Below are 64,402 nucleotides of genomic sequence, written 5' to 3' on the forward strand. Positions count from 1 at the left end.
TAGTAGCGTTCTCTGGAGGAGCTTGGAAGATCACTAAGGGTGTGCTGGTCCTAGCGCATGGTAAAAGATCTAATTCTTTGTATTTGACATCAAGATCCAGTGATGTGCAGGGAAATACAAGAGTACAAAAAGGCAGGTTTGATCGCGCAAAACATGTGAGGAAGCCAAAGGGAGTCAGCTTTGTCGTTCCTCATGAAAGTCTGGGAAAGTTGGCTAAGGTTGCCAAGATCAGTTCAAGACCGGATACTCCTAGTGCAGTGGGAGTTGTGAGTCACTCTAAGGGCGATGTATGTAGAAGACTAAAGTCAGGCTTGACTTCAGTTGGTCTTCTAGCATGAAGACAGGAGCTGTGAGTTGCAAAGGTGAAGGATATCATGTTTGAGGCAGAGGGCGACAATGTGGGTGTACCAGTATCCAAGTGGGAGAATTGTTGAGTATTTGGAGTCTGGTTCACGCCGCTCGAGCAGAGCGTCTAGCCGCTCAAGCAAATACAAGTCAGAGAGCTTCGCTCGAAGAGAGCTTGATAGACAGCTCGAGCAAAAGCAAGTCAGAGAGCTTGACAGACCGCTCGAAGAGGGAAGTCAGAGAGCTTCACTTGAGGAGCCGCTCGACACATGGCTCGAGCGATTGCTGGAAACAGGTTCGCTCGATGCAGGCTTGACACGCCGCTCGAGCAAACATCACTAATTCTGCTGAGTTTAGGGTTTCCGCCGCATAACATATAAATTGTTTATGATTTTGACTTGTACTGTATCAGAGTGAACAGTAGCCATCCTACACTATTGTATTGTGATTCCTCAAGAAATAAAAATCCTCTGCAGCTCCCATGGATGCAGGCAATTTGCCGAACCACGTAAATATTGTGTCGTGTGTGATTGCTTGTTCTTGATTGTGTTGCTTTTACTTTATTTGTTATCGTTGGTGTGTGTGCTTTGCATAGTATTTCACAACAGGTCAGAGTGTGGATATATGGTTCAGAAAGGAAGTTCATTCAAAGTTGTAAAAATTTTAATCTCAGTTAAACCTTGAGATAACATGATGTGAAAGAAATACATGTTATTGGCAGGAACAATTGGGTCCAATGTTTCCTTAAACACGAAGCATGGTATGGAAGCAAGTTAGTGCATAAAAATTGGCCACGACTTCAATAATGCTATAGTAAGGTTAGGAAGCCTTAATACACCTCTTTTGTTACTCATCATCCACTACTAAACTTCTAAGAACAGCAATATGCACATATACTTCAATTTTCAAAAATTTCAATTGGAACTGTAAATGTTTGAGAAGTTGCATTGACCTGCCGAAATTACCTTGACTCACAAACTCACATGTAATTATACTCTAAATAGTGATGGACTTAAAATATGAGTATCACAAAACCAATTTCGGCAAACCGAAAATGCATTTGAAATTTCTAACTTGCACATTTCACTATTTGAGAATTATGCCTAGGCCAATGCTTGAAAACCTTGCAAACCGAAACTACCATGATGTCAGCATCTGAGACATCTTCATGAACATATATATACACACCATAATACCATGACAAAATGTATTAACTTGAATCCAACCACAATTAAAGCAAAACATTACCAATATTCGATAAAAATTATGGCTCATCGTTGCATTATGTCATGTTCCCCTTGTGCATTACAACTTAGCAATACAAAGTAAGTCCAAATTAATCAAAGGTATGCTTCTTTTCCAGAAATTAAGAAAACTTAGTCTTAAAACTAAGTCTTTACATTAAAGTAACGTATACATATAAACGAAGCCATATGCTACAACAACTGGGCTTGGCCGAGATGGGCATATCACATTTCAATCAAACAAAGGCCTATTGTTCCTCAGATATAAGCAGTTTATGTAGAAAAAATAAACAGTCATGGAAAATTGTGTCTATGGAAAGGGCCCCCTTCCAATATAATAAGAAGATGCTCGCACGGAAAGCGCCAACTATCTTTGTCACTTCATCCTTTAAATTTTCCTAATTATACACACACACACATTTGATTAGGAAACAACTAATCGTACGAAATAAAAAGGAATGCATAAAGAAAATGCCATGATATATTTACCAGAATCTAATATTAATACCAGCAACATATATATAGAGACCAATAGTAAAGATAGGAAAGAGAACAATAATCAGTTCAGCTATGCTTGTCCAACCAACATATGGTAAGAGATTTCAAGAGATTGTTAAGAGATTTTTATAGTTTAATTATGGACTGTAATTTGTATGAATTAGGAAGTAGAAACTTTTCATCAAATATGAAGATTTTATAACACTAATTAAGTAATCGTAGAAGACAAAATATTTCTAGTCAAATTCCATGTGATCCATTCCACAAAGATAAGAGGATAGAATAATGTTGTTAATTTTTTGTTCATAAGCTTCCATAGAAAATTAAAGGTTGGTTACCCAAAACATGAAAAATGTTTTATTTGGGTCCAATGTATATATCACAAACTCATTGTGATTTGGAATCAACCTACTTTTATCTAAATGATTTAGATCCTGGGATGAGTGTCAAGTGGAGTGGAGTTTATGAATTTCACTCATCCATATTGCGTTTTCTTATAAGAGATCTATTAAATCAAAGATTTCAATCTGTATAATCTTGATATGACAAAGCATCTATAATATGAAAGCTCGTCTCGACTCATTTTTATTTTACTATTTTCTAATCATAACTAATATTTTTAAAAAATATTATTTGAGTGATACCTGCTTATCATTATATTGGATTTAATGATTGATTAAGTGGAAAATAAGGCAAAACATTTATCAAACATTTAATATCACCCTATGGAATAATGAGAGGATGATAAATGAATGGAAGATGAATAAATTGTAAACATTTATTTTCAAAAAAAATTACAATGTAATTCCAATAGCAAACATGTCAATGACAAAAGTAGTCACTCTACAAAGACTTGAGATTCTAAATGGTGCTTAACCTAATCATGATCTAGTCCTATCCCTTAATCCATCAAAAAAACGGAATAAGGAAAAACATGCACCACAATAACAACATGAGTAGTCGTGCATGGGTTCAACATTGAGAATAAAAATTAGTCGAGTAGATGCCATAAGTATTAGTATTATTAAACAACTTTATAGAAAGTTGAAATGAAGGGAACTTGGTTGCTAAAAATCTTCATCAATAAAGTAACTTTTTCCTCTTGGGATTATTCTCAGATTGCATAATGTCAATACAAAGATACAGTGGGAGCATCATTTATCTAGTGAAAAACATTTGAGTTAACATTAAAGACATCAGTGTAAGCTCATGAGAAGGAATACCAATCCCCCAACCAATCATATGTAATTTGAACAATTACATATTGACATATAATTTCCCTTTTAGGAATAATGAGCATCCATCTTTCTTTATCAGACATATATCCATCATGTTGTTCAAAACCAATAAAAACAAAAATGGCATATAATTAGTGCTTTGTCCATTATTTTTGCATTTGCAATCAACTATAGTGTTCATATTCTAATCCACTGCATTTAATTCCATAAAAAAGTGACTTTATCTAGAGCTTTTTAAAGATAGAAATGACTGATTTAGGTGAAATGGTTTAGGATTAGCTAGTGAGGGTAGCAAACAATCCCATGTTTTTCTTATTAAAAAAAATTAAGCATTGGATTCCCAAAATGTGGATAGTGTCCTTCACCTCATACCGGGAACTTTTCAAGATCCATCATTAACAAAAAAGCATATTTGTTTTGACTTTTCCAGTCAACATGCTATGTCTTCATGTACATGTCTATCATAATCTTTATATTATAATTCTATACCATTCTATTTGTATTTTTATAAATAACTCTATAAAATACAATAGCAATAGTCCGTTTTATACTCAATATAATATATATATATATATATATCATATATATGAGTACACCAACAGCAAAAAATCTGATACTAACCGTTTTTGAAACAAAAAGGATCACTCCCTTCTTACATAAAGGCACTATACTCTCAAGTTCAAGAAGCCAAAGACAAAACTTTGTTTCTAATAGGAGCAAGGCCATTGTAAATCTGCCTGTATATTAAAATGCTTTTTAATCTACTGGTAGAAGCAAGTCAGAACTACAGACAATGCTTCCATGGATATTATATGAAAGAAAGTCCTCATGATTTATGTATAAAGGATTGGAATGGATAGTTGGTAATACATTACATATATATTGACAACGATATATATATGCAATCACAAATATATATGTGCCTTCCAATCCTTACCTATTTTAAACATACAGTGATCTGTATGGACTTTGGCATTGTGTAAAAACGCTTTAATGTTGAGAGAGAGAGAGAGTGAGAGGGAGAGGAAGAGGATAAGGCCTTTCTGAGAGGTGGTCCTCGTGGATCTCAATCCATTTTGTCCAACATGTTTGCTATGTTGGTCTGCTTGTACTTTATCTGCTAGTTCAGGATGATTAAAGCAAGGAATGAGCATGTAATATACAAAGGAAAGCTTGGCCCAACCAAAAGCAGACATAGTGCAAATGAATCCAGGCCAGCCTTCGATGGAAGACAACCAATATGCAGGATATGTTACTGCAAAAGAACACGAGGCTTTAGAATAGAAGATTGTAAGGTTTGAAAGGAACGGCATAGTTTGGGTGATCTATTTGGGGAGTAAGATATTTGAGATTTTTGATTTCATGGATGTATGACACGAGGCTTTAGAATAGAAGATTGTAAGTTCAACAAACTTTAAAGATAGACTTACGGAAATTTCACCAAAAGTTTAAGGTTTTGCAGATTTTAGGAAATGATTGTTATCATTTAATGTTTTAGATTTTGAAAGCTTTGGGAGTCTATTGTTTTATTATTGGATATAAGTTCATCGATCTTACAGATTTCGGAAATTGATTCTTATATAATTTAAGATTTTAGAATTGCAATTTGAAGGACTGATTTATATTGAGATTGAAATTTTTAATTCTGCAAGCTTGGTGTGTTAGCTTGATTTATTTTGGAGATTGAGTAATCTGTGACCATTAATGGGGTTGATCGAAGTTGAGTTATTGATATAGGAAATTTTAAGGGGATTATTTCTTTGAGGATTGAAGGTATTGGTCCAGTTTGGATAATAATTGTTATTAATTCGAGGTTTTAGTGGTAGGTTTTGGGATTAGATCCATATTAGATTTAAGGATAATAGTTGGTGCAGATCCAGGAATTAATTCTTGGTGAGTTTGAGGAAAGTATGTACTAGTTCATGGTTTTGGAGATAAAGAATTTTCTACCAAATGTGGTGAGAGTTTTCTGGTTAGTAGGCGTTGAGCTACCTCGTACTCAATGGTATTATGTTGTGTTATATTTAAGGATTCAAACCTTATGCTGATCTTAAGGAATTAGAGGTTAAACTTTTGGTGGTGCGGAATTAGGATATAATTCTTGTTGATTTTGAGATAATAGGTCTGGATGATGGAAATGTTTATTGATGGTTAACTTTGGAAGTGGCTAATAGGTTACCAACTTGTAGAATTCAATGAAGGTTTGTGAGTTTTAACATAAGAGTCGTTTGAGGTTAGCGCAGATCGTGTTACGAAAATAATAATAATCATTGGGATTCCTTGGATGTTGTGTAAAGGCTCTTGTGGAAAGATGAGATTTTGGATAGCATTGCCACCCTAAGAATACTGGACGTGTTGTGCCACTGGGGGACTAATACGAGAATGATGGAATTGCCTATGAAAATAGACTTGAGAGAACATTACTCATTCTTGTTGGGAGTTGTTGATGGTATGGTCCTTTCGAGCGTGTTTTGAGTTGTATCTGGTATCCTGCTTTAGCGTGATGTTTGACCTTACAAATTTCGAGGACGAAATTTTTTTTTAGAGGGGAAGGATGTAACACCCCGTATTTTAGTGTATTTTTTTTTAATTGAAAGATTATTTGTTATTAATTTAAAATGTATTCTCTTGTTTTAAAATTGTTGGATTTTTAGTTGTGTTATTTTTATGATTTTAATTTTGGGAAAATTATTTTTGAAGTGCTTTCTCTAAATTAATTATTTTTATGCGTTTAAATTTCTTCTCAAATTAAATTAACTTGTTGTGGGGTTTAATTATTTATTTCCATTTTAATCATTACGTTTGAATTATTTTATTTTACTTGCTGTTTTAAAATCGTTTCCATTGAATCTTTTTTTTGTGACCCAAGATTTGAGGTTTGGACCTCATTTATTTCCCTACATTTTCTCTTTCCTCTTTTCTTTTTCTTCTTTTCTTCTTTTCCTTTCTTTCTTTTTCTTTTTCTCCCCCCTGCTTCCCGCGCGGACATCTCTCTCTCTCTCTCTCACGCCGTGCAACCGTTCCTCACCCAGCCCGCTGCCGTCGCGCCGCCGTGCACGACACCGCCCACCCCATCGTGCTCCCCACCGGCCGGCGACCTCCCCCTCTGATTTCCAGCCCCAGCCGCGCCGCTGTTAGCCTCCACGCACCACACGAAGCCGCGGCATTCCTTGCGCCGCCGTCGCGCCACCTCCGGCCACCATCTCTTCACCACATCATCCTCGACCTTCTAGCAACCCAATGGACCCAACCCCACCTCCGATCTGTCACCGGTGAAGCCCCACCATCAACATTTCCGTTTTGGTGTTTTTGCACCTCAACCGCCTTCTGCGCCGCCACCCACGGCCAACCACCACCACCACTAGCCTCACCGACATCTCTTAGCCCTACCCTATCAATCTCGGGTCTTCGTTTGCACCCGTTCAAAAGTGGGTTTTTGAGACCCACGGCCACAGTGCATTTGGCACTGTTTTGTTGCTGCGTTGCTGCTTCTAGCACCTTCGTGATCTTTCAAAAATTATATTATAGCATTGTAAGTATTTTTCCCAAAGAACTTTTGAGATTTAAATGTATTTCTGCGCTAATTCTTATTTATTGTGATTTTGTTGGTTGTGCCGGACTGAGTCCGAGGGGTAAGGGGGGTCGTTTGGTGGTTGAGAAATTATTTTAGAAGGGAATTTAATTTTCGTTGTCCAGTACAGTTTGATTTTTGAAGGTATTAGTTTATATTTTATGTTTTGGAGTTGTGAATGGGAAGAAGTGTGCTTTGTGTAGATTGTTGGTTAAGCTGTTAGTAATTGTTCGGGACTGCGAACCGTTGGAATAAGTGTGAGTTATTGGAATTTGAATTGGCATTGGTCTTGATGCTTGTATTGGACAATACTGAGATTGGTATAGAATATTTTGGGTCGAAGTGTGGGCTGTCCAGATTGTTATTTGGTTGTTTGAGTTGGATTAAACTTGCTGAATTATGGTCTAGAAATTGGGTCTTAAGTTGTCTAAGACCAATTTTGTGTTGTTGGACTTTAATATTTAGTTTATATTATTTTTATGAATAGGTGACGAGACGGATAGAGACCGTATTCAAGTCATAGTTAATGCGCTGCAGGAGTCAGGTAAGCGGGGGTTCCTATGCTAGGCCTTACACAAATTATTTGAGATTGAGGTTGAATTTCTAAAAAATTTGCATATTTTTGTGGTGAAATGAGAACTTGGGAAAAACAAAACCAACATCGGTCATTTATTTGCATACTCATGAAATCTGTACGAAAAAGAGAAAAATATGTTCTGACATGCATTGTGTAGACATGAGCTAAATTTTGTCATGTGGTTTCTGAAATCTGGAAAAAGAGCGATATTGAGAATATGAAAAGTTGTGCATTTATTTAGAAAGATGTTCTGGCTTTTGTGTTCAGCGTGTGTAAACTGTCTGATTCTATTTTGGTACTATGTATTATTTTGATATAACATCTGAAAACATTTGGCATGGTGTACTGGTTTTCGTATTTGACTCTGTCTCTGCTTTGCTCTGCTCTGCTCTGTTTGGGTTGGTACCAACTTCTCTGTCTCTGAGTGCACCCACTTTGGAAACAAAGTGGTTTTATTGTGGTCTTTCCTGTGTGCACACTCGGGGCTCCGAGAAGAATAAAGGAAAGATTTCACCTCTGTCTCTGCCTGGTTTGGCCACCGGGGTTAGCACAACCCTACCACGGGAGTGAAACATGGTCTCTGCTCTGTTTGATGCTCTGTTTTGATCTGATAATGATACTCAGTTTATGTTATACCAAAGTATTATGGGTTGTACGTGTCTTAAAACCATCGCTCTGTTACTTTTGAAAATATGTTCTGTTCTGCATGATAACTCTGAAAAATATTTTGTTCTGCATGCTAAACTTTGTAAATGCTCATGTTTGCACGCTAGCATATGATTTCTGCTTACTGAGTTGTTGATAACTCACCCCCTATCATTATAATATTTTTCAGATGATGAGGAGAGTCCAAATGAGGATTTGGATTAGATTGCTGAATGTGTTTAAGCTGAGGAGATGTTGTTAGAAGAATGACTTCTGATATTTTTAGTTTTAATGTCTTTGAGTTTTATTTATATCTTGGGTTTCAGTGAGATTTATGAAATTATTGGTTGGGTTGTTATGACTACCGGGAGATTTCGGACTTCTTAGTTTATTTTAGTTACAGTAATGACTTTGTGGAGTTTTAAATGTGGTTGTTTAGCACTCTTGATATTGAGATTTGCTATTAAAGTTTTGGGTTTTCTTTTTAGTTGTGTTGGAAAACAAATTCTTAAGAGACAGGTAGTAATTCTCCAGGCCAACCGGGTTTGGGGCGTTACAAAAGAGCACCCCAGGGGGGCTGATCGGAACCCCCAAATATGCTTGTATGGACAATGAGGAGAGGCATGAAAGTGAGGAGTTAATAAAACTACTCCTGATTCACTTATAGAGATGTTATTTCCTGGAAGGCACAACTTAGAGATGAAATGCAGTACAGGAGGCTAAAGAAACCATAGAGCAGAAACTGCAATTCATATTAACAAAGTTAAACCATTTATATTTCTTTCACTTTATTACCTGTTGCTTCTATAGCAAGTGAAGGTAGACTATGTGGATATTATTATTAGGGTAAAATAGATCATTCAAAGCCCTAGATAGTAATAGTTTGTGGAAGAATAATAAAAGTAGAATCAAGATGAGATTAGCTAAGGGAGGATCGGGAGCAGTTTTAAAAGAAGAAAAAGAGAAACATTTCACAGTAAATAAATGAAAAAGATTGGATAAAAGGGGAAATCTAGTAAAATGAAAGTAAAAGCAGTATAAGATAATGGGTGGCTAGCTTCTTCATAGATGGGAGCAAAGTTATAAAAGAAATAACAGATCAAAAGTAGACGCAAATATAACAATATAGATAAGGAGAGCTAGTTTGTGCTTGAGAGAGAGCGAGAGAGTTTAGAAGTGATCAAAAGCTACCTTAGTCCTCCACAAAATGCTCTTTTGGTGATTCTAAAGTAGCAACATAATTAAGGTTTAGGGAATAGATGCTCATCTATGATTTTCGTAATAACCCTGTTTTTTTATGCCTTGTTAACTTTAACTCCATAATACCAAAACTTGACAATGCTTTCCAAAGAAGAGACTGATGGGGCTACGAAAATCAAAGAAGGAAAAGTTATTCTTTTACAAAACGCTTCACAAAGCATGAAAACTAGTGCTCTTTTGATATTTCTTAGGAAACATTTTGCTTTTTACTTCTAAGGTAAAAGGTTGCTTCTACTTTGCACAATCCTTACGTTATGGATCATGCCTTAATGTTATTTTGCATTCCCAATGTTCAAGTTTTCAAATATTAATAGCTGCATTATGCAAGCCTGATATCTGGAATAAAGTAACTTTGGACTTCTCTTTCAGACTAAGTAGCTTGCATGTTATAGATGTTTTGATTCAAAGGGTGAAATATCCAGTTCTATGGGGTTTGGGAAAGTTCAGTTGTAGTGGCCAGATTTCTTTTGACCCACAATTCTTGTATGTTACCCTATTCATTGTTTATTATACGTGTTTAAATGTCAATATGAAAAGGGGTTTTTCGTCACAAAAAGTCCAAGCGTATACTTCTTCTATGTGTGGCGATGGTACAGATAAGTGGCTTAAGCATTGCTAATAGTTGAGGTGTGATCATCAATCCCTATATCTTTATGAGGCAAAGTTTTGGATCTTTAGACTCTAGCCTTAACTGTTTTGTTTTTCCTTGTCACTAGTAAGTTATATAAGCAAACCGGTATATTTTTAAAACAATCATGACACCCTCTGAACATTTGTATAGGGGAAAGAGATGCCATTTGACCTATAGCTCATGATAGTGAACTTTCTAGTTTTTAGCAAGTTCAAACTTTGCACGTTGTTTATCTTTATGTTTTTTAGCAGCAAAACAGAAACCACAAAACAATCAAGGTGGGCAACTCAGTGAAATATACAAGGGCCAGTTACGTGAAATGCCCCGTAATGTGTGGAAATCCCCAACTTTGTGCAGCAACTTCACAAATTCATGTACTCAAGGAAAAATGGCAACACTTTCTTCAAGCATTATAAGAATGAACTTACTTACAATAAATAAGGTAAAAAACAGGGCCATAAATTCTATAATACCCACAACTGATTGAGCAGCGCAAACACAAGAGGCAGATACACAACATTAAACCTCAAACAGAGTAACATGCACATCAATTTCACAGAGGAAAAAAATGAACGTCTAAAAACAACTACTTTTGTAATGCAACCTACTCGTGAAAGGGATTGATAAATGCAATGGCAACAAGAGATACCTGGATCCTCGATCAATCATCCTTGAAAACCCCAAAATCATAACTTCTATGTCAAAATGGAGGCACAAAAGTGAAATTTGTAAGGGAAGCCAGAAACGTAGGACCTAGCATCCCAAAGAGAGACAATATTCAAGTGGAGAGAAGGTCGTGTGCACACTAAGGTAGCCGATTGTGGGATTTGAAGTTCTGTGAAATTGGTGAACCAAGAACGATGGAAGGGAGAAGGCCGGTGTGGGGGAAATGGGACTAGGAAAATGGGCCAAAAGCTCACTACGGAGGAGTGGACGCCATGAGAGAACACTGTAAGGGTAGAGCTTGCAGGATTTGAAAATGGAGTCTGTTGGTGCACGGGGCCGAAGTTAAGGAGGGAAAACATGTGGGTAAATAAGTTGGCGGGAAACATGGCTTTTGGCCCCCCTATGCTTCAATCCCGGCAAAAATCACAGCGACATAAAAAGTTTTATCTCGCGACGCACAAAATCGTCGTAGGTAACACATTAAATCGCCGCAAAATACATTTTAATTAAAACCCAGCGTGTAAGTGTGCATGCGATTTTAGACGCCACAAGTAGTTCAAAATCGACGAAAAAGACCTTTTGCGTCGATTTTATAAGAGAAATGATACTTGCAGTCGTGAGTGTGCAAGCGCCGTGCAGTCGTTTAGAAAAAAGTAAACAAATATAGGACCCACATGAAAAGAAATTAATTTTTTATGAGTGGACCTCACTCTTTTTCAAAGCGACTGCACGACGTTTGCACATTCCACGACTGTATGTAGCATTACTCATTGGCTGAAAAAGATAGGAATTCTTGTAGTTATATTCACCTTTCACTTGTTGGACCGGTTTTGAACCAGTCTAGTCCGGGACCAATTCTTGTAATATTAAAATCGGCCAAACCCAGTCTGATCCTGATTTTTTTATTTCTGGAATCAGACCGGACCAGCCCAGTTGAGAAAAAAAATATAAAAATTAATATTTTATATATATAAGTTTTATACAAAATTAATATTATACAAAATATTTTTTATATATAAGTTTTATACATAATATATAATTATATATGAGATTTTATATAGATAATTTTTATATATAAGATATAATTATATATGAATTTCATATATAATTTATAAATTATAACATAAAATGTTAATATTAAATATGAACACTTATAATTTGTTTGATCATATATTATTAATATAATTATATATAAGATAATGTTATTATAATTTATAAAATAAAAGTTTAATTTATCATATGCTTTAAATATAAAATATATATTTAAATTATTAATAATATTTTATTTCTAGTTATACTAATATATAACTAATACTGATATATTATATATAGCTAAATAATCACTATACTAAATAATCACGTATAAAATAATGACATAGTAATACTAATTACTAATACTAAATTACTATACTAATACTATCACTATAATACTATCAATAATATAGTTATAATAAATTAAACTCACCATAACAATTAATAAATATGAATATAACAATTAACAAACTCATTATAGCTATAGTTATACTTATAATCTAATATAAACTACAGTTATAAACTCACTATAACAATTAACAAATACTAATTTAACAATTAACAAACTCACTACAACTATATTTATACTTATAGTCTAATAGAGTCTACAGTTATACTTATATTATTATTTTTTTTGATAATAAAGGATCACATTCCATTTATAAAAAGGACATACAACTTTGACTTAAAAAGTCAGTTACAAACGTTAATAGCACCTCAGTACACTTTCGTGGCTGACATGGTCTAGCCCAGACGACAGAACTCTAAAGACCGAAGTCTAAGAGATTCATCGTACACATCTCTGTCCCCGACAGAGTAAACAAACCCCATACCCCGACTACGCGAGGTAGGGTACACCAATCCCATACACCGCCAAAGCGGAGATGGGGACATACCACCAGTTCGGACCACGGTCCGCGGGGACTAAATTTTTGATTTTTTTTTTTTTTATAAAACAGAACACAAGAAAATACATTGGAACACAACTAAAACCAACAGCAGAAGAAAAAGCTCCGAACGGCTGCGGAGGCGCGTGCAGAACACGCGCCACCCAGGGAGAAAACCGTCGACCGATCTTGGAAGTTCCGGACTCACAGACCCCAGCGGCGCCGCGCGTGGCGATGGTAGAGGGCCTCTCGGCATCGCGAGAAGGCCACTCGCCGAATGCCTACGAGTTTTTTGGCCGCGCGTGCGAGCAACTCGCCACTCCGGATGGCATCGCCTTCGGTAGACTTGAAGATCGGCGGCTAGGCAACACCATGGGGAGGCGCGTGCTGATCTATTGTCGTCGGAAAGACCAGAGCCGCTATTCCCCCTTATTTAGCCTACAAAACAAAACAAACCAAAAACAGAGCGGCTGTGTGCACAGAGCGGACGGAGGTGGGGAGAGGTGGGGAGAGGGGGAAGGAGCCGAAGCTCCCACCCCCTCGAGCCCTCGAAACAACGCTGTATCAAGCGCTGAGGGAGGCGGGTTCGAGAGAGGCGGGTTCGAGACGGCTCTTTTGTTCAAAAGAGCAACTACTATAGTTATACTAATATTATAGTTATATTATATAAAATAACTATACTAATATATAGCTATATTAATAGTCTAATATAAACTATAGTTATAGTTATACTAATATAGTTATAATAAATTAAACTCACTATAACTAATATTAATATATAGTTATACTAATAGTCTAATATTAATACTATTATATAGTCCAATATAATATATAGCTATACTAATATATAACTAATACTAATAGTCTAATATAGACTATAGTTATAGTTATACTAATATAGTTATACTAAATCACTATAACTAATACTAATATATAGCTAATACTCATATATAGCTATACTAATAGTCTAATATTAATACTATTATATAGCTATAACTAATACTAATATATATACTAATACAAATAGTCTAATATAGACTATATTTATACTAAATCACTATAACTAATACTATACTATAGTATTAGATATAAATCACTATAAAAAAAATTTTTTAGTAGGTTAAATCACTATAACAAAATATATATAACTATATATAGTCATAATAAATTAAACTCACTATAACAAATACTAATATATAGTTATTCTAATCACTATAGTTAATACTAATATATATACTAGTACTAATAGTCTAATATAGACTATAATTATACTTATATTAATATAGTTATACTAAATCACTATGACTAATAGTAATATATAGCTATACTAATAGCCTAACATTAATACTATTATATAGCCCAATATATCATATAACTATAACTAATACAGATATATATACTAATAGTCTAATATTAATACTATTATATAGTCTAATATATTAGTTTATAACTAATACTAATATTTATTCTAATACTAATAGTTTAATATAGACTATAGTTATAATAATATAGTTATACTAAATCACTATCATTAATTCTAATATATAGCTATACTAATAGTCTAATAATAATATATAGTCTAATATATTATATAGTTATAACTAATACTAATATTTATTATAATACTAATAGTCTAATATAGACTATAATTATTCAAAATTACTGATATAGTTATAGATCGTATAAGGGTTTAGTCTAATTAGACTATTAGTAATAATTTTGTTATTATTACTAAACGGCATCATTGCACCTCCAGTCTCCCAAACCCTAAGACTCGTCCATCTCTTCCTCACTCTCTCACTCTGCCTCGCAGCCTCTCTGCATCTCTGCCCTCTCATGCGACCACGGACCACGCCTTTGCACTGTGTACTTCTCATCGTCGCCCCCTCAGCCTGAGTCCTCCCCCCTCTTGTCGTCTCCCCCTAAAAAACACAGACTTGCTCTCTCGCCATTGCACCTCCCCTCACGGCCTCACCTCTCGAGCCATTCCCGTTGCACACACAGCCCCTCGACCCCTCTCTCAACGCTGTGCTGCCCTCTCTATCTCTCACCATCTCACGTAGCCGGCAACCCCTCTCTCACGTCTCTCTGTCTTTGACGGTAATTTTTCTTGGAACAATCTCGGATGTGTATAAGATTTTTAATCCCCGTTGGTTTAATTGTTATGGGAACTTTTTTGCTTCAAAGGTTTATTGGTTAAATGGGAACTTTAGACATCTTTGAGAATTTTCATCTAGGCATTGCTCGTTGGACTTAATTCCTATACAATTTTGTGCATCTTTCTTTGAGGTCAGGATTGTTTAGACATATGCTTCCAGTTGTTAAAAGAAAGCAGAACAGAGAAACTATTTTACTTTGGGTTGTCGATTTCAAACACAACAAAGAAAGTCTAATACTTCCAAGTTGAGTGAGACTCTTACGTCTGCAATGATATGGTGGGTTGCGGACTTCCTAGGTTTTTTTTTTTCTAAGGACCACGTTAGCTTAAAGTTCTGTTTGTTATGTTTGATCAAGCATTTGAGTTGAATGAAAGCTTTCAAGTAGCTTTGCTCCATTGCCTTCAGTCCCATATATCTTGTCTGACTTCCAAAGATGAAATCTCCCATTTCTACCAAGTCAAAAATGAAAAATAAAACATCTACTGTATTGTAAAAAAAACCTACCTACCAGTTGGATGCCCTTTTGAAAGATTTATTTGCTCTCATACATAGATGGATTCAAGATCATTATTTGCCTAACATCATTAGTGAAGATCATTATTTTTTATAAACTTACTAAACATATTATATTCTTTTATGGGAATTTGTGTTTCTTAAATTTACTATTATTATTCCTTTCTTAAATCATTTTTTTAAAAATTTACTAAACATATAATTTTTTTCAAAAGGTTTATGCAAATGTGGGGGCAAAGAGCAGCCTTTTACCTCTTAAGATAGGATACATTCCCAAGCATTGTATTAGACTCTCATCCATCAACAATACTGTTCCCCAAGAGCACCTGGTTTCATATATAGTGATGAATCTAATCTGTAATAATATTCTAGCTAGGTATCCTTAATTTGATGTAGTTTCAGATTCCATGCATTTGTCTTAAGCTATTGGTCTCTCTCTCACATATATTTGTTCCAAGTTCTACATTGCTAGCTACTTTCAATGCTTCTCTCTCTCACAAATCTCATGCATTCACTAAATTAAAACTTGAAAATCAGACCGAACCGGTAAAATTGAATGTATTAGTTTAGGGGATAATCGGTACGTAATCAATTTTTAAAAATGCAAACTGGTACATACCGATTCGGTCTTAAATTTTGTCCAAAACCAGACCGGACCGAACCTGTTACACCCCTACTATTGATAACATAAACAAGCAAGAACACAATTTCTCCTCTCACAATTTGATCTGCAATGGATCATTAAGGGATAGAAACGCCATTTCACGACAGACGTGGCACTGCCATGAGTGGACATATGGTAGTGCCACGTTACCATTTAAATATTGTTTGCTTGATGGAAAATGTCAAAATGATACAATTATAACAATTGATATTTTTTTTTTAAATAAAATTATGAAAATATGATTATTTATTTATGATAATTAAAATTTTATTAAATTAAAACAATAACGTAAGAAGAGGTGAGATACCATATATAAAAGCTCCAATATAATAACTACAATGCTCAGATAGAGAGGGAGTTAAGTAAAAGTTGGTTTGTGGGATTTTTTGTGGTTAAAGCACTTCTCTTTTAAAAATAATGAATATTATAAAAATATATATTATATTTAATTAATGAAGCATCTTATTATATTATCCTCAGGGAGTACTAGTGGACTGTTTATCTAAAGGACGGACAGGGGAGCTCATGTGGGGACTCGGAATACCCACATACGCGGTTTCTGAACAACCATATTTCTTGAAGTGCTTTAAATTTTGGCAGTAGTCTGCTTTAGTAGTGCTTTTAGATCGAACCAATCACTTTAAAGAGCATACAAAGTACGTCCCCTGTAAATTAAAAACTCAATTACAAGATGACTTCTTCCATGGCCTTCCAAGCACAAGCATGCATTACAAGGATGCTTGATAAGCCAACTTGCATCCATTCACACATAGTTCTGAACTAAACTTCTTCTGTGTAAAATAAACTTTGAATGCTTGATAACTACTAGACTTTCGAGATTTCTTAATGTGGGAGGATTGTAGATTTTATCACATTAAGTAAGCACCTACTCAACTTCCTTTTTATTTTTTTAAAGTGGATCATTTCCACTATCAATATACAATAAACAACTAGGGATATTATCTAAGGGTAAACTTCTAAAAAGGTGATTGGTAGCTGCTCATTGCGCTATTGAGTGCGCACATCGATTTTGAGATCGATGAATTTTAACAAATTTTCATCCTTCGGGATGATGAGAGATTATTGTAGCTTGATAAGCTGTTTTGATCGAAGATTTCACACTGAAGTGATTCTGCATAAAACCCATGCATTACATTTATTAATTTATTGATTTCAAAATAATTAACCTTAAACTTATTTTTGACCCTTATCTGTATTTTGGTGCTGTTTCATAAATTGACCGTCCATACATCAATCAAATTTACGACACTTTAAGAAAGTTGCTTTTAACACATCTGACCCACTTGTTTGGTACTTTTTTCTACTATATATATATATATATTTTTGATGAAAAACTGATCTCATTAATCAAGTCAAACACTTACACTAGAACCATGTTGATACAAAGTAAAGAAATACAATTAAGCTCATTTCCTTAGTGACCAAAGGAAAAATACAGGTTGGACACATCTCAATCTCACAAATGTCTTCAATGCAGTCGAGTGCAGCCTTTGCAAGCATATGAGCTGCCATATTAGCCTCACGATATACATGTGAAGCAGACCAAGTAGCAGTCGAATTTAAGATATTTTTGGCATCTGTAATGAGACATCCACCCATGCTCCAGTTGGAATCATCTTGGTTCAAAAGATCCACTACCTGTTTTGAATCCCCCTCCAAGCATAATTGTCTTAAACCCAGATCCTTGCAAAAAACAGTTGCCATAAGGATTCCATAAGCTTCCGCATCAAAAGCATTGCCTCTTAGGGGTCTGTTAGCACCAAGAGCGCCTACCACAAGGCCTTGATGGTCTCTTATGATTACTCCTATACCAATTTTTCCTTCCCTCGATTGCATGGCTGCGTCCCAGTTAACTTTTAGGATCCCTACTGCAGGTTTTGTCCATCTATTAGCTCTTGCCAGAAACTTTGTGTTAAGACCATTTTTCTGTTGGAGGGACTCCTTGTGAGATGAAATTACTGTCCTGACCTGATCTCTGATTATCTGTGGATGTTTAAAACCTTTCCCATGCAAGCTGTCATTTCTTCTAGACCATATCACCCTCATTGTGACTGCAACTTCATCTAACTCCATTGGAGCAAGTGTGCCAACCAGGCTTGCCCAAACATTGAAAATCAAGTCACTTTGAAGAGATAATTTCTACACTTTCATTGGACCTTGGCACCACACGTCTCTTGCCCCTATACAGCCCCATAAGGCATGGCCAGAAGTCTCAGGTTCTTGGTTGCATATTAGACAGAGGTTGTCCTCTACTACCTTTCTCCTTTTAAGATTAGCCAGAGTGGGAAGGACCTCACTGCATGCTTTCCATATAAACATCTTGGTGGCACGAGGTACATTAAGTTTCCAAATTGTCTTCCACACTTGGCAGTCCCTTTTCTTGCGTGATGATTCCCCTTCTTGTTCTCTTTCCATATCTTTGCTGAGATGGTAACCACTTTTGACTGTGTATTTGTTATTCTGGGAGAACTGCCATATAAGTATGTCTTCTCTCCCCCCTAAACTAATGGGAATGGCTTTGATACCTTCTATTTCCTGAGGGGTGAACAATTCACAAAGGAGAGGTTCTTGCCATTGCTTCAGGTGGGGTTCAATAATATCACTAACCTTGTCACACCAGCAGTCTCCTTCTCGAGGAGTCAAGATCTTTTGGGCAGGTAGTGAGGGAATCCATCTATCTTGCCAAATGTTGATCTTCTGGCCATTTCCAACCCTCCATATGAGACCTTTCTTTAACAAAGTTAAGCTAGCATGAATGCCTCTCCATGCAAAGGAAGGCCTTGTCCCCAACTTTGCTTCAAGCAAATCTCCTTTGTTCAAATACTTTTGCTTTAACACTTGTGCCACTAGGGATGTTGGATTTTGAAGAATCCTCCATCCCTGTTTTGAAAGTAGAGCAAGGTTAAAACATCTTAGATCTCTAAAACCAAGGCCTCCCATTTCTTTGCTGCCACTAAGTTGCTTCCACTTAACCCATTGAATTTTGGAGGAATATTCATTGAATCCCCACCAGAATTTCCTAAGAATCTGATTTAACTTCCTGGTAATGGATACTGGTAACAGGAACATTCCCATTGCATAGGTGGGGATGGCTTGAAGGATTGCCTTGAGCAAAATGTCCTTTCCTGCTGCAGATAGAAACTTAGTCCTCCAGTTAGAGACTCGAGTCCAGGTTCTATCAATTAGGGAATGGAATGAGGCAATCTTTCTTTTACCCACCAAAGCAGGTAGGCCCAAGTATCTTTCAAAGCTAGATGTGGATTGGACACCTGCTAGCAGCAATATCTGTTGCTAAGTAATCTGAGCAGTGTTCTTACTAAAGAAAATAGCAGATTTATCCTTGTTTAGTACCTGTCCTGATCCTTTCTCATAAAGATCAAGGATATTTAGCACACACTTGATTTCTGCTTGGCAGAAAAGGAGACTGTCATCAGCAAAGAAAAGATGGTTCACAATGATTGGGCCTCTACCAATAGGAGCAGGAGTTAAGTTGCCACATGCCTCAGCTTGGTTTAGAAGAGAAGTGAGGGCTTCTACACATAAGATAAAAAGATAAGGGGACAAAGGGTCCCCTTGTCTTAGGCCCCTTGAAGGCACAAAAATCTGTTGAGGTTCTCCATTTACAAGAATTGAATAAGAGACAGAATTAAGGCAAGCTTGAATGATGTGGATCCAGTGGGAAGGAAAGTCCATCTTGATCATAATGGCTTCAATGAATTTCTACTCTACCCTATCATATGCCTTGCTCATGTCCAATTTAAGGGCCATAAAACCTTTTTTTCCTTGCATTCTTGAGTTCATAGAGTGTAGAATCTCATAGGCTACCATGGTATTGTCAGATATTAGCCTTTCAGGTACAAAGGCACTCTGGTTGGGGGCAATGATCTGGGGCAGTATCTTTTTCAGTCTGTTAGCAATGGTTTTGGACACAATCTTGTATAATACATTACAAAGACTGATGGGCCTGTAATCACTACTTTTATGGGACTTTTGACTTTGGGAATGAGTGAGATATATGTATCATTAACATCATTGAGCAAGCCCCCATGATTGAGGAACTTAAGAGCATAACTGCACACTTGGTCACCAACTACCTCCCAATGTTTTTGGTAGAACTGAGCAGGGAACCCATCAGGACCTGGCGACCCTAAGGGGTTCATATGAAATACTGTTGCATTGATTTCTTCCCTACTGAAAGGATTTAAAAGCCAGGCCTTCATGTCCATAGCTAGTCTAGTATCCAGTGCAATCAAACATTGTTCAACAGATGAAGGATGGGAAGTGGTAAAAAGAGAGGAGAAATAACCTGTGATGACCTCTCCAATTTCTGACTGTTTTGTAACACTTCTTCCTTGGGAGTCCTCTATGCACTTGATTGCATTAATTTTCCTTCTTTGGTTTGCCTGCATGTGAAAGTATTGAGTGTTCCTATCCCCATGTTTAAGCCAGTGTTGTTTCACTCTTTGTTTCCACTTGCTATCATTTGATGTTATGGATGATACCACCTCCCCTTGAATAAGTTTCATAGCTATTAAGTGCTCACCTGTACCTGTATTCTGAAGATGCCCAATGCTTTGTTTCCCCTTTAAAATAACCATCTCTTCTTGTTGCTTTAGCGTCTGCCTCCAGGTCAACAGATCCTTTTGGCAGAATTCAAGCTTAGTACTTAGTAGTTTGGCCTTACTATCTGTTATACAAGTTTTCTGCCATGCCTCACTCACCACCTGCTTGCATTCTTCCTTCAGTTCCCAGGCCAATTCATATCTGAAACACCATCTTTTCCTCTTCATCCCATGATTGGTGTTATGTAAGCTGATTGACAAGGGAGAATGATCAGACATAATGGCAGGGAGAACATTGCATACTCCCTGGGTATAGATATCATTCCATTCCTTGTTTCCAAAGGCCCTATCAATTTTTTCTTTTGTAAAATCCCTGCCATTTCTATTGTTCGACCAAGTAAATTCCTGTCCATGTGAGTGGATGTCATTGAGACCACAGCAATCCACAGCTTGTCTGAACTCCTCAATCTGTTTATATGGTCTGCTAGCTCCACCTATCTTTTCACATTCATGGAGGATCTCATTAAAATCCCCCGCACATAACCAAGCTATAGGGCTAGTTGGTTTGAGCATCCTTAACAGTTGCCAACTACTAATTCTTTTCCCTGTGTCTGGATGTCCGTAGAAACCTGTGAATTGCCATGTTGGTCCACTTGTTTCCTCCTGGATCAAAGCACTAATATGCCATCTTGTATAATTGATAATTTTAACACTCCATTCCTCTTTCCAAAGAAGAGCAATACCCCCACTGAATCCCACACAGTCCACTGAGAAGCATCCGTCCATCTGCATGCATCTCCTAACTACCTCCATCCTATTCCTTCTACATTTAGTTTCCACTAGGTAAACTACATTGGGGTACTTTTCCTTAGTTAAATTCCTTAGGACATTAACTGTCTGAGGGTTCCCAAGCCCTCGGCAGTTCCACACCAAGATGCTCATTGATGATGGCAGGGCTGGGAGCCAGCCTCTGCCTCATCCATGGTAATTCCTTTGTTATCATAACATCTCTTTGTCTTCTTTGCAAAACCTTCCTGTAGAGATGAACTCCTTTTGCAACCCCTTGCATATCTGTTCCTCGCAATACCCTTTGGATTTTCAGCTAAGTTGGCTTTACCATTGCCTTCTATGCTTTCTGTATTAGTATCACTTTTACGAGCTTTCCTTTTCCATTTCTTCAAATTACTCATACCATTAACATTAATCGATGCCATGGTAATATCTTTGCCACGTAACATATCCAGGGACATCCTTTTATTTTGATCATACTCTTTAAAGCCACTTACCTCAACAGTAGGAGTTATCACAATGCCTTTTGTAATTTCCCGCCCTTCTACTTCACAAACTAAAACCTTTGTAGGACCATGAGGGATATAATTACCTGAAGTTGGGTTGGCTACATCAGCCATCCCCACTTGGGGACCATGATTGTCTTGGAGGACAAAAGGTTTTAAAAACCTATCACCCTCCTGTACAGAGGTAGTCTGTGCATGGTCAGAGAGTTGACTTACCTCCTTTTTTCCAAACATGTTCCCGAGGCATAGATCATTAGGAGTTCCTACTCCTTCTATGCCCTCAGTTGATGGCTGGTCTGGGCCTGCCCGAAAACCTTCTTCTTTATTTTCCGCTGTCACATTCTCCTTCTCCTTCGCCACCTTTTCTGGATAGACCTCTGTTACCTTGTGTATTGAAACTTCTTGGGCCAAATTGCCCTCTCCACCTTGCTGACCTCTCTGTTGATTGTTTCCGCCCTTACAGCCACCATATCTTCGTGTATCAAAAATGTTTGTGTTCTTGGGTTGTCCTCGAAGCCATGGACCAAACTGAGTAGAAACCTGTGTGTCTCCTTGATGAGTAGTACGTGATCTCAAGCACCCTTTTCCTTTGTGACTAAGAACACCACAATGAAAACAAAAGTTCTGTAGTCTTTCATATTTAATTGAAATCCAGTGTTGTTTATCGTCAAGCTTTAACCATTTCCCTCGTAACAATGGTTTGTTGAGGTCCACAGCTACCCTTACTCTGAGGCACCTCCCCCATGCACGACCATCTGTCTCCGCCTCAACTCTAATGACATGGCCTATGGACTCTGCAAACTACTCTCCAAAACTTTCTGTCATAACTGAAAGTGGAAGGTTATGTAGTTGTATCCATAAAGGCTCAAAACGAAATTGCAGTGCCTCTATGGATACATTGTCATCCACCTCCATCATGGTGAGTAGGTGTCTGTCAAAGAACCATGGACGTTCACTCAAGACCTTATCTTTGTCTTCTATCTTTTGAAACTCGATCAGAAATGCTTGTTCACCCAGCTCCTTAAAGGTTACCCAGCCTTCCAACCTCCATATCTGGGACATTGTAGTTCTAAAACCATCGCTATTAACTCCCTTCTCGGTCAGAGCCTTCCCCACTATACAGTATTGGCCCCATTCCTCCTCTCTGTTTGCATTTCCTTGTTTGAAATGGAAACATTCGCTCTCTTCTTTGGAGAGTTGTAATGATAAAATGTCAAAAACTACATGATTAAATTGCTAAAGTGAGTGATTTGTTTAACCAAAATGTGAATGAGCATTTAATTATGTAGTAATTTTTAATACTTGACTCAATGTTAAATTCTGATTAATATCCCAAATTTTATTTTGATAATTTACTTATGTTGCAGGGCATCGTGGCTTCACTGCGAGAATTTGGTGTTGCAAAACGCAGAGCTGCAGGGACGTGAAACGCAGACCAAGTGGAACGAACTGGGCTGGAACGAACTGGGCGGAACCGAAGGCATGAAAAGCTGGGCTGCAGAGAGAACGAAACGCAGAAGGCTTAGAACGAAACTCACGTGGGCTGGCTCAAAACGCAAGCAACGAAGGCATGAAATGCAAGAGACGTGCGGGAGCTGAAACGAAACGTACGCACGCACGCAAGGCAGATTAAAACGCGGGAGTTGAGACGTGCGGGAGTTGAGACGTGCGAGAGTCAAAACGCACGCAGGGACGCATGAAACGGGGGTTCTTTTTTTTCTTCAGATATTTTAGTAGCAGTTTTTGGATTTTAGAGTTTTTTTTTCCGCAAGTCTTCTTCCGCCCAGTTTTTTTTCTTCTTTTCAGTTTTATTTTCGCACAGTGTTCATCTTCCTCTTCAATTTATTTTTCCAGTTCAATTTATTTTTCTGCAAGTTTGTATGTTTTTGGGTTTTGAATTTCAGCATATCTGATTGATACAGTATATTTTTATTCAGTGAATTTCAGTTGAAACAGTATATGGTGATATTAGATTTTAATTTTCTTGAGCATTTTGTTAATCTAGAGATGATAGGCTAGATTTTTAGCTTGGGATTCAATGAGTAACCCGTGACTATTTGGGATTAGATTTACTTCAATATTTAGTGCTTTTGATGATTAACTTGATGGATTATATCTCAATGTGCATCTAGAAAATATTAGAGTTCTTTGTTCTTGGTTTAGATCAATTGTTGACGTAAAGGCACAATTGATACTTGAACAAGTAACATGACTTTAATAATTTTCTTTCATTTTCTATGATTGTTATATAATTTATCAAGTAGTTTTATTAAAATAAAATTGTGGTTCATTGTTATATTATCCGACTATGATTTCTAGGAATGAGAAAATGGTCGAGAGAAAATAAAAAGAGAAGTAAATCCATCATCAAATTAGTGGGTGAAAATTGCATCCCAAGTGTTTGTTTAATTGTTTCTTACAAGTTTAAGTCAACTTCCATACGATTCTTTAAATCCCTTTAATCTTAGCAATTTTAGAAAAATAGATTCTCTTTTATTTTCAGCTTTGCTTATGCTTGAACGTCCCGACAATTTCACTCATAATTCACTCTACACTCCCATAGTAAATATCCACATTTAGGTGTTAATATTGTTAGTGGTTAAGTTTAGGAATTTATTTCTCTTTGCTGATTATTTTAAATTTTCGTGTCACTCCAAACGGTAATATGTGGTCTTGCGAAAATGAAATGTTTGCTAAATTCTCATTGTCCCTGTGAATTCGATCTTGGGATTTGCCCTTGTATTACTTTGACAGCTTCTACGCTTGGAAGTCGAAATTAAAAGCTGATCAAGTTTTTGGCGCCGTTGCCGGGGACAACTGGTGTTTAGCAAAGCATTCTCATATTGTTGAGAAGACGTTTGTGGCGTTGTGAACCTCTTCACAACTTGGGTGACATTTTTCTTAATTTATTTTTTTTCTTTATTTTATTTTTATTTTGTTTTTTTTTCTTTGTTTTGTTGTTGTTTGTCTTGCATATTCTTTTATTTTCTGTTCTTGTTTGTATGACTGGTTGGACTAGGGACCAAACTTCTCGGTTGGTTAGGACAGAATCACAAGCATATTTTACCTCAGCATCACTTTCTTTTGAGTCATCTTCTGACACTAATAGTACCATGGCTGAAAATGAGAATCATGATCGGGAAGTAGTGAATCAGAATAGGACACTTAGAGATTATTTACAACCTGTCAGAACTAGTACCCCCTCATGCATAATCCTACCTTTGAATGCAAATGTCTTTAATTTCAAACCTGGAATGATTCCATTAATTCCACATTTTCATGGCATGGATTCCGAGAATCCGTACCTTCATATCAAAGAATTTGAAGAGGTTTGTTCTACATTCATGGACCCAACATGCACTGAGGAGGTTATTAGACTAAAGTTGTTTCCATTTTCCTTGAAAGATAAGGCTAAAACATGGTTAAATGCATTAAGACCTAGATCTATAGGCACATGGCAGGAAATGCAAACTGAATTTTTGAAGAAATTTTTTCCAATACATAGGACAAATGCACTTAAAAGACAAATCATGAACTTTGCCCAAAAAGATTCTGAAACTTTTTATCAAAGTTGGGAAAGGTTCAAGGATCTTTTAAATGCTTGTCCTCATCATGGTTATGAAAATTGGCGTTTGATAAGTTTTTTTTATGAAAGTTTGACACCTAAAATGCGCCAATTTGTACAAACCATGTGTAATGGAGAATTTTTTGACAAAGAGCCTGAGGAAGCATTTGAATATTTTGATTACCTTGCTGAAAATGCTCAATCTTGGGACACAGCTGATGTGCATGATAGGTCTAGGCAAATTGAGTCTGGTCATGGAAAATACACTTTAAAAGAAGATGATGATTTGCGTGCTAAGTTAACCTTGTTGTCTAGAAAAATGGAAGCTATGGAATTGAAAAAGGTAAATGAAGTGCATGCTGTCCATAAAAATTTAGAGAAGTGTGGCATATGTGAGGATCATGGGCATGCAACTAATGAGTGTCCCACGATCCCCGCATTCAAAGAGGTATTGTTGGACCAATCTAATGCTGTAAATATGATACAAAAACCATATTCTGGTCCTTATTCTAATTCTTATAATCCAGGATGGAGAAACCACCCAAATTTTGGGTGGAGGAATGACCAGCAATTAGCTCCAGCAGCCTTGGCTCCAGGACCCTCTCAACTCGCAATTCAAGCACCTCCAATGCAAAAGAAGGGTCTTGAGGAGACGATGCATCAATTGTCAAACACCTTGCAGCAGTTTATGCAAGGTCAAGCAACAATCAACAATCAAAACTCTCAAGCGATAAATGACATTCGGAGCACACTTACAAAGATGACTACGGCTTGGAGTTCTCAAGAGAAAGGAAAACTTCCTGCACAACCTCAACCCAACCCACAAAGTCAGCCACCACAAGGAGCGGTTGAGAGTTCAAATGTGAGGCAAGTGAAGGCGGTCACTACTTTGAGAAATGGTAAGGTGGTGAACATTCCAGCTCAAGGTTCAGACAAGGCTGGTAAGGTCTCTAAACTTGTACTAAATGAGGCTGAAAATGGTGAGTTTGAACAAAATGAAACTGAAACTGAAAATATTTCATGTCCTGTACCTGCTCCTTTTCCTCAAAGATTGGTTTCTCTGCACAAAGACAAACACCAATCTGAAATTTTAGAAATATTCAAGCATGTTAGGATTAATATCCCTTTGTTGGATGCTATTCAACAAATTCCTGCATATGCTAAGTTTCTAAAAGATTTGTGTACAGTTAAAAGAAAATTAAATGTGCAAAAGAAAGCTTTTCTTACTGAGCAGGTCAGTGCCATAATTCAGAGTAATACTCCACCAAAATATAAAGATCCCGGTTCACCAACAATTGCTTGTGTTATAGGAAGTTCAAAAATTGGTCAAGCATTGTTAGATCTAGGTTCAAGTGTGAATTTGCTGCCTTATAATGTTTATGAGCAACTTGGTTTGGGTGAATTAAAACCAACTCCTATAATTTTACAACTAGCAGATAGGTCTATTAAAATGCCAAGAGGAGTTGTTGAGGATGTTTTGGTTCAAGTGGATAAATTCTTTTATCCCGTTGATTTTGTTGTGTTGGATGTTCACTTGACACCAAAATCTTCTTTTCAAGCACCTGTGATTCTTGGGAGACCTTTTCTTGCTACTTCAAATGCATTAATAAATTGTAGGAGTGGTGTTTTAAAGCTGAGTTTTGGGAACATGACTCTTGAACTAAATATTTTCAATATTTGTAGGCAACCTCAAGACTTGGAAGATGTACAAGAAGTGAATCTGTTGGAAAGCATCCTTGAGGAGGAGACTTATTTGGCATATCAACCCACTAACCTGCTGTTTGAGTTAGAAAATTTTTGTGAACTTCTCACTGACGACACCCCCATTGATGTTTCTCATGTTTTTAATGCAGAAAATAAATTGGAGACTAAATGGAGACCAAAGATTGAGCAACTCCCACCATTGACAGCAAGTTTGAAGCCTTCAGCAAATGAAATCCCCACACTAGAGCTGAAACCATTGCCAAGTGACTTGAAATATGCATTTCTGGGACCGGACAGCACCTTTCCAGTGGTGATTTCAGCCCAACTCTCTCATGATCAAGAAGGCAAATTGATGGAAGTCTTAAAGCAACACAAAGGTGCCATTGGGTGGACAATAGCAGATATAAAAGGTATAAATCCTCTTGTGTGCACTCATAGAATTTACTTAGAGGAAAATGCTAAAGTTTCTAGGGAGATGCAAAGGAGATTAAATCCTACCATGAAAGAGGTGGTAAAAACAGAGATTTTAAAATTACTTGACGTGGGAATCATCTACCCTATTGCGGACAGCAAGTGGGTAAGTCCCATTCATGTAATTCCAAAAAAATCTGGGCTTACCATTGTGAAAAATGAGAAAGATGAACTGATTCCTACTAGGATTTCTACTGGTTGGCGAATGTGTATAGATTATAGGAAGTTGAATGCCGCCACTAGGAAAGATCATTTCCCTTTGCCATTTCTTGATCAAGTGCTAGAAAAGTTGCGGGTCATGATTTCTATTGCTTTCTTGATGGATATTCTGGTTTTTACCAAATAGAAATAGCACCCGAAGATCAAGAGAAAACAACTTTTACTTGCCCGTTTGGCACTTTTGCATTTAGAAGAATGCCTTTTGGACTATGTAATGCACCTGCTACTTTTCAAAGATGTATGCTTAGTATTTTCAGTGACATGATTGAAAACTGTTTGGAAATATTCATGGATGATTTTTCAGTGTTTGGCAGTTCTTTTGATGCATGTTTGACTAATTTACAAGCTGTTTTAGCCAGGTGTGAAGAGAAGCATTTGCTTCTCAATTGGGAAAAGTGTCATTTCATGGTTCAACAAGGCATAGTTCTGGGTCACATAGTCTCATCACGAGGTATTGAAGTTGATAAAGCTAAAATTGAACTTATTTCCAAGCTTCCTATACCCAAAACAGTAAAAGAAATCAGATCATTTCTTGGGCATGCTGGGTTTTATAGGAGATTCATTCAAAATTTTAGTTCTATCTCTAAGCCTTTGTGTGAGTTACTTATGCATGATGTTGCTTTTGAATGGACCTCTTCTTGTCAAGATGCTTTTGATAAGCTGAAAATTTTGCTCACCACAGCTCCTATCATGCAGCCCCCTGTTTGGTCTATTCCTTTTGAGATAATGTGTGATGCTAGTGATGTAGCCATAGGAGCTGTTCTTGGACAGCGTATAAATAAGTTCCCACATGTCATTTCTTATGCAAGTAAAACTTTAAATGGAGCCCAAAGAAATTATTCTACCACAGAAAAGGAATTGCTTGCTGTAGTTTTTGCATTAGACAAGTTTCGAACTTATATTCTTGGTTCTCCTGTGGTTGTTTTCACTAACCATGCAGCGTTAAAGTACTTATTGTCAAAGAAGGATGCTAAACCACGTTTAATCCGATGGATTCTTCTTCTCCAAGAATTTGATCTTATCATCAAAGACAAGAAGGGTGCTGAAAACGTAGTTGCCGACCACTTGTCTCGGCTTACATTTGCTGAAAAGGATCACACTATCCCTATCCTTGACTCTTTTCCTGATGAACAATTAATGTCAGTTGAAAATTTGCCTTGGTTTGCTGACATAGTTAATTTTTTGGTGACAGGACAAACTCCACCCCATTGGAGTGCTCAAGACATACGGAAATTCAAGCATGAGGTAAAGTCATTTTTTATGACGATCCTTACTTGTTTAAATATTGTTCTGACCAAATCATAAGGAAATGTGTGCCTGATCATGAGATACAAGCTGTTCTTTCTTTTTGTCATAATGAGGCTTGTGGGGGGCATTTTTCTGCAAATAAAACTGTTGCAAAAATTTTACAAAGTGAGTTTTATTGGCCACATATGTTTAAGGATGCGTATAATTTTTGCAAAACTTGTGAGCCATGTCAAAAACTAGGCACAGTCACTAAGAGAAATATGATGCCTTTACAACCCATTTTGGTCATTGAGATTTTTGATTGTTGGGGGATTGATTTTATGGGACCATTTCCATCTTCTTTTGGTTATTTGTATATCCTCGTGGCTGTTGATTATGTTTCTAAATGGGTTGAAGCCATTTCATGTAAAACAAATGACCATAAGATCGTGCTTAAGTTTTTGAAAGAAAACATTTTTGCTAGATTTGGCATGCCTAAAGCTATCATTAGTGATAATGGAACGCATTTTTGCAACAAACCATTTGCTGCCCTCATGAAAAAATATGGTATACACCATAAAGTTTCCACTCCATATCACCCGCAAACGAATGGGCAAGCTGAATTAGCTAATAGGGAACTTAAGCACATCTTAGAAAAAACAGTCAACCCCAACAGAAAAGATTGGTCTTTAAGGCTTACTGATGCGCTTTGGGCTTATAGGACAGCCTTTAAAACCTCTCTTAACATGTCTCCTTATCGCTTGGTCTATGGAAAGGCATGTCACCTTCCCGTTGAGCTTGAACATAAGGCATATTGGGCTGTTAAACAATTTAATTTTTCTATTGACCATGCTGGTTCTGTGAGAAAATTTCAGATTTCAGAATTAGATGAGCTTTGGCAAGATGCATATGACAATTCTAAATTGTCAAAGGAACGCATGAAGGTATTACATGACAAGCACATCCAAAGAAAGAGTTTTGAGCCCAATGAGCAAGTCTTACTTTACAATTCCCGCCTCCATCTATTTCAAGGCAAATTAAGATCGAGGTGGAGTGGGCCTTATATAGTTAAGACTGTGTTTCCATATGGAGCTGTTGAGATTACTAATCCTCAAAATGGAAACACTTTCAAAGTTAATGGCCAACGACTTAAACATTTTTTGCCAAAACTTTCACATGAGGATACTTCCATTCCTTTGGAAGATCCCATTTATTCTCATGGTTCTTAACTCATTGTTGTTTTGTTTTAATTTTTTTTTCTTTTTCTCTTTCTTTTCCTTTTATTTTTCTGCTTTTATTTGTTTCAGTTCTATGTTTTGTTCTTTCTTTCTTTTCTTTTTCTTTAGTATATCTTTTCAGGTTCAGCACTGTTTATTCCTTTATGGTTTCATTTTTACGTTCACAATCCTTTCAGCCATCTCAGGTATTTCCCTTCGGCCCTATTTTCTTTCATGCTTTATTGCATTCATGATTTGCATTGAGGACACTGCTCATTTTTAGTTGGGGGGTAAGGAGAGCCTTCTACCATTAGTCTCTCAGGATTAATTATTGTGGGGTCTGATTTTTTTGTTGCTACCAAGCTACTATTTTCACACTTCTCTACTTAAGATCAGATAGTTGCAGTTTTGGGCTACACTAATTCTCATTGGTTAGTTTTAAGTTTGACACTTGACCTTATGATATGTCTTAGCAACTCAAACTTGGGAAAGTTACTTCAAAGCTATTGATTGATGACCTTAATTGACACAAACAGATACTTTTTGTGGTTTGTTTGACGACAATCAGTGGTTTCTTCTAAGCAACTAGCAAGAACTACAATGAACCATATCTTAATGGCTTAGGAAAAGTGTGATGAAAATTAAAAAAAAAAAAAAAAAGGTTGCAAAAGTACATGAGAAAAGGGACAAGCTAGAGATCATGCAAAAAAAAAAAAAAGGTGCATGTACATTGGAAAAGGCTGCCTATCACCGGGATCTGTTAAAAAAAAAATGGGTCTTTCAAAGTGTGATAGCGTGAAAGCCGCCAACGTAATGGTTTTGAATTGGAGTGAAGACCTTTTGGTCTTTCTTGAAAAAATGTTGCTAGGTTGAAACTATTGTGAGAGATCTTGAAACCAACAAATGGAAATCTGTTCACACACTTGGTGCACTCAAAGATCTCCAGCTTAAGTACATTTCCCTTGTTTGAGCTCTTGAGAATTTTATAAGCTTTTGTGTTGAGCTAAAATTTGACTTGTCTATATTCTAATGCCCATGATTTCAATATGATTAATCTTTTGTAGAGATTTTTGAGTTTAGTAGCTCACTCTTGAATTCCGCAATATTTTTATCGCATTATTTGCTAAGAGACTAGCAAACAGCTAGTTGGGGGGTGTGATAAAGTGATAAAAATTACATGATAAAGCTGCTTAAGTGAATGAATTATTTAACAAAAAATGAATTAAGCACTTAATTATGTATTGATTTTTAATACTTGACTCAATGTTAAATTCTGATTAATATCCCAAATTTTATTCTGATAATTTACTTATGGTGCAGGGCTGGAGAGAATTTGGTGCTGAGCAAAACGCACAGCTGCAGAAAGACATGCGCAGCAGAGGTGAAACGCGGGTTGAAACTATTGGCTGGAGAGAATTTGGTGCTGAGCAAAACTCACGCTGGGCTGCACTGGACCAAAACGCAGGAGAGGGAGGCACGAAACGCAGGAGCTGGAAGGCAGACTCACTCGGGCTGGACGCGAAACGTGGAAGCACGCACGCAGGGGCACGTCAAGGCGCACGAAGATGGATGCGAAACGGCACTGCAGGGAGATGAAACGCGTGCGCAAGGAGAGAGTATAAAACGAAAAATTTATTTCGTGCGCCGGCAGTTTTCATTTTTATAGTTTTTAACTGTGTTTTTCTTCCGCACATTTTTCTTCCTTCAGAATTATATACGTTCGACAGTGTCGTCTTCCTCTTCAATTTATTTTTCCAGTTCATTTTAATTTCCGCAAGTTTGTATGTTTTTGAGTTTCAGATTTCAGCACATTTGTGGGATACAGTATATTTTTATTCAGTAACTTTCATTTGAAACAGTATATGATGATGTTAGATTTTAATTTTCTTGAGCATTTTGTTAATCTAGAGATGATAGGCTAGATTTTAGCTTGGGATTCAATGAGTAACCCGTGACTATTTGTGATTGGATTTACTTCAATATTTAGTGCTTTTGATGATTAACTTGATGGATTATATCTCAATGTGCATCTAGAAAATATTAGAGTTCTTTGTTCTTGGTTTAGATAAATTGTAGACGTAAAGGTACAATTGATACTTGAATAAGTAACATGACTTTAATGTTTTTCTTTCATTTTCTATGATTGTTATAAAATTTGTCAAGTAGTTTTATTAAAATAAAATTGTGGTTCATTGCTATATTATCCGACTATGATTTCTAGGAATGAGAGAATGGTTGAGAGAAAATGAAAAGAGAAGTAAATCCATCACCAAATTAGTGGGTGAAAATTGCATCCCAAGTATTTGTTTAATTGTTTCTTTCAAGTTTAAGTCAACTTCCATGCGATTTCTTTAATTCCCTTTAATCTTAGCAATTTTAAAAAAATAGATTCCCTTTTATTTTCAGCTTTACTTATGCTTGAACGTCCTGACAATTTCACTCATAATTCATTCTAGACTCCCTTAGTAAATATCCACATTTAGGTGTAAATATTGTTAGTGGTTAAGTTTAGGAATTTATTTCTCTTTGCTTATTATTTTAAATTTTCGTGTCACTCCAAACGGTAATATGTGGTCTTGCGAAAATGAAATGTTTGCTAAATTCTCATTGTCCCTGTGAATTCGATCTTGGGATTTACCCTTGTATTACTTTGACAGCTTCTACGCTTGGAAGTCGAAATTAAAAGCTGATCAAATATCACATGAATGCATGAATATTAATTTATGTTTCAGAGGTTTTTATTTTTCTATTTTGTTTTTACGCATTTGTGTTCACGGCCAGGCCATATATTGTTTATCTACTCACCTAATTAAGCATCTCATGCATACATACATATAATATCGTATTAATTCTTTTCATTTTCAATCGTAGAAAATATCAAGGAAAATAACAGAAGAGGGTGATATATAGCTCATTATATCGATCTCGAATCTTTTATGCTCCTCTCCTTCGAGCTGCATTACAAGATGACTGGAAAACTACTGAAGCTTTTATACAGGAAAATCCAAACTGCCTTGGAGCCCCCATAACAAAAGAGGCAGGCACAGCTCTTCACAATGCTGCATGTGCAAAAAGCACCAGTTTTGTAAAAGAACTCGTGAAACGGATGACACCGGAACAATTAGAATTGAAAAACAACCAAAACTGCACCGCCCTTTTTTATGCCGCTCAATCAAATATCGTAACAATTGCAGAGGTGATGGTGAAAAAAAACAACAATCTGCCATTGATCCCCAAGGATGACATCCAATCTTTACCACTTTACGGGGCAATAAAGACTGGAAATAGAGACATGGTGTCGTATTTATACTCTGTGACTCCTATTCAAGACTTGGCTTCTGATCAGGATCACATTAATCTCCTTGACGCTACTATTTCCACCGATTTGTATGGTATGGCCTACACTTCATGTGATCATCTATTGTTCTTGTAATATGATACGTTTTTATAAATAACTTAATTCATATATTAACCAATTATTAAATGGTAGTTACTTGAAATAGACTAAATAACAATGACTAATGTCTTGGTTTTTATGAACAGATACGGCACACAAAATTCTGGACATTCTAAAGTTAGAACCTGGAGAGAAGGAACTTCTTGGGGAACCATTGGAAATGTTGGCCAGAAAACCTCCGGATTAACCTAAATATATGTATGCACGTATATATGTAAGTATGCATGTATATATGTAAGTATGCATGTGTATATTTATAACTGGATTGGAGGAATTTTTTGATTAATCCAGTATATAAATTTACAGAGTGTCCGGCCTTAGAGAGGTGTCATGCGTGCCTTCTTATACGTTGTGGTAGACTGCTGCTACCATTAGCTAGGAAGTTATCTCATAATTTGTTGTTCACGCATAGTTTCGTATATTTTAGCTATAAAAAGATTACATAAAAGTAAATATACAAACTGATGTGACTTGATATGGTATATCAAATTGTAAAATTACTTTTATATAAAGTAGATATAACCGATTCTATGAAATTACGTCAGTTTGTAGGTTTATTTTGTGTGATCTCTTTGTATCTGTATCAATTCTCTATATTAGACTTTCTTCATTCAGACATACTCTTCTATCCAAGTCCATATTCTATATTTTTCTCCGCCATGTTTCCTAATATACCTTTCCACGTGGCACTGCGAAGTAGACAGGAGGCCATGAATAACTCTATTCTTATAAGGTCTTTACACCACAAACTATCTTGCATAATTTGATTTGAAAAATAAATTTTAAATAAGTCTTATAAATAAAATTATGTCATATGGATGATGTGTGGTATAGAGATTTTAGAATAGCATTTCTCACCATATTAATTCTTTAACTACTTATAAATGTTAAATATATAGATCTTTTTAGTGTTAATTCTTCTTTTTTCTCAGTGCGATTTGCTATTTAAGATCACTAGGCTAGTCATCAAACTAACGTGTCCAAATAACCAGTACCTAATTAATTAAATTTGAAGACGATAATCTCAGAGACTCTTAAAATAAATTGTTTGTCACTAATTGCAATTAAATCATGACCCATATATATATATATATATATATATGTGTGTATGCACTAGATCATGCATGTCTAGACTCGATCGCATGCAAGATTTCATGCGCATATATAATTAATTCATGATCAGAAATTAATTAAGATATGTCAATTTTATATATAGGAGTCATGCAAGCTATATAGCTATTATATGTATCAATTAGTTGACCGCCTTTCGGAAGAACTCAGACGAAAAAAATTTCTCGTCAACTGCAGCTGCTGACAAGCATATGATGAAACTACTTGTTGAAGCTGCAAAAGTAGGGAACCTTGAATTTCTAATTATACTTATACGATCTTATCCCGATCTCATATCCTAAAATATAATGAAAAATGTTAGACACGGAGTCCAGCTGACTCCATATACACAAGTCACAAAGCACAAACGTAAGCAATATTTTCACCCGTCCCAACCGGTGCTCAAATACAATTCTCACAACTAATTTTATTTTAATAGAAAATTGATACATATAATAGATTTTTTCAATTCGAATAATTCTACTCATCATCTCAATTATCATTATCTCATAATATGGTATTAGATAATTAGATATTTATTATATTTCACTTGTAAAATTATCATCTAAAGCCAATATTTCATGTGATGATGAGAAAAGAAATGATGAATAATTTTTTTTTCAATTTTTTTTATTACGGCCAATTTTACTGTGAATTTAACCTAGAATCCCAATTCATTATTGAATTTTTTTTTTCATTTTAAATAGAATTGTAAAATAAATTATACTAGGCGATGCGATTATTATGAAGATTCTAATGATACTGGCGGATAAGAAACCAAACATAGACAAATCTAATAGTGTACTAATAGTAGTATGTTGTCACTTGAAAAAATAGTGAAATTTATTATTAAAAAATTAATTCTTTTTATATAGATATCGTATTTACTCTTTTTTTTTTCTAATAGATTGTACGGCTTTTATGCACTACACGACTTCAAATATCATTTCTCCACTAAGAATCATAATTCATGAGATTAAGGATTCATATTGTAACGCCCCAGTCCCAAAGGGGGTCGGAGTGTTGACTAACACTTATATCTTTCTCTGATACCAGCTGTGATGCCCCAATCCCGGAGGTGCCAGAGTGTTATTTCCTTAAACTTAAACTCTGATACCAACAAAGTAATTACAGACTCCAAAATACAAAGTCTTCAAAACACGTCACAATTTCTTAATAAAAATCACCAATACTCATAAAAACTTTCTTCGCTAAAATCCACTATACTTTAATAATCATGTCACTCATGTTCCATAATCCTGATCCTTAGCTAACATATTTAAACTCATCTGAAAAATGTTATAGAGATAAGGGGTGAGTTATCAACAACTCAGTAAGTAAAGAACATATACTAATATGTAAACATAAGCATTAACAAAGATCAGAATGCATAATAGAACATTTTTATTTTCAGAATACAGAAGCAGAACATGTTATCAAAATCTTAGAGCAAAGATTCATAAATATTTTCATTCAAAAATCCTTTAGCATAGCATAACTGATTTATTATTATCATCATATCAGAGCATCATATCATAACAGAGGCCATGTATAACCCACGTGGTAGGGTTGTGCATCTGCAGATAATCGAGCAATTGCATATCAAAACAAAACAGAATACCACTATTAGCACTCGTGGTTGGGTTAGAGCAGAACAAAAACAGAATACCACTATTAGCACCAGTGGAAAGGCTGTAATTGAATAGAGCAGAAACAAAATTAGATAGTTATGCCAAAGATTTTTTAAATACCATATCTTATCAAAATTGAATAGTGAACAGAATCATATCAATTTTATTTTCATAACAAAAAACAGAACGTGTTAACAAAATATCAGAGTGAAAGTTCAGAAATATTCTTATTTAAAAGTCTTTTGGCATAGCATAACTGACCATCTTCATATCAGAACATCATATCAGAACAAAAATCATGTTTAACCCTTATGGTAGGGTTGTGCAAACTCCGATAACTAATCGAACAGATACAGAATGTGAATCTTCTCCTTATTCATTCTCGAAACCTGAGTGTGCACATAGGAAATACCACGTAGAAAAGCATTTTGTTTTCAAAATGGGTGCACCAGAACAGAAAAGTTAGTACCAACCCGAACAGAGGCCACACTTTTACACCCGTGGTAAAATCAGGAGAGAGCAACAATAGAACCATATCCAAAATTAGAATATTGTACCAAAATTTTTCAGATGTCATATCTTATCAAAATAAATTCAAAGTCTCTTCATCTAATTATGCACAATTTTATATTCGCTCTTTTTGTACAGTTCAAAAACAGAATGCCATAAATAAGCTCATATCTTCACCAGTATGACAAAATTCTTTCTCTTTCATACAGAGTTCATGAGTGATGTCAAACAAAAAATTGAGGTTGTCGTCACATTTCTTTTCAAAACATATAATGCACATTTTCATAAATAAATTCTAGCATAGAAACCCCGCTTACCTGAACTTCTTAATTTTTCAAAAATTCTTCACAATAATGTCAAACAAATATCAATCATCACCTATAGAAAATCATATAACTTGAGTCAATCTCCAATTGAACAGATACCTTGTATTTACACTTGAAATACTTAAATCGCCTATTTTAATTCTTCAAAATCCTAAAATTTTCCTTAACCTTAAAATATTATTATTCCCTAATACTTTGATTTCCACATAGTTCCTCTAAACAATTGTACGGTTAAATCATGTTGCTTCAAAAATTAGTCTTATAATATTGTCTATGAAAACACGTGAACTTGACACCAAAATTATTAAACCCAAATCACATAAATATTATAAAGGTATAACTAAAAAAATACCAAGCCCAAAACCAATCCAGAACACACCAGCTGGACTTAGAATATCCATCCTTGTGTGATCAACGATGGCCCACTAGAAGAAAAATAAGCCCAACTTAAGATCAAATCCACCATTAATAAAAGGCCCACCCCAAGCCAATAGTATTCATCTCATTTCATCTTAATATACATTTCAAACGATTTGACAAACCTGTTTGGATTGAGAGGAGTATCTCAACTCATTTCATTATTATTCATTATCATTTACAAATTTTAACTCACAAATTTTATTAATATTCACAAATCATCTCAACACATCTCATCTCATCTTTAAATCCAAATAAGCTAGCTATGTTTGGAAATTGAAGTTGAGATCATTTTATTACTATTTATTATTATTTAATATTTATCATTTTTTTATTACTACTTATATATCATCTAAGACCACTTCAGTATCCAAACATATTTTAAGGCTGTGTTTAGAAGATTCGGTCTCAATTGGATAGTGAAAATATTTTATTTTATTTCATCTCATCATTACAACTTTTTCAAATTCACAGATCAAATATAATAAATAATTTAACATTTTCAAATACCAAAATAATAATAATATTAAAAATTAATATTCTAACAATATTTTATTCAACTTTCAACTTTTATCTCAACTCATTTCATCTGAACTAATTATCAAAACCACACCGAAATCACTTCAACCCATCTCAAACTAATCATTGATGGGATCCACTATTTTTTCAACTTTCATAAAATGTTAAAATTCATCTCAATCCATTTCATACATTGAAACACATATATCAACCTATTTACATTCAAATAAATCTTAATGGGACCCATAAAATATAACTATTTACATATCAATTCCAATTATCTGATATCATTTCAACATCTAAAGTAGCCATGAAAATATGAATGATATATTTATTATTATTGGATGATTATATAAATATATCACATCTTACATAATGAGATAAAAATAAGATGAGTGAATGTAATATAGCTCAGTGTTTTAAATTTCGTACTGTACTGGCCGGTACGGTCGAAATTTTTCGTTTAGGCCATCCGGCCGGTACAGGTACTATATATGTTCCCTACAGACTAAAATATCGGCCGTACCAGCCGGTACCGGCCATACCGGACTAAATTTCGACCTGTACCGGCCTATATTTCGACTTGTGTGTTTTTTTGTTTTTTTTTTTCAAACTACAAACTTATTTTTTAACCCCTAATTCAGACTAGACTATTTATAATTTATATATATATATGTATTTATATATAGACTATTATTTTAGAATATAATTTATATATATATTTATATATATAATTTATTTATATATCGAATATCCCGAAACGTTATCTCGAAACGTTATTTTGAAACGGTATCGATATCGAAATATTTTATTCCAATACCTTAACCGGTACGACGTTCAGTACGGTATTCAAAACATTGATATAGCTTCCCTCTTTTGTCAAATCTAATTGGGTGGCACAAATTTGGGCCCACGGGACGTATCTTGATGACGATTTGGAGCTTAGTGGAGTTTCCAACTCCGCTTCAGAAAACAAGACAGATACTTCCGCACCTAACACAGACGGTCCAGATCCAATATCCTACTCAAACAAAGACGGTCAGGATCTCTTATCTTTCAAACCCACACGTTTTCGCGCTCCATTGCTCTTCATCAATAAAAATACGAACCCAAAAAGAAAAAGAAAAAGAAAAAGAAAACAAACAAACACACACAGTGACACACTCTGTAATCGCTGAAGCCAGAATTCGCACCGAAATCTCCACTACAGGGTAGGGTTTCGACCTAAATGTCGACCCACAACCACGATCCCCCACCATCTTCGTCTTCGGCCAAGATGCCCTCGGTTTCCGACAATTCAACCGGGAAGTTAACCGCGGCGGCCAAGAAGCGACCCGCTCTGGCTGACGTCACCAACCAAAGAAATGGCTCTAAGAGTAATTCACGCACCTTGCTCCCTCAGTCCAGGCCTCTGGTGCGCTCAAACTTCTCTGAATTCGATTCTTTCTCTTTCCCTGTGCCTCTTATTCTTGAAAGGGATAATTGGATGATTGATTAAGAGTTTATAATATGTATCATACCATGGACTTTTATAATTTCTAGTCTTTTTTTGGTAAATGTGCTACGCTGCTCCGTTGGGCTTCTTTGATGCTGTGTAAGTTCAGTATTGTCGTTGATTTTTATTTTCCCTATCTCTAAAATAGTATGGTGTTGCCTTCATCCAATTTCAGACCAAAGAGCTGTTCTTCAAACCCGCATTGGTTTAATTCCTTTCATACAGGACAACAAGGAAGATGTTCGAAAAATAAATAAAGAGATTAAGAACATGCTTAATGTATTTTCATGAATAAGCTTTCGGTAAATTAAAAGAAGAATATAAATGGAGAAGGTGGCCAACAAAACACCCTGTTGTAACCAATTAAGAGCATATAATAAAAAATAAACAAGGGGCAATGGAGCCAAATCATTGATCTGAGCCCATATTTCCACAAGTAGATTGAGGAAATGACCGCCAAAGGCGGTTTATGAAACAGAACCATGAAGGTTTTGTAGAACTGATCTAAAAGCCATAGTGGGTAATGGTGCACTGTAGTCGACTGCTTCAAGATATCAATGAAGGTTCTGAAATTATGTTGTACAAGACGGATAGTCCTTCAGATTTTTTTTTTTGGAAAAATGTGTTTGTAGTTGAGAAATTCCGTTGCACCATTGTTATCATAAGCATATGATCTTTCGGGTGAGTTTGGTTATCAAACTCATCTCAACTCATTATTACAACTTTTTCAAATCTTAATACAAAATATAATAAACAATTCAACTTTTTCAAATCTCAAAATAATAATAATATTAAAAAATAATATTCTAACAATATTTTATCATCTCAACTCAACTCACTTCAACATCCAAACACAACCTTCGTCTCACAATTACATGGGACAGAAGTTTTAGCTTTGAGCTTACTGCCACATCGTGGTGTACTTGTTTTAAAATTTCAGAGAAAGATTAACTGAGTTTAGTATTTAAAGGTGCCATGTGTTGCCAAGACCAAGAAGAAAGTTTCTGCTTGCTCGGACAATACAGGCTTCCTTGAGAAAACTTTGCCTTCATCCTTGGGCTTGAAATCAAGTGTCTTTGTTCTGTCAGAGGATAAATGTTTCCCCGGAAGTGATCAATCGGTGGCTAGTGTTGCTGCCGATTCTGCTCCATGCGGCGTGGAAGCCGGTCTTTGTGCTCTGAATAGGATAATTCGTGCTCCCAGAGGCATGGATATTTCTCCAAGTAGCTCAGCTAGTGGCTGCATTTCTTTGGACGAGAGCATGTCTACTTGTGAGTCTTTGGAGAGTCCAGAATTTGAATATATTGACAATGAGGATGCTTCAGCAGTTAGATTGATACAGAGGAAGACAAGCAACAGTCTCTTCATTTCAGACAATACAGAAAAAACAGGTTTTAATTCTAAGATTGTTTTATTCACTCTCAATTTAACTTCATATATGTTTAGACTCTTACTCGTTTAATTTGTAAATAGGGATTTGATATCTGTCCCAAGTATCATGCCCAATTTGGGCTGTAACATCCTGTTCTACTTTTATTAGCTGCAAAGTGTGTGCCTGGAATATTTACATCATGCCCTTTCTAATTTATTTTCTCTGATATTGATTCCAGGGAATGTCTGTGAGATAGGTATGCTTGTGGAGATGGAAACATTTGATCAAGTTGTAGATATTGATAACAATGTCATGGACCCTCAATGCTGTGCAACCATTGCTTGTGATATCTATAAGCACTTGCGTGTATCCGAGGTTTGCATACTTCTCCACAATATGTTGTGTTCACTGTGTTTCTCTTTCTTTCTTTTTTTTGCAAATTTCTGATTATTATTTAATGAAGTTCACATTTCTTTCCTAACTTATGTACATTGTAATTGATTCATTTCTTCTGTTTTTAGGCAAATAAAAGCCCATCCACAGACTTCATGGAAAGGATCCAGAAAGACATCAATGCCAGCATGCGTGCTGTACTGATTGACTGGCTTGTGGAGGTAATTTAGTTTTTGGTGATGATATTGCCAAGGTGATTAATATAATCCAAGAAGTTCCCCCCCCCCACCCCCCCACCCCCTTCCATCCCATTTTTCTGGATCACACACTTATTCATTAACAAGCACCAAATATCTTGATAAGTGGGGTTGTACCTGGCATTATAAAGTTGCTCGTTGTCAATATCATCAAGCATTTCTTTTAGTGTGCAGTTATTTTGGCTTTTTTGTTATCTTACCTTCTTGTGTTAACTGTAGGTTGCTGAAGAGTACCGTCTCCTACCTGATACACTATTTTTGACTGTTAACTATATTGATCGTTATCTTTCTGGCAATGTGGTGAATAGGCAACGGCTGCAATTGCTTGGTGTTGCATGCATGATGATTGCTGCGTAAGATTCTATAGTAGATTTGCTTACTAGTTTGACCCTTGTATTTGTGCATGTGCATCTGCCTAACTTGTATCTATTAGAGAATAATGGTTAATAACATGTGGTGCAATTTCTTGCCAGCAAGTATGAGGAGATCTGTGCACCCAGTGTGGATGAGTTCTGTTACGTAACTGATAATACATACTTCAAGGAGGAGGTTTGGTTCCCTTTTTTGTTGTCTGAAATTCTACTATTGTATGCTTCTTTGAATTGGCTTTTTATCACATTCCCCATAGACATTGACTGAAGGAATTTCTGCAGGTTTTGCAAATGGAATCTGCTGTGCTGAATTCATTGAAGTTTGAAATGACAGCCCCAACAGCTAAATGTTTTTTGAGGTGATAGCTACTTTTTTATTATTGAGTGGAATTTCATTCATGTTGCTTTGGGTTTTGACTTTTGTCATTCATGACAATTGTTCAGGCGATTTGTTTGTGTTGTTCAAGCCACCAGCAAGGTATCACCTTCATGAACTTCCAAGTGTATTAATTTTATGTCATACCTTCAAGACTTATTGGGTCATATCAGTGGATTTTGGCTGTTAATTAATGTAACATATTAACAATCTGTCAATTAAAATTGTAGGTCGAAACTTAGCTGGTTTTTTTTTAAGTATGTGTGAGATAGATACTAATAGAAAAAAATTTGTAAAATAATGGCTGCCAATGCTATCAGTTTTTGTTATGAAGTCTTGTTAAAATCTGAGTGATAAAATTTGTTTTGTTTCATTGTGGTGTTGATCAAATTCTTGTTATGGTGTGGTGTTGGTGCCTGCTGCTTTTCCCAGGTTCCATCAATGCAGCTGGAGTGCTTGGCCAACTACCTCATGGAGTTATCCCTTCTCGAATACAGCATGCTTCGTTATTCTCCATCGCTAGTAGCTGCTTCTGCCACTTTCTTGGCCAAATTTATACTTCTCCCGTTAAAGAAACCCTGGGTATGTGTGGAAAATTATTATACAAATTTTACTTGTGGCCAAGATGTTTATTATTCCATCTCTTCTGATAAAGGAATGTAACGTAGTTTAGTTTTGTATGTATCACATTTACAGAATTCTGTATTGAAGCATTACACGCTTTACCAAGCTTCTGATTTGAGTGACTGTGTCAAGGCGCTGCATAGCCTGTGCTGTAATTGCAGTAATCCTAATCTACCCGCAATCAGGGAGAAATACAGCCAACATAAGGTGTGTGAAACCTTTCTTCCTCTCTGGGTGAAGAGTAAAATATGAGATACATCAGCAACACAGATTTTAAATCAGTTCAGCACAGCCCCTTTTAAGCACTTCTATACGTTCTATCTTCAGTATAGATTTAATCTTTATATAGATTTCTGGGTTTCGTTAATTACTGAGTTTCTATAAGAGGATTAAAGATGGTTGCCACCAAACTGAAGATAGAAAATGTTGCGTTGAACAACAATGGCACACAGTTTCAGTGAGCAAAATATTATAGAGAGGTTTGTTTCTGAATGTTAAAATGTGCTCAGATAATTTTAAACAAAACAATTACTTCCTGAAAAGCATAACAGGAGTTCTGCTGGACTCATCCAATCATCTTGAAAATTTAAAGGTTCAGGTCATTAAATCTTGCAAGTTTGCATGTGGTGCAGGAGATACTGCAGTTGAATCTCAAATTCTTAGCATATTTTTGCCACAATGACAGAATCACATCAATTGTTTGTAGATATAGCTCACGTCCTGACAACTTACTACTTGTAGTGATGACTCTAGATTACGCTGTATGGAGGTGTTGCGGCTTCCAAAACGAAAATATACTATGATTTTAGATAAAACTTTGTTTTTTTTGGTTTATTTTTTTAATTTATGTTCATATGAACTGATTTGAACTGACATGTTTCTTTCGGCATCAGTACAAGTTCGTGGCAAAGAAGTACTGTCCTCCTTCAATACCTCAAGAGTATTTCCAAGAACTAAGCAACTAGACATGGACATCAGTGTTCCAAATTAATTCGACGAACATGTCTTCTGTGAGTTGCTTTTTTTTGTTTTTTAACCTCAGATCCAATGTATAGAATTTTTGTTTCCAGTAGTAGTGGTGTGTCTATGGTTGGATATTCAGGCGATTCTCTCATCGTACTGTTTTTCTAAACATAAACTCGTATCTTGTATCGTGTTCTTGAATTGAGTTTTCAATGTATAGTAAGGCTCCAAGTGTATACATGAAGTGGTTTTCTTAGGGACTTTATGATAAGTAATGATTTTGTTGGGAGGGATGAATAAATAGTGGGTTGGCTGACACGAGTTGAGATTTAAAATTAAATAAAATATTGTTAAAATATTATTTTTTAATATTATTATTGTTTTAAAATTTAAAAAATTAAATTATTTATTATATTTTATGAAATAATTTAATAAAATTGTAATAATTAAGTAAGATAAATTAAAAGGTTTTTTATATCCAAAAGTCGACCGGCTTTACTTATGTGTACTACTCTTAACTCTAGACCTTTCCATAAGAATAAAATTTTGAAAAATGTTATTCCTCATTTTAATTTTTATCATCATTCTGTTATTTTATGATGTATTATTAGATACGTGGAGAGTATTTATTATATTTTATTTGTAAATTTATTATTTAATGTCACATTATAAGATGATGAGAAAAATAATGATGAATATATTTTTTCTAAAATTTTTATCTTTTCTTTATTCCATCTGATCCTTTCTTTTAAGCCGTATTTCTGTGAATAATTTTCTTTTTTTTTTAGTAGGTATCTTCTTACGCCGAACCCACGTGGTCTTGACCCTTACCGCTTACGGCGTATTTCACGCCGAAATATTTGCGTTGTTTCGGTTTTTCCTACAGACAGCAATATATCCACCAAATCCACCCTTTTTCTCTCCGTAAATATTTCACGTCGAAATATTTGTTGTTTGTTCTGATCTGTTCTTTCACAGATCAGAACAAACAACACCATGAACAAACCAACCCCATCGTAGCTCCCGCAGCCACTGCACCTTAGAAAAAAACCCACAGTACCGTAGTTGAAAGCCAACCACCGGAGCTAGAGCACACGGCATCAACCCAAGCATGCATGCCCTTCTGCGTTCAAGAGCTGCCACAATGATCACCTCCGCAAGCCTCCTCCACCACCAACTTCCTCACCACGAAAACCATCTCCCCGGCCGCAACCTACATCTTCTGCTTAGCCACTGGTCAACGCCAAACAGCATCCACCGCAGCCCATTTTTCCTCCACCGTGAACCACCGTCGTCCAGCCACCTGCTCAAAGAAAACCAAAGATCATTGTTTTTAAACATGAAAACAGAGCACGTTTTGTGCTCAACCTGTTTCCGTTGGAAGCTGAGCCAGGAAGTTGCCACCAGGGCATCGTGGCCCAGCCGTGAGACACGGTCCCACGACTTTGCACGTCGTCCAGTTATTTCCGTTACTCCTTCGTGTCGCCCGACGATATGCTTCCTCTTGGTCCCTTTTCGATTAAACTCTCTCTCTGAACTCTACAACGTGCCACAAAGGATGCCGCCGTGAGTTCATCTTTTCCAGTCGCTGGATTCCTTTTGCTTGGTATATATCTGGTTTCCGCTCAGTGAGCAACTGCTCAAACCTTCTCTCTCTTGCTCATCTTTTCGTCTCTCTCTCACTCTCTCTCTATCTCAGCTTCACCACCCAGCACGATGCCACCGTCGCCGATCTTGGTTTGACCGCCTGGAACGGCAGTCGCATGACCTGCTTCTCTCACACGGTGGCCTTTATTTTTGTTGGTAAGCTGCCGCTCGAATACTTCTGGTTCTACCCTTGGTGCTGCTTTGAGTCACTTTTAGGCTTTACATTCTAGTATTAGTAATTTAGAGTGATGTTAGACAGAAGCCAATGTAGCAGTGCACATTTTGCACTTACTGTATGGCTGCTTCTAGATGATGCTACATCATATGTACAAAATGAATGCTCTCAATAGTAACTTTTATCTATATTTATTCAGTAATTCATGGCCACGCCCTTAGTCAACTCAACTCGGACCTCCTAAGTTCTAATTCTTTTTTACCATTATGCACAAATAAATAAATAAATAAACAAACATATATTTTACAGCCTCACGAATAGTTAAAAAATAATTCGATACAATCCGGCAGTCAAATCTTAGTGGACATTGTAAAGTATCAATTTGTATACATTTAGGTTGTGTTTTGATGTAGAGGTGGTTTCAGATGATTTAAATTGATCCATAAATAATAGTTATAAAGTTGAAAAAGTAATTAATCTCATCAATGATTGGTTTTGGGTAAGTTGTATTGATCACTCTAACACTTAAAGAGTGAGTTGAAATGAGTCGAGATGAAAGTTAAAAGTTAAATAAAATATTATTAGAATATTATTTTTATTTTAAAATTTGAAAAAATTGAATTATTTATTATTTTCTGTTTAGAAATTTGAAAAAATTGTAATTATTAGAAGAGTTGATATGAGTTGAATTGTAATAATTAGAAGAGTTGATATGAGTTGAATTCTAAATCCAGGCCTTAGCATAATTTTTAAGTGTGATAAGAGTAATGTTTTTTTACAAGTTTCAATTATACAAGATTTTAGAGGTATTTTCTAAAAACGTTAGCTCACCATTGAAAAAAGTGTATAGAAAGTTTTTTTCTTGATAGGATCTACTTTCTATAAAGAATTTGCACGAAATTTGCACACATAAGACATGTATGTAATATATTACTCATAATGAAATAGTTACGATACTTTTACAACTCATTTCATAATCAATCATTGCAAATATCATACTTCATTAAAAATGGAGTTGGAGGGACTAAGTTGGAACTTTGATTTGTTTCTTTTATTTCTTATTTCTTTTTTGTGACGTAGATTTATTATTATTAAATTATCCAAACTATTTGTAATCATTTTAAATTAAATTGTAATAATTTTAGACTAATCTGTGATACTTTGGAATTATTACTTAGTAATTTTATTAAGTTTATTTAGGGTCGAAACTAGTTTTAGATTAATTTATATTTAGAGATAACCATTAGTTTTATATATTTTAAATTTGCAAAATTTGTCTTTATTTTGCTAGATTCGGACTAAGAAGGAGGTTATAGACTGACAAATAGTCAAAAAGGCCTGTAAAAACATATCATGGGCCCAAAAAAAGCCGAAAGGGCCTCTAAAATAGTATATGGGCTTAATTGGCCTATATTGAGGCCCAGGAGTGGGCTTACGCCTTACGGACCAATACGCCCACTAGACAACCAGACGGGGTCACGCCCATGCGAGATGGGGTCGGGCGCTGGGTGCCATATATGGCCCCCGCCTAGGCAGGTACGGGGGCTAGGACGGTTGGTTGCCCTCCCGCTAAGGGCGGGTAGTAATACTAGTATTTTATTTTACTTTTTTTTTTTTTTTTTTTAATCGTAATGGATTCTTTCATCTTCGGCTAGTGATACATTTAACAATGACTTTATAAGGGGCTTAACTCTTGTAAAAAATATCCATGTTGAATTATAGATTATATAATTGTTTACAATTTTTTAAATTAAATAGTCTCTACAATTTGAAGAAAGAAATACACAATGTGTGGGTTCCGGACATTGTGGATTACACTATCTATGACATTTTGAGATGTGTTTCCTAAACAAACCCTTAAGCCAAGTTTAGATGTTGAGATAACCTCAAATAATATTTAAATAATAATAAAAAAGTAATAAATAATTTGCTAATAATAATGAATTGTTTATGAATAATAGTAAATTAGTATGAGTAAAAATTATAAAAAATTGTCCTTAATGTTGTGGGTTACACTACCTATAGCCAGTGACGGAACCAACAATTGTGTTGAAGAGGGGGCAATTTTTCTACTGTGTGATACATTTATATAAAGAATAATGTTAAATATAGTCTTAAGGTATGCAAGCTTTACAAATTCTCTTTAAAAAAAAAAAGTGAGATCTATTATTAATAAATAATTTTTTTTCTATGTAAGTCTTAAATTTACCTATTTTTTTCAAAGGGAGTGGATAGGCCTTGCACATAGCCCTCTAGTACAACGTGGGTCCGCCACTGCGTATCACATTTTGCGACCCACATTATGTCCTCCTATCTTTAAATTATGAAAAGACAAATCAAATGATGCTTAACCTCGCCGAATTAGGTAAAAATAATATTTTATGATTTTTCTTTCATTGTTAACATTTTATTGACTCAAATATAATTTTCTTAAAAAAAATTGAAATTTATAAAAAAAAAAAAAAAAAAAAAGTAATAAGTTTTATTAATTCAATCAAATTGAGTTGTCAAATGGTATATAGTCTTTAGAAGGGTCTTTCCACATTATAAATACTATTGGTGAATAATTTGTTTTGTTTTAACATTGAATACTAAAGGCCGATCTACTTGATATAACTATTTCTTCATATTTAAAAAAATATATGAGACGAAAAACAAGTAATTATGTTAAAAATGAAAATGAAACATTATTTTCATCATTCGTCAGGCAAAGAGGGATACTTCCTAGGAAGCCCACCTCACCAATAGCCCACTAGTGATCTTGGGCATGGACCCATAACCCATTGGGATGCATAGGTCCTCCGGTGGGATCAAGGTGATCTGCAAGTTTTAGATATAAGAAAGGCCCAATCTCTTTTAAGTGATCCATAACATTAAGCATCTTCTCCCCTAAATATCTTTGTAGATAAGTTTTGGGAGAAAAAAAAAAAAAAAAAAAAGAAGAAGAAAAACCTTAATGAAAAATGTTACTTATACTTACAATTTAACTTACCTTGATGTTTCACTATTGAAAATAAAAAAATATATATAATTCAAAATTTAAAATTAAAAATTTAAATTAAAAAAATATTGATAAATCGTATAATATTATGCATAAAATTATACGTACGCATAGGACTATTCGTCTTCTATTCTATGAAGTATTTTTGGATTGCTAGGGAGTCACAGTAGAATCACTGTACTTAACACCTCGAATATTATATATTTCTTTTTTTTCAATTTTTTTTTTAATTAACACATGATCTAACACGATTTTATAAAAAGCATAAGAGATTTCTAAAGAAGTAACGTTATTAAAAAAATATTAGTTTGAAGCATATTGCGTAGGATTTTCTTTTTCTAAGCGAAAAGGAAATAGAATTGATATTCAGTTTAGAGAGCTTAGGAGAATGGAAGTGAAAGTGAAAATAAAGATCATCCGATAAGAAAAGTCACTTTTTTCTATTTTGACTAACCTACCCAAAACACATCCACATTGAATTAGATATGATTTATTTATACAATTAAAATATTATTTACTCTTATTTTTAGACAAATTGGCAATATATAAACAACTTCTTGAACACAATATGAGTAAATTACTGAATATAATAATTTTAATTAAAAAAATAAGTCAACCAATAAATGAAATTTATGTTTGTGTGTACGCGTAGCTAGCTGTACCACAACATTACTCCTAAGTTAGGTTTGGATTGTGAAACACTCTTAATCCATCTAATTTCATCATTATAATTATCACAAATTTTCACATAAAATACAAGAGTTCCGCTATAGCTACCGAAAAGGGTCCCAAATTTGGGTCCCGAATAGTGTTTTTTTTTCTTTTTTTTTTTATGTATTTTTTTAATCATCATAAACATTTTTTTAAAAAAATAAAAAATTCACATCATTAAAAAATACTTCCTTAATCACTAAGTAAAAAAAAAAATGACATTCAGGACACAAATTTGGGTCCCGAATTTGGGACCCAAAGCATTTCTCAAAATACAATAAATAATTTAACTTTTTCAAATCTCAAAATAATAATAATATTAAAAAATAATATTCCAACCATATTTTATTCAACTTTTAACTTTTATCTCAACTCATCTCACTATCCAAACCTAACCAAAACAAGAGCCGCTGCAAGGCATGAATGGACTTGGTGAAATTAAGGACTCGTTTGGTTATAAATATGAGATGAGATGAAAGTAGAAAAAAATATTATTAGAATTTAATTTTTAATATTATTTTTATTTTGTAATTCGAAGAAGTTGAATTATTTATTATATTTTATTTATAAATTTAAATAAGTTGCAATGATATAATATATATATATATATATTTATATATGAGATGAACAAACCTGCTATAAGAGCTAATTATGAAATCTATAGTTGCTTGGAAAAGAAAGTAATAATAATAATAGACTATTAGTTTAGCTGAGTAACAATGTATGAGATATTTGGATAAGAACTGTAGTTGTTAACTAGATTGTTTTGTAATATGAGGTTATTACAAGTATTTATGTATGTATAAGCTGTGTATTGATTCTTCCCAAATTGTACATATAGTCATTATATATATAAGATAAAAATTATTTATACATGATTTATTGCAAAAAGGAAAAAAAAAATTAATATTGAGTAATAATTTCTATTTCAAAAAAATTGATATCCTGATGATTTATATGACTTTATGAAAATGAATATGATCTCAAGTAATGTTGATGTTTCTTTTATATGAGAAATAATAAATTAAGAACGGCAGAAGCTGGCTTACGTTGATATGAGAGTGGTTGTGTACTGCTCATGTATATAATATGTATTTGTATGTGTGCGTTTTCTCTATATATGGCCATGTTCTCTATATACAGCCATGTTATATATGGACGTAACAGCAGCATTAATTGAAGTCCTCAACACCAGTTTTGTTCTCTCCTTATTTTACAGTACCAATATTGACCAAGCCTAGCTGCTTTTTACGGAACTAATTAAACAAGGATTGAAGTCCTCAACACCTTCAATTCTGTCATTAATGGCGATAGCTAGCATGCATTGGTTTTCAGCTTGGCCTGGTCGTTTTTCATGAAATTAAGGCTTGTAAGTCTCAAGATCAAGAACATACCCAGCAATGGAGCCCACTGCTGCAGCTATGGTGATTATGAGGCACAAGACGCTCATGATTTGAAGGAGAATCCAATATTTAGTTCTCCACTTTAATTAGTATCTTCTTTTGCACTATATACATCTGCACAGGAAAGTAATGTACATTGAAATCAATAATTTAATTTGATATTAAGTTGATTTGATTTTTATAATTATCAAATTACTTTGATTTCATATTTTCTTCAACAAGTAAACAGTGAGAGGCCAAAACACTAATAAGTCCAACCACGTCGTCGTTGATCGAGAACGGCAGAAGCGTTGATATAAGAGTGGTTGTGACCGCAAAGATTGTTCTCCAAACGCCAATTGGAAGAGGTTGAGTTTGTAGGGGTGGAAACTTGGGATTATGATCGATCTCTCTGGTGAGGGTAGGAAATCTTTGTGTCACGGCATCCTCAATATATCACATCGCGGAGAGTGCTCGAGAATCAACTTGGTATACTGCATGCACCAACACATGATCAGTGGATGACCAAGGCAACATTTGCTGTGACAAGCAACCAATTATATATATGGGTTATAGAAACCGAAATCAGCGAGGAGGTCTCTAGGGGTGCCAGCTTGATCTCCAAAAGCAGCATATAAACTCGTACAGCGACAAAGCATGTACAAAAAGGTCATGAAGGCAGGGCTAATCATAATGGCCTTCTTCATTTTCTTCAACCCCGATGGTGGGGATTCAACTTTGTCCTGTTTAATTTATATTATATTGTTAGTTCAACATGATAGCACTCACGCTCCAGACATTGCCTGGATATCATGGATCTGTTTCTTTTAATGCTTTGACGCTAACACCTTTATAGTATATAGTATCGTTTTTTTCTATGCCAGCTACTGAGTAAAGCTAAAGGAAAAGAAACAGTAGGTTTGTGGTTCGGAAAGAAATGGGGAACATATATAAGTCCAAGAATTCAATGACAGAAAACAACTTGGAATGGGTTGCTTGTCATTTTGAAAAGGACATCATCAAATATAGAACTTTCTAATTGCGGGTTGATTTTTTCTCTTTACCCTACCTTGATATGCCTATTCAGATTATTGACACCACGGTACTTTAGAAAAAGCACTTAGGACTACACATAGCAATTAGCATATGTAAAACCTGTCTTTTACCTGAACTTCGGATAATTTAGTTGGCATCATCCTCATGACAACAATAGACCATCATCTAGCTAGATGGTGAAGTTGATAGACTCAATTTCCCTGTCTTCCCTTTGTAATAGAACCATGCACGTTGTATTTCAGGCCTGAGCTCTACAAATCTAAGGTTAGTGCTGGAGCTGAATGCAAGTGATGACCGTGCATGGCATCAACTTTGTTAGAACAAAGATCAAAGATTTTGCTGCCGTGGCTGGAGCTGAATGCAAGGTTGTGTAGTACTCATACCTTGCAACTATTAATGATCATATTCATATTTTGGTCTACACTGTAACGCCCCGTACCCGAGGGTCCGGAGAGTTAACTCATGTCACTAACAAACCTGTCTCTCCCAGCACTTAAAACTCCAAGGACTTCATGTTTAGCACACAATTCATATTTTTCCAAATAGCCATAACAAAACTCCATAAGTTATCATTACAAAACATAAACCAAAAGGGGTCCACAATCTCCCAATAACCTCAAAAATATAACAATACACCTTTAGGTATCAATAGGTCCAAACAACGTAAAGTACTTCAAATGCTCAAGTTAAATCCATCTACTAACAATGGTACTCTAGAGTACCCAATCCTTCCATCCATATCTAGCCAGCTTCAATTCTATTCCCGACCCCCAGCTGGGAAATCAATATCATCTGAAAATATATGAAGATAAGGGGGGTGAGTTATCAACAACTCAGTAAGCAGAGAACATATACTAGCATGTAAACATGAGCCTTTTCAGAAAGTTCAATATGCAGAAACAAAACATTTTATTTTTATATGCAGATCTCAGAAAACGTGTTATCAGAAAATCAGAGCGACCTTTCAAACATTTCATACTCAAGTCAACAATTCATATTTGAGGATCTATTTCATATTCAAAAACGCTTTGGCATAACATAACTGAACATCTCAATCTTATCATGTCATATCATATACCATGTTTAACCCCCGTGGTAGGGTTGTGCTATCCCCGGTGGCCAAACCAGGCAGTATCATGTAGTGAACTTCCCCTTTTTCAATCTCGGAGCCCCGAGTGTGCACACAGGAAAGAACACGTAAAAAGACCACTTTGTTTCCAAAGTGGGTGCACTCATATCATATCATGGTGGTACCAACCATATCACGTGAACAGTATCATCATATCAGAACCATATTCAGAACAGATAAGTATGCCAAAGTTTTATCATATCCATATCATATCAAAACACGTGCGAAACATATTCATATCATTTCTATTTGATCAAAAACAGATCCATATCATTTCATATCACATGCATAAAAACTTAATTGATATCATATTCGCTCTTTTGTATATTTCAGAAACATGTCAAATATTGCTCATGTCTATACATTTCATGTCAAATATTTCTTTTCTCTTTCATACGCATCTCATGAGGGAATGCAAAACATATACTGAGGTTGTTTTTCACTTTGTTTTCTTTTTAAAACAACATGCACATTTTTACAAACCAACCTCAGTTCATTTCTTTTTATGCAAATCCAGCATAGGAACCCCGCTTACCTGGACTTCTTAGCTTTTCGAAATATTTCCTCAGAAATGCCGAACTAAGAAAATTTATTCGTCACCTACAAGATAATCACGTAAATTTCCATAAGTCTCCAATTAATCTCGTATTTTGATATTCAAGCCTACCGCTTCTAAAATAGTCCATTTTTAATTCCTCAAACTCAAAATTCTCATTATTCTCAACATACCAGCATCACTTTCTAAACTCATCAATATCCGACTTCGACTAAACATTTTATTTTATTCTATAATTTACAATACAAAGTAACATAACTATAATAAATTCATGCATCTACGCCTAAATAAAACACACTTTACAATCCACGTATCATACTCATGATTTCAAATCCGAATTACATAACCTAACTTAATTAAGCTAACACCCCAACACTACTTTGGAGGCGCACTATAAGAGAACAGAAAATAAAATAAAATAAAATAAAACAAAACGTTATTATTTCCTACTATTAATTTAATATGATTTTACATATACATCCGTATATATATATATATATACCTACATATATTTACACCAGAAAATCCGTATATATATATATATGTACAAATATAAATATATATATATATATTTACACCAGAAGAAAACAAATAAATTTTCGTATACATTCATGCATATATATATATATATGTAAGTACACGAGAAACAGAAAACTCACTTCACACGGTGCGGCGGAAGCACTTACAGAGGGTGGGGATAAACACGGCGGCGTGGAGTGGCTCCTAGCTGCGAAGCAAGAGAAGGAAATGAGAGAGAGAGAGACACGGTGAGGGAACGAGGGAGAGAACGGAAGGCAAGGATCACCACTGTGAGTGGTGCGAGCTCACAGTGGGATGAGGCAGCGTGAGGCGGACCTGGGTGGAGGAATGACCTCGCCGGTGGTTTCTGTGGAGGCACAGCACGGAGGAGTGCACAATGGAGGGTGATCACCGCGGCTTAGACAATGCTCTGTTTTTTGACAACAAAAACAGAGTGTTTCGGAGCTTGAAACCGGGGCTACGTGAGTTGGATGGCAGCACCGTGAGACTGAGGTGGCGTGCGGTTGGGGTGATGGACTCCGAACGACCTAGATACCGGCGTGGTTTCGCTTGGTGTGGTGGAGTTGCTGCACGGAAGTGGCTCTGCAGGTGGCCATCTATTGTTGCAGACCGAGGCTTCAGTTTGGTGTTTTGCAGAGAAACCGTGGTCTTCTGTGAAGAGGGAACCGAGCGGCACTTAGTCTAGGGTTGTAGTTGCTTCATATATATATATAGATCAAAATAGAAAGTAGATCAAACCTAAATAAAAGGGAAGAAAAACATGCACAAAAATGGAAACGAAAAACGTGAACCGTGCGATGCGTGGCGTGAACCCGTGAAATGATTTCTGAAAACGTGAACCGCGTGCATGGGTCTAGCAATGCTGGGTCTTACATACACTTTCTTCAATGCATATAATTTGCAAAGAAATCATCGTGATGAGCAGTAGTCGAATATTGTATATTTGCAGAGAAGAACTTCTCAATTATCTGGATGCTGATCAGATATACTAATTAATATTAATTTATATGAATTTATGAAAATGAATATGATCTCAAGTAGTACTGACGTTTATTTTGATAAATTTTTCGGTTTTTATATATATATATATATATATATATATATATATATATATATAAACCAACTTTTTTACACCTAGCTGGCCCATGATCTTTTTATAAAAATCTGTGAATTTGGAGCTAGCTTGAATCTCGCCTAGTCCTCCTCGAGAATATAAGAAGAGCCTGCGAATTCCTTCATTATCGTTCCACGTTGTGTTGGGAACTTAGGGGGTGGGTGATCCTTTTGACTTGCTTGCTTTGGTTGCTTTGCACTCTTGAAAGGCTAGATTTTATATTTATAACTTTTTCTTATAATGCTCTAGAAAATTACGTTTGTACTGTTACGTTTTCATTAAGGTTCTGAACAGTGAACAGAAATCTGAAGGAATATTAATTAAAGATGTAATATATATCAATTAACAGCAAACTGAAATTAATCTATTCTTTTAAGTAAAAAATCTAGGAATTATTTTAAATGTGTTGTTCTATTTTATATTTTAGAACGTATATATCCAAATGTTAAAATGTCTGCATAAAGATCAGTGCCTTCACAATTTAATGGAATTGGTCAAGATGCTCAAATTCGATCCTTATAATATTATTGATGGAACCAATTTAATTAAATGTGTACTGCATGTGTTTGTATATGTGTTGTTTTCTCTTAGGTTTCGTTTGATTACACAGATGAGATGGGATGAAAATTAAAAGTTAAATAAAATAATGTTGGAGTATTATTTTTTAATATTATTTTTATTATAAAATTTTAAAAAAATTGAATTATTTATTATATTTTAGATAGAAATTTGAAAAAATTTATAATAATTAAATGTGTTGAGATAGTTGAAATGATTAAAAATGGGTTGAGAGTCTGATACTGTTCGTCTAACCAAAACAAGACCTAAATGCTAGCGGCCATGCATGTCATTGCATGTAACAGCATTAATTGAAATTTGAAGTCCGCATGACCACCAGTTCGATCTGTTCTGGCTTCATTTTAGGTCAATTTAACAGTACCAATATTGACAAAACCTGCTTTTTAAGGAGTCCTTAATGGCGATATCTAGCATTGGGTTTCTGCAGCTTGGCCTAGTCGTTTGTCTTGAAGGGCTTGTAAGTCTCCAGATCAAGAACAAACCCAGCAATGGAGCCCGCTGCTGCAGCTATGGAGACGATGAGGCACAAGACGCTCATGATTTGAAGGAGAATCCATTTAGTGCTCCACTTTGGTATCTTGTTTTTCTCTATATACATCTGCACAGGGAAGTAAACTGTGAGAGGCCAAAACCCTAAAGCTCCAATAAGTCCAACCACGTCGTTGAAGAACGGCAGAAGCATTGCTACGAGAGTGGTTGTGAGCGCAAAGATTGTTCTCCAAACCAATCGGAAGAGGTTGAGTTTGTAGGGCCGGAAACTCGGGATTATGATCTCTCTGGTGATCTGGGCAGGAAATCTTTTTGTCACGGCATCCTCAATCACATTGGAGAGTGCACGAGAATGAACTTGGTATGCACCAACACACTGGATGACCAAGGCAACATTTGCTGTGACAAGCAGCCAATTATATAGGTTATTGAAACCGAAACCCAAATCAGCGAGGAGGTCTCTAGGGGTGCTGTGATCTCCAAAAGCAGCATAACTCACACAGCAACAAAGCATGTACATAAAGGTCATGAAGGCAGAGCTAATCATAATGGCTTTCTTCATGATTTTCTTCAACCCCAATGGTGGGGATTCAACTTTTTCCTGTTTTATATTATAATATTATATCGTTAGTTCAAGTTCAACACACACACACACACACACACACACACACACACACATATATATATATAAAATATTAACTCATTTGCCAAATACAAGAAAAAAAGAAAGGTATAAATTCTGGGTCGAAATAGTCATGTACCTGAACTTCACAAATGGTGTTGGCTGAGTAATCACGATATGCAAAAGCTATATCTCCAACTGCTTGGAAGATCCTAGATATCTTTCCCTTTCCAAATAGAGACAGTGTACCGATGCTTATTCCAGTCAAGCTACCCCTAAACTCCCCAGTTTCTATTAATTGAGACAGCAACAAGTCAGAAAGTTATGCTTAAAACATAATTGACGAGGTAACAAAATAAATGCATATTCATCAACCTTATTAAGATGCGCGCTTAACGAAAATGTATATCTTAATAATTAGTAACAAATCATCATGTATTACAAGTCATGATTTTCTCACTTCAACCAAAAAAAAAACAGTGTTTGGATTTGGATTGGTAATTTAAGGAAAACATTTTTTTTTTACTTTACTTACTTCTTAGTTATGAAGGTCAAGATTTTATTCAAGATTCGGGCTAAATTTCTTATTTTAACAAATTAATATCTCTACTTATTTTTTATTTAGACTTTTTTAATTAGGACTAGATCGAGAATTTGTTTCAAGCTTATATATATATATAATATAATATAATTTATATATATAATATATTGATCAGGGATTAAGGATGAGTACTTTTTGGATTTTGGTAACATTTGGATCAGTGGCTAATTAAGTTTATTTTAAAATCATTGCGAAGAGTTTTTTTTTAATACTTTTCTAAGTATATATATATATAGGAAATTATATCTTAAGATAAATGTTATTTATATTTTAGAAAGAAAAATGGTAAAGTGCAATATTAATGGACCTGAAATTTTGGCGATGCCAAGAGCATGCAATAAGAAACGTTGAATATATGAAGGACAGGAAAGGTTCAACATAGAAGAGCTGCCACAGCTGATCAAAGGCAGGAATTTGAGAGAGAAATACTTGAAAGAAGCCAATAGCAATCATAAAGGAATTTATATTCATGTGGCATCCATCTTTGCCATGGTTGACATCGAAGCAATGAAATTTCATGAGTGCCCTGCAATAATTAGCATACAACATGAGTCATTAATTAATTAGTATATTTCATACAGATCTAACCCACCTTAACCATATAGTGTGTGTGTGTGTATATATATGTGTGTGTGTGTGTGTGTGGATAATCCAAAATCGAAATTCAAGCATGAGCTTACATCATGCTCAAGGATGATGCTATTATGTTCCCTATTGTCAGTCCAAAAAGGTTCAGACCATGAACTATTCTGTACATCAGGACATGTATTTCACCTGCAGGCCGGAAAATAGAAGTAAAAGATTTAAATCCAAGCCAATTAAGTACTACGTCTCAAACATGATCATGATCTTGTTCCACATATATATTCACCAAGAAATGTTCTGATGGCACCCTGGAAACCCAAAGTCGGTTCCACGTGAGATTGATGATAACATTCAGAAATAAAAAAAGAGGTGGAAACCGTCACAGCGAAGAAGAAGAGCATGACCAAAGGACCACTTATCCATCCCAGTTGGGCCATTGCCCATGCTAAAGGAAGAACCCCATTCCCAATGACAGCTGCCAAAATGATAGCACTCACCATCCAAACATTGCCTGTATATTATATGATGCATGGTGGCAAAACATCAGGAAAAAAAAAAAAAAAAAAAAGAAGAAGAAGAAGAGAGAGATCATATTATGCTATACGTGATCAATTAATTACCAGTTCTCCTCTGACGGCCGTGATCATCGCCTTGATACGTTTGCAGGTAATTGGTCATCTCGATCATCTTGTTCGTCGTTCCAGCTGATGATAGGGTACCAAGTTAGATGAGAGGTCGTGCACAGATTTAATGTTTTAGTTACTGGTTTCTTTACGTTATATAAATGATTCTCGCCATGCATCAGGAACTGTTTCCCACTCCCACACTACACACAAGTTTTTGTTTTTCTGTTTTTTAAATGTCAGAGACTAGTCACCGAATTCAACCCATCTCTCTCATCGACTGAAGGAGATTTGTTGTCGTGATCGTTAGATAGTGCTGGCAAGTTAACTAAACCAGAAAGACGAGATACCACCTCTCTCTCTTCCTCTCTCTCTGACTTCTCTCTAGCCAAATTAAACCTATCTTTTTGTTCAGTGTTGCTGGCTCTCAGCTGCACTCCGTCTATGTAAAGTTGACACGCGCCCCACCATCAAGTTCCCCTGCCGCCAATCTGCTGGGATAACGAAGAAACGCGCAAATGTATGCGCGTATACATCACGCGCGGCTGTGTTTCGCGCGTGGTTTTCACGCGCCGGCGCACATCAACGGCTCCAAATGCTACACGCGCCGCACCAGCAGATTCCTCACCCTCGGATCCTTCAGGTCCAGCTGACACCACCTCCATACGATAGGCGCGTGGACTTCACGCGCTACTCCAATGGCCTGGGTTTGCTTCCCCTCACAGATCTACTCTTCCATTACTAGTCTATCTTGATTATCGCTTTCCTTAATTGGTAATTTTGTAAAAGAAACCAAGGATTTCTACAAAAAAATTTAAAGACAACGGATTATAGTGCACTTACACACTTTCTAATGGTGTCTTGCCTTGTGAACTTTTTTAAGACGGTACTCTCTTTATAAGGTTTGGATAGAGACTATAAAATTAATCGCAAAATCTATTTTATTTTCTTTTTTATCGCTATTTTTGCACTATAATTATTGTAGTGTAGTATTTGTTAGAAAGCCAACCCTTATAATAGTATTTGTTAGGATTCTCACGATTCCCACCTTTTAACATATATTATTTTTTTATTTTAATCAAGTTTACTTACTTAGAAAAAACATAAAAAAACAAAAAAAATCACATCTCTCTCCTCAATCTCTCTCTTCGACCTCTCTGTCCTCAAGCTCTCTCTTAAAGTTCTCTCTCATCAATCTCTCTCTTCTCAAACCCCTTCTCTTCTACCTCTCTTTCTCCTCAAGCCCCCTTCTCTCTGTCTTCGACCTCTCTTTCTGTTCAAGTTCTCTCTCTCCTCTCTCTACTCAATCTCTCTCTCTATCTTCAGGCTCTCTCTCCTCAAACTCTCTCTCTCTTCTCTCTCCTCAAGCCCTCTCTCTCTTCTCTCTCTCCTCAAGCCCTTTCTTTCTGTAACCTCTCTCCCTCTCTCTCTCTAACTTTTCTCTCTTCTCAAGCCCTCTCTCTCCTCAAACCCACCTCTCTCTCTCTCTCTAATCTCTCTTTCTCTCCTCAAGCTCTCTATCTAACTTTTCTCTCTCCTCAAGTTCTCTCTCATCAAGCTGTCCGGTTGACTCAACGAGGAGGAGAAACTCAAAATGCAGAATCAGTTGACACTTATGGTGTGGAGTGTGGGATTTGACACAATGGCTTATAAGAAAATTTTTTCTATATAAATGGGTTTGATTTGGGTCCCGTGACAAAAATAAGAGGATATTTCCTATTAACCAAACCAATATGGTATAATATTTTTACATTTTATTTTTAAAAATTTTAAAAAATTATAATAATAAAATAAGATAAAATAAAATGCACCGTTACAATCTAATTATTGTATTATTCAACAAAAATCAAGAACAACACACTTCTGAGACTGCTAGTACTCGCAGACTTGGTTTCCCATCTTGAGGTACCAAATCCAAATCAAAATGTTCCCATATGAGGTACCAAAATCCAAAATTTCCCATCTTGAGGTACCAAAGACAAAGAAGTGGCACTGTTTTAAGCCTAGTTTGAATATTTAGGTAATATTCTAAAAATACTTTTTTATTATTTATTATTTTTAAAACCACCCTCAATTATCTACCCAAACTCGCGTCCGGATCGACCGAATTGATAAAAATAAACACAGATTAAAACCCAAAACATTTTTAAACCAATAGAAAAATAAACAGCTCCAAGAACAAAAATCACAATAATCTCTTTCATTTTCACAGCCCAAAAACTCCTATCTGTATACAAGAACCAGGTTTTATGATAAAAACTCCATTTCCTTTTCTAACTAAAGAAACACACAAATTAAAACCGAAAACATTTTAAAACGAAAAGAAAAGAAAAGAAAATTCAAGAAAAAGTCCCAAAAAATGATCTCTTTCATTTATTTTAATGGCCCGAAAACTCCTACCTGTATAGAAGAACCAGTTGAGAAAGGAAGATGATCAGAAGTGGTGGTAGAGTTTGAAGTGAAGCGAGGAATATATAGTCAGAAGTAAGTGCGCGGTGGAGCCAGTAGAAAAAGGGTTCCTTCGATAACGCATTGATTGACGTCTGAAAATAATACCACACGACGTCGATTTGGAGCCAGACCCATATAATTAAATATGGAACCTGCTACTGACACACAGGGGGAATCCTCGCCGAAAGCTAATTTGTTTTTTTTTCAATCATTTTTTAAACACTTCAAGTATTTTTAGAAAATATAAAAAAATCATAAATTCATTTAAAAATAATTTATTAATCATTAAGTAAACAAAAATTAAAAAATAAAATAAAATGCGGTAAAAATTTCCGATAAAAATTTATGTGGGAATAGTATTTTCCTATAAATATACCTTGGTACAGAGAAAAGGTCGTGTGAAAGGTTTTTTCAAAGCATCTACTTTCTTTTTCTTTTTTTTTTTCTTTTTTTGTTTCTGTAATTTAGTGGTATCGTTTGGCTCAAGCGACAAATTAGAGGGGTAACTAGGGGAAGGAGTATGTAGTTGTGAATATAAATACATACGATATTCCCCATCTTATCCTTAAAAAAAATTAGTGATTAGGTAAAAATCTTAATCTAGTTAGCATATTATTACTAGAAAACTATTTATCATGACCATCCTTTAATTATAATTTGATAATACGTGACGATATTATGAGAAAACAATGTTTAAGGAGACCGACGACAAGTAACATTTTTCAATTTAATAATCATGTATATATGTGGCATTTCATGACATGATAAAATTACTCATCATGTACTCTCAAATTGGTGTAAAATGGAGAAACCAAATTAGGACCTAATGAAATGCCACGGGATTATTAATATTTGAAATGACCATGACCAAAGTGGGTTAATGGCTTATTGGCGAAGTTTCTATGTCGGTTGAGATCACTCTGGATAGGACCCATTTTAAGAATCCAATGCATATGCTTGCCGCCATTCACGAGGAGTTTTTCTAATAAAAATGCTTAGTTGGTTAACCAATATATTGTTCGTCATGCATGCTCACTTGCTCAGATCCCGATAGAGTGCAATCTAGTAAGAGACCCGAGATTTCTTCTCATGATTTAGAGAGTAGTAAAAATACATTAATCTCCATTGCGTAATGGGTAAATTCCAACAATATTATACGTGTATGAAAACATTCCCGGCCAGTGCTTATAATTAGATTTCCATAGCGGGAGGAAAGGTGCCAATATTAATATATGAGAAAAAATATTTACAAACGTGAATTAATGTGCAAGCGCTACGTAATTATTTTGTAAAATGTGAATAAAATATGAGATCTACATGAAAAAATTAATTTTTTAATAATACAATTCACCATTTTTTAAAGTGATTACGCGATGTTTACGTACTTCACGGTTGTATGTAGAATTACTCTTAATATATATCTACCTATATATTATGTTCATCGGGGCCTTTAAGTTTGTATCATACAGTTCCCTTTCATCAATGAAGTCTATTAGCGAAGGAAAAAAAAACCAGAGAAGTATGCAAACCTCGGATACACGACATTGTTATCAATATGATCTACAACCTGATCAAATGTTTCCATCTCCACATGAAGTATATGTGTATATATACATCTCTCACAGACAATATTCCCTGGAATCAAATATTAGAGAAATTAAATAAATTAGAAAGGGCATGCTCATGTAAATATTCACATGCATGCACCTTGCAGCTATATAATGAAAGTAGAATAAGATGTTACGTACGGCCCAAATTGGGCATGATAGTTGAGACACAAATCAAAGCTTACACATTCATCGATTATTACGATACTAGCTAGCTAGCTAATTGGTTTCTTTCCTCCCTTTTCAATTTTCTATTTGATCTTCACATGATCAATGGTTTCAATCTCGATGCATCATGTGGTCCACAACAACACATCATGATTTTGCTTATTTTCTCAAAACTAGTCCAACCTCGAGATATTTCAAAGATGATCACTTTGATGACTTTTTAAACCATATCATGTTGGCCTTGGAGCCATTGAATTCGACCAAAATTTTGCTTTGATTTTCTGGTTTTTTTTTTTAATGTTTTTCTGCTTAGATTCGGAGTTTCGAACCTATATATATATATATGAGATGGTTGCTGAGCTCCTGATCTCTTTATTTTTATTAATACATACTCCCACTTGCCTTAAAAATATATATAAAAAAAGGAATCAAATTATTTTGATGGGTTTTACTGTCTCCATCATTCAAAATTTGGGAGTGTTTATGTGTGCACGCGTGTGAGAATTGTTCAGTCGACCAAAACAAGTGAAAGATGTAGCACACCATGGATTAGGTGGTTCGGGTCACGACTCCTCACAATTAACACCCTCGAGACCAGCTAGCAATGTAGCAGCTGTTACACCCATTCGATCTGCATAAGTTATTCAATTTCAGAAAAACCCTTTCTCAATATTCTAATTTTTGCCTTTTGTTTTTCCTTGTTTTGTAGTGCCCGCACATGATGCTCTCTATTGGAGCTTGAATCTCGCCTAGTCCTCCTCCGGACTGTAAGAAGAACATGCGAATTCCTTTACGTTCCGTACGTTCTATTATATTGAGTGGGTACAGGCCTGCATGAACGGCACTTTTTTACTTTAGTGGTGGGGTTGGCTTAATTGCTAATTGGCTTCAGCAACAAATTAGAGGGTAAGGATCCCAGGTAGGAGTACTTATTAGTTCATGTGAACATAGATACATACAGTACGTATTCCCCATCTTATCCTTAGAAATTAGTGTTTATGAAAAAACTTTAATTTAGCAAGCATATTACTAGCTAGAAGAAGAGTGGTACCGTCACAAATGAATTATATAAAAATAATTTCACAAACTAAAGTGACTTCATATGATTCGTCAGATCTATTATTTTACAATAAAAGTAATTTTACAATATGATAAACTATATCAAGTCACATCAATTTATGAAATTATTTTTTGTGTAAATTCTTTATGATTGGAGTATTTACCTTAATGATCATGAAAACCTATTTATCATGACCATCCTTTAATTATCTTCTAATAATTTGATAATACATTAGGAGATTATGAGAAAAATGATGTTTAAGGAGAAGACAAAT

The 64,402-nt window shown here is 35.4% G+C and overlaps 2 protein-coding genes, 1 non-coding gene and 2 pseudogenes across 3 annotated transcripts; 2 read left to right on the top strand and 3 right to left on the bottom strand.

Moving 5' to 3' along the window:
• Positions 1 to 18,090: 18,090 nt before the first annotated feature.
• Positions 18,091 to 21,455, bottom strand: LOC118348665. The gene is made up of 3 exons (XM_035690744.1): positions 20,046 to 21,455; positions 19,303 to 19,554; positions 18,091 to 19,236 (listed from the first exon to the last, which is right to left on the bottom strand). Exons 1-3 carry the CDS (start codon positions 21,453 to 21,455, stop codon positions 18,091 to 18,093), a joined length of 2,808 nt encoding a protein of 935 aa, XP_035546637.1.
• A 3,865-nt stretch (positions 21,456 to 25,320) lies between these two features.
• LOC118348820 lies at positions 25,321 to 25,427 on the bottom strand. Its single transcript, XR_004801827.1, has one exon. It is a non-coding gene; the product is annotated as a small nucleolar RNA R71 (small nucleolar RNA).
• Positions 25,424 to 33,855, top strand: LOC118348666 (annotated as a pseudogene).
• Positions 33,856 to 39,330: 5,475 nt separating this feature from the next.
• LOC109008894 (cyclin-A1-4-like) lies at positions 39,331 to 44,311 on the top strand. The gene is made up of 11 exons (XM_018989165.1): positions 39,331 to 39,595; positions 40,647 to 41,067; positions 41,287 to 41,423; positions 41,570 to 41,662; positions 41,918 to 42,051; positions 42,172 to 42,247; positions 42,352 to 42,428; positions 42,514 to 42,547; positions 42,878 to 43,027; positions 43,142 to 43,276; positions 43,963 to 44,311. Exons 1-11 carry the CDS (start codon positions 39,410 to 39,412, stop codon positions 44,032 to 44,034), a joined length of 1,515 nt encoding a protein of 504 aa, XP_018844710.1. The 5' UTR covers positions 39,331 to 39,409; the 3' UTR covers positions 44,035 to 44,311.
• Positions 44,312 to 56,355: 12,044 nt separating this feature from the next.
• On the bottom strand, positions 56,356 to 58,897 carry LOC109008810 (annotated as a pseudogene).
• Between the last annotated feature and the right edge of the window lie 5,505 nt (positions 58,898 to 64,402).

Source organism: Juglans regia, chromosome 6, assembly GCF_001411555.2.
Source record: "Juglans regia cultivar Chandler chromosome 6, Walnut 2.0, whole genome shotgun sequence".
In the NCBI taxonomy this organism is placed as follows: Eukaryota; Viridiplantae; Streptophyta; class Magnoliopsida; order Fagales; family Juglandaceae; genus Juglans; species Juglans regia.

Coding starts and splice junctions, on each gene's coding strand:
- LOC118348665 (XM_035690744.1), bottom strand. CDS start 21,455: ATGAGCATCTTGGTGTGGAACTGCCGAGGGCTTGGGAACCCTCAGACA. Junction 19,555..20,045: donor TCTACCAAAAACATTGGGAG/GTAGTTGGTGAC, acceptor GAACCTCAACAG/ATTTTTGTGCCTTCAAGGGG. Junction 19,237..19,302: donor ATGAGAAAGGATCAGGACAG/GTACTAAACAAG, acceptor ACTTAGCAACAG/ATATTGCTGCTAGCAGGTGT.
- LOC109008894 (XM_018989165.1), top strand. CDS start 39,410: ATGTCGACCCACAACCACGATCCCCCACCATCTTCGTCTTCGGCCAAG. Junction 42,052..42,171: donor GCATGCATGATGATTGCTGC/GTAAGATTCTAT, acceptor ATTTCTTGCCAG/CAAGTATGAGGAGATCTGTG. Junction 42,429..42,513: donor ACAGCTAAATGTTTTTTGAG/GTGATAGCTACT, acceptor ACAATTGTTCAG/GCGATTTGTTTGTGTTGTTC.